Source organism: Phoenix dactylifera, unplaced genomic scaffold (assembly GCF_009389715.1).
Source record: "Phoenix dactylifera cultivar Barhee BC4 unplaced genomic scaffold, palm_55x_up_171113_PBpolish2nd_filt_p 000267F, whole genome shotgun sequence".
NCBI lineage: Eukaryota > Viridiplantae > Streptophyta > Magnoliopsida > Arecales > Arecaceae > Phoenix > Phoenix dactylifera.
The window spans coordinates 9872-81960 of NW_024067755.1; the positions used below are offsets into that span (position 1 = coordinate 9872).

General features: G+C 40.2%; 1 protein-coding gene, 2 long non-coding RNA genes and 1 pseudogene across 3 annotated transcripts in view; 2 read left to right on the plus strand and 2 right to left on the minus strand.

Moving 5' to 3' along the window:
- Positions 1-2822, minus strand: part of LOC120105361 — a 4026-nt gene extending 1204 nt beyond the window's left edge. Inside the window, exon 1 of the long non-coding RNA XR_005507732.1 lies at positions 1-2822. This exon is cut by the window's left edge and continues 365 nt beyond it. This is a non-coding gene — a long non-coding RNA (uncharacterized LOC120105361).
- A 19137-nt stretch (positions 2823-21959) lies between these two features.
- On the plus strand, positions 21960-22057 carry LOC120105368 (annotated as a pseudogene).
- An 8843-nt stretch (positions 22058-30900) lies between these two features.
- On the minus strand, positions 30901-36761 carry LOC113462034. The gene is made up of 2 exons (XR_005507733.1): positions 32275-36761; positions 30901-31739 (listed from the first exon to the last, which is right to left on the minus strand). It is a non-coding gene; the product is annotated as an uncharacterized LOC113462034 (long non-coding RNA).
- A 4860-nt stretch (positions 36762-41621) lies between these two features.
- On the plus strand, positions 41622-42341 carry LOC120105358 (E3 ubiquitin-protein ligase SIRP1-like). Its single transcript, XM_039117725.1, has one exon. The coding sequence runs from the start codon at positions 41622-41624 to the stop codon at positions 42339-42341; it is 720 nt and encodes a 239-aa protein (XP_038973653.1).
- The last annotated feature ends 29748 nt before the right edge of the window (positions 42342-72089 follow it).

The following is a 72089-nucleotide window of genomic DNA, read 5'->3' on the forward strand; positions in this document are numbered from 1 at the left end:
TCAGTATGGTCGGTATGGTACGATACGCAACTTATATTAAAATTGCCCTCTATTTATTTTTCTGAATTTTTATTTTGCTACACCTTGATACGGTTTGGTACGTCTCGATACAGATCAATACAAACCTTGATACAAAGTCGTACACCTCAGTAAGGATTGAAACGGCACGGTATGGGGTGGTATAGGGCTTGTCCTAATCCGAAGTTGAGTTTTGTACTTGTTTTCTCCTGGTCCACACCTCGATACCGTTTGGTACGTCTCGATACAGATCAATACAAACCTTGATACAAAGTCGTACACCTCAGTACGGATTGAAACGGCACGGTATGGGGTGGTATAAGGCTTGTCCTAATCCGAACTTGAGTTTTGTACTTGTTTTCTCCTGGTCCATATAGTACACTTCGTACCGGGCGATATGGTAAACTCTATATCGGCCGATACAAGGCGGTATAGCAAACCACGGTAATAAGCTTCTGTATAAGAGAAAAGAGGATGCACAAATAAGCAGAATTAAAGTTTTAACTAAAATTTCTAAGAACGTCACACTAATGTGATGATACATAATTCGAGGGAAAATATCATAAGAAACAGACCACAACCGTGCAACTAGTTTGTCTATTCTGTTGATGTGGTTGGATGAGTTGGATTATTAAATAATATTATTTTGATGGTCAACTTTATGGCTTTTGAACCTACTTCAGCTTTCTCATTAGCATCAATAATTTGTAATTCTTAGTCAATGGAAGTTTTCTCCTTGCTCTCAATATAATAAGTACTTAATCAGAAGAAACAGAAGCCTTTTCATGCAATGAGCAAAGGGTTTGAAACAATCAAGTAGCTAAGAATGATGTCCCACAGCTTGTAGTCTTTCACTATGAATGGGCAGCATAGAATATTCTATTCAACTTCAATTTACATAACATTACTTAAACATAAGGAAACAAGGATGAGCTGTCCCTCAAAGCGACATAAGTCATCTAAGAATGATCTCACCTAGTGGCATAAGTCCAAGCAAAGATTGATTTGTGTCTTGAGTCACATACATAGATGCGTTTGCAATTAACTATACTCATGTTTTGGTAATTTTTCATCTTACTTTTAGAAACAAGTTAGAAGTTGAGAGTAGGAAGGCCATAATCAGATCATATTAGATGGTCAGATCTATGAATGAGCTGCCCAAGCTCAAATTTTCCAAGCTATGAAGCAATGTGTTGTCAGCAAAACCTTGGTGTTACCTTTCAATGTTTGGTGTTTGATGTTATAACCAGCTGGACGGACATTCTCTTTGCAATCGTAAGGTATTCATATCTAGAGTGATAGCTAGGTTTGCAACATTGATGAAATTATTAGTTCATATAGCATTACTAAATATAGGTTCGGGTTGTATCTTTTACGCAAAATGAACGGTTGATGTTGCGAAAGAAGGTGAATCATTCTTTCACCTAAAATATACAACCCAAACCCACCAAACATAGGCTGGATTGATATGGTGATGACCATGGTACACCATACCGGCCCGAACCGGGCAGTACGAGGCATACCGTACCAAACCAGTTCTGTACCAGTATCTGGTATGGGTGGCGTACCGACACTCGATATGCCAAAAAAATTTCGTATCATACCGTAGCAACACTGTGCTAGTGTGGCACCGGTACGGGGTCTGGCACCGAGACGGCGAACCTTGCTAATGACATTGTTTCATTTTCTTAAGTTCAAATTTGACTTTTTAAGAATCTACATATTTATTTTAGTTTTAATCAGATTAGTAGGCATTCTATTTGCAAGGTATTGCTATAAAAATGAGAACGAAGAGAGCGAAAGTGGCCACTGAGTTCATGGCATTTTCCATCCAATGAAATATCAACCTAAGTGTCTTATTGGTCCCTTTTCCAGTCATACAATTTCGCAAAGATGACAACTTTCAAGATGAATTTTGCACCCTGATATAATATGAAAACAGTTGGTAAAACTTACAAGTACCGTTTCAATAGAGAAAAAGGTGTTCCATACTTCATCAAGTATATCGTAGAAATTACAGCACCCTACCATATAAATTTAAAAAATCCAAACAAGAATAGAATTGGAAAAAAGTAAGCACCCAAATCATGAAAATATATGCTATGAAAGAGGGAGAAGTACAATAGATTTATTCAATCCATAAAAGATTTCTTACCCTGAAGAGAACCTGGCAGCTGGCAAAAGAAAACATGAAACCTCTTATCAATGAATAGGTTCTATTTATAAGATGGCACATCACTTTTGTTATCATCTAGTTCTGAATAGAGAGCATCAAAATTACTAGTCTAGCAATTGCCTTCTAAGATGGTGTTCTTATGGACCAGCTACATAACTCTTCCCTCGGTCTGCAGTGTTCTCTCTCACAGCAGAGCATTGTCATTCTTTTGAGATCTTCATAACTCTTCCTTGCTGTAAATCACTTGTAAGGGTAGTAGGACACTTCGTTTCTTTCTCACCATTTTACCCAATGTGTAACAACCCCATCCAAACATAACTTTGGTCCAAGTTTGACCACTGGAACAAGATTTATTGTTCTTGAAAAAAATAATTTACAGCTGAGCATCTGTCATTCTGGGCTATTGCAGTGAATGGAGACGTGATGACTTTGGTAGATAATAGTTTAATGGGTGACCTCACAAGCAGGAGGGCAGAAAACGCATCCATGAAACTTGATACTATCTGAATTCATACCTTTTCAGCTGTTACTCTGTCCAAAGGGATTGGTTGCCGGACTCACCTACTGTGAGGACCCATGCGGGCGTGTGTTTAGTCCCACATCGGTTATTCGCTGGGTAGATCTTGGGTACTTATACAGGATCAAGGAACCCAAATAATACCTTCCGGCTAGCCATTTTGGGTGAGGTCCTGGGTTGTTACAAATGGTATCAGAGCGGACCCGGCCCATAACCTATGTGGACTAGGGGACACTGCAGCACGGATCTATTGGAGCTGACCACGGGCTGATCGTGGTGTTTGTGATTATATTCGAATGGATTTGAACCCTTAGCATGACGAGAACGTCAGGGCTTGAACGGGGGGAGTATATGAGGACCCATGCGGGCGTGTGTTTAGTCCCACATCGGTTATTCATTGGGTAGATCTTGGGTACTTATACAGGATCAAGAAACCCAAATAATACCTTCCGGCTAGCCATTTTGGGTGAGGTCTTGGGTTGTTACATTTTGTGTTTAATTTCTTTATCTTTCTAGCTAGTTGTACATATGAACATTAGTATACAACATTTACCAAAACAACAATATGTATAGAAGTACAGTGATTTGATCTTGAATTAATCAATGAAAAGGTCAGATTTCTTTCTATCTGTCTAATCCTATGATGTCTTTAATGTTCAAATTGAGCACCATCTGATGATCAAAGAAGATGGGGAACTTTGCAAAATTGTGTGGTTGACAATATTTTAATGGGTTACAATGCAAGCAGGAGGGCAGAAAACACATCCATGAAACTTGATACTAGCTGAATTCATGTCTTTTCATTGTTGCTATGTACGAAAAACACCCCTGATATGCCATGTTTTGAACCAGTTCCAACTGCTCACCCAAGTTCCAACCAACCTTTTGGAAGGGGCAGAGCAGGGGATCGCAAACGCGATCCCCCTCCGCCTTCTCCGGGCGCGACGGGAGCGGAGGCGCCGCGGACAATCCGCGGCAACCCCGCGGCCATTTTGTGGCCGCTCCGCGTCCGCACGAGTGGCCGCTGATCATGGCCGCCGCGAGAATCATGGCGGTCCACCATTCGAATTGGAGGCCTATTAAAAACCCCCCATTCTTCTTCCTTTGTGATTGCTCCACCACCGACCCTCTCCTCCCTCTTCTCCCTTCTTCTCCGATGACCGCATGCGCCACTCTAATCAAGTTCAGCCACCCCGGGAGCCTAGCTCCTTTGATTCTCTTAGTCCCCTGTTTTTCGATCTAGTTTGGCCGTTGGAAACCCCACCGCCGTCACCGCGGCTAGCTTCCGGTCGAGCCACCTGCGGTCGAGATCCGCCGCCTCCGTCGACCGCCGGTAAGCCCTCTTCCCTTTTTGCTCTTCGATCTAGCCGGAACATGCTTGATTTCCTTTCCTTTGCTTTGGCCCCAAACCGAGATCACTTGGTTTTCCCTCGACGTCTGTCGCCGCAGAAGCCGCCGGCCGCCACTGCAGTCGGCTGGCCGTCGGCCGGGCAACAGCCCCCGGCCGCCTTGGCTGACCCCCCCCCAGCCGGCCCCTTCTTCTTCCTCTTCCGTTCTCCCGTCTCCCCTGTTCATGGGGAGCTCGATGAAGAAGAAGGCCACTGTGGGCCGTGAGCAGAATGATGGGCCGATGGGCCTGTTCCATTGCAGGCCCAACTTGGGCCCAGTCCAGTCCGGTTGGGCCCAGTTGGGTAGTACCTGACGCGCTCGCAAAATTGCTTTCGCGAAACTAATCTCCCAAGTATAGGAGAATCGTACAAGTAGTAAAATCTCGGGAGTCCGAGGTCGAATCCTCAGGGAACGTAATATATTGAAGATTATTTAATATAATTTTAGATTAATTAATTCAATAAATTTGTGGATTAAGATGATGTTTTGATTTTCAGAAATTAAAAATAAAGAATGATATGCAACTAAACAAAGTTCAATGAAATAGATAAATGGTAAGGATCTGGAATCCCCCTTGATAATATTGCATCCAAGAAATAAACTCTAAGGTTCTTGATTAAAGATTAATGGTAGGATAGATCTAATCATGGTATATGTTTCATGAACATATGAACTCAATTTCTAAGCATTCATCGTGCTTTCTACGTCTACGACAAATCAAATACTAAAGCAATCCATATATCAATAATCATAATCCATTAAAGAGCTATCTACGAAATAACTACGCATGGATCAAGAACATATCAGTAAATATAAGTCATTCAAAGCAAAAGTTTAGAGTTTACTTCAAAGAGCAATGCATCAAAGGTTCCTCCATCTCCCTCCCTAAGAAATCAGCCACTCATTTCATACATTAATCCCCCTTTCATTTTCCCCTTTTCCTTTCTTTCTTTTTTCTTTACGGAAACAGGGCCTCCCCTGTTTCCCTTTTTTTTCTTTTTTTTTTCAATGACAGAGGCCTGATGCCCTGTTTCTTCCGAATGAGGGATGATACCCAAACCCCTCCCAGCCAAGAGGTATAGCAGCTAGCCTTCTCCCCCCCTTCTCGCACGCGGTGGTGACGAGCTGAGAACGCGGAGCGGACGCAGAAGGAGCGGACGTTGATCGATGGTGCTTGGACGCGCATGGACGGCTACGGATGCTCTCGAACGGCTGGATGAATGCGTGGATCCGGAAGATGCACTGGTGGGGAGAAAGATCCGGGAGCGCGTGAGAGCTGAAGATGAAGCTTGGACTGCTGGCGCTTGGGATTCGGATGACTGGATCGAAGGATGGGGCGCAGACGAGTGCTGGATCACACGCGGACGGGATCTGAGGAGGCTGGAACGTGGAAGCTTGGGATATTTGATCGCAGAAGGCTGAGATCTAGATGAGATACGGATCCGGAAGCAGTGGATGCGGGAGAATCGCGGGAGAAAAGGATCTTTACTGAGATGGAGATGCTGGGAAGCGCGGGTGGATCATGATCATGGAGCTGGGATCTCGGGAGAGCTGGGCAGAAGAAAAGAATCTAGGCTCGGGGCTGAGACGCGCTGAGACATGGTGGATGGCTCGCGGAAGAAGCTCCATGGATGATGAACAGCTGGGCTTGATCGTTGGAGCTGGGTGAACACGTGGATGAAGCGGTGGGTGCAGATAAATTGTGAACTCCAAAAGCCTTTGAAATGGGGAAAGAGGAGGATGCTCGTTTCTTCCACGCGGGCGGACACGTGGAATAGATGCCGGCTTGCAGATGCTTAGGCTTGCAGAAAAATGAAGCTGCGACGAAGTGGTTCTGATCACCTGCACCCCACAAAAATATAATATTAATACAGCACTTCTATAATTATTTGTTAGCAATAATACTAATTTAAGTGATGTGTAGATCACTCTTTTGTGCTCTCATCACACCCCCCAATTAGCTTATTGCTAGTCTCTAGCAATTAACGAGTAGATAATAAAATGAGAGTGCAAAAGGTGTTGGTTGATCCTTTGATGTTTTATTAGAACTAATTGCATAAAATTAAGATAAACACTCACTTTCGTAGGAATCACGATTGCACTTAGCACGTGCAACAAGCCGTTAAACCCCTAGGTTACCCTAGTGGACGAGTGTTGTCTCGTGAGGGTTTTCAGGGATGTTACCCACAAACATCATAAATTATATGACATGAGATTCTAATAAAAATATGAAATAAATCTTAAGCTAATACACATGTAATTAATTGATATATATTTTCAAGCATGGCAACTGTCAAAGCAAGGAAATATAAAAGTGTAGTGTGCATCAAATCGTATGACTTTCTCAGAGTACTAATACCTCTACCACAATAGGGCACCGCCTGAGTTTTAGGTGCACTACTCAAGTTCACAAGTATTTTCTACAATTTGTTAGAACCTGATCCATCAAATTTTCAGAATATCACATGTTGTCTAAATTTGTCAAGAATGGTTCGCATGTAAAAAAAGAGTTATCAATCCCAACTAAACAACCCAGGTACACGGAGGTCCAATACAATGGAGTCAAACCGGCCATTACCACATGTCACTAGGTTCAGCCTAACCAACTCATTCATGCTTATTTTTATTTCATATATTTTTTTTTCAATACACATGACAACTACAGCTATCCAACCCCATTAGGCTCTAGTAAGGTCCATGTAGCGAGCTTTCAGTCAATGACCCCATATCCAGTTGGCTCAAGACATTAGGTAAAACACCCCTCGGACTTAATTACTCGAACCAGACTACGCCACGAGACCAGACTTGTCATCATAAGTATTTTTTTTATTTTTTTTTTTGAATAATAATTATGCAAGAAAAGAGATGGTAGACTGAACCATATAAATATTTTTATTATATGTGTGACTGCATCGTGACTATAGGTCAACCAAGGTCGGATCATAAGGCACCTAAGTAATCTAGTCGGGATATTCAACCTCTATCTTTATGTGAAAACCAAATCCTGAGCCTTATGGTACGAACAAGGATACTCATACTTCTTTTATCGATAAGGCTAACAAAAATGCAGTTAACAAATATGAACTCCTGAGGCCTTCCTATTGTCATTAAGTACACGTGTGGGGATCTAATAATAGGTCTCTGATCAGTCATAGTATGCATGTGTTCCTTGCCTTAATAGTTGCACAAACTCAATATGAAAATACATGTGCATTTGCTCAGAAAAAAAGTAATAGAATAAATCAAATGCAAAAACAAGTTTTTTTTTTTTGCAAAATATTTCCCTCCCCCCAATTTAAACATTGCATTGTCCTCAATGTAAAAGATGCAAGAAAACTATATATGAGAGAAAATAGAGAAAATAATATTGGAGAGAAGAAGAATACCTTGAGCTGTTGATTTTTAGAAAAGAAGACCTACAAAATAAGAAGAAAACTAGAAATAAAAGAAAAAAAATAATTCTAACTAATATACACATACCTTGGCCGTCATGCTCAGTCATAAGAAGGCTCCTCCAAGAGAAAGGAGTCCTCTTCATCTGCAAAATTCTCAAGAAAAGGTTTTAATCTTTGTCCATTTACCTTAAAAATTGTGCCATCCTGTGGATTTTCAATTTCAACTGCCCCGTATGGAAAAACAGTTTTTACAATGAAAGGACCTGTCCATCTTGATCGTAACTTTCTAGGAAACAGATGTAAGCGAGAGTCATAACAAAAAACTTTTTGTGCAGGTTCAAAAGATTTTCTTAGAATTGATTTATCATGCCTAATTTTCATTCGTTCTTTACAAAGTCTAGCATTGTCATACGCATCCCGTCGAATTTCATTCAACTCACTTAATTGTAATTTTCTAGCTAAACCAGCATCTGATAATTCAAAGTTTAATTTTCTAATGGCCCAATACGATTTATGCTCTATTTCAATAGGTAGATGACATGCTTTTCCATAGACTAGCCGATACGGGGACATACCAAGAATAGTTTTATAAGCAGTACGGTAAGCCCACAATGTGTCAGAAAGTTTTAAAGACCAGTCTTTGCGTGATGGATTTACCGTTTTCTCTAAAATTCGTTTAATCTTCCGATTGGCTAACTCTACTTGGCCACTAGTCTGCGGGTGATAAGGGGTTGCAATTCTATGGGTGATACCGTACTTTCGTAACAGGATCTCAAAAGGCTTATTACAAAAATATTTTTCCCCATCACTAATTATAACCTTGGGCATCCCAAACCTAGAAAATATGTTTTCTTTAAGAAATTTTAAAACTGGTTTGTGGTCATTTATTCGACAAGGCACAGCTTCTACCCATTTGGACACATACTCAACACCAACTAAAATGTACTCATATCCAAAAGACGGTGGGAATGGGCCCATGAAATCGATGCCCCACATGTCAAAAATTTCAATAGCAGTAATGGGCTGAAGAGGCATCATTTGCCTACGAGTTAGACTTCCAACACGTTGACATGGGTCATATGTCCTACAGAACTCGTGGGCATCTTTAAATAGTGTAGGCCAATAAAAACCACATTGCAACACCTTAGCTGCCGTTTTCTTAGATGCAAAGTATCCTCCACAAGCACTGGCATGACAAAAAGAGAGTACACTTTGTATCTCATGCTCCGGAATGCATCTTCTAAAGATTTGATCATTCCAATACTTGAACAAATAAGGAGCATCATAATAATAATTTCTTACTTCACGCAAGAAATTATTCTTATCATTCGATCTCCAATGCTCCGGCATCCGGTTCGTGATAAGAAAGTTTACAATATCAGCATACCATGGCATAGTAGAAAGTGCAAACAGCTGCTCTTCGGGGAATGAGTCCTTGATGGGAAACTGTGGCACCAAATCATTAAAAACTAGCCGTGATAAATGGTCAGCAACCACATTCTCTACTCCTTTTTTATCTTTGATAGTGATGTCAAATTCTTGGAGTAGAAGTATCCATCGTATTAAGCGTGGTTTAGCTTCTTTCTTATCCATTTGAGCATCGTTCAAGGTTTTGCTTGCATAGTAAATGACATATGGCTTATTATCCTTGCGTTGTCCTAGGACAACTCCTATCGCATAGTCGCTAGCATCGCACATGATCTCAAAAGGTAATGACCAATCAGGTGGTCGCATGATGGGTGCAGTGCTAAGCATAGACTTCAACTTTTCAAATGTCTCTTGACAGGTTTCAGTCCAATTGAATGGTGTATCAAGGGCTAGGAGGTTACATAATGGTCGAGCTATGACACTAAAGTCCTTGATGAACCTCCTATAAAATCTGGCATGACCCAAAAATGATCTAACATCTCTAACCGTCTTGGGTGCAGGTAGCTTGGCGATTAGGTCAATCTTAGCTCTATCAACTTCCATGCCCTTCGATGAAACAATATGTCCTAGGACAATTCCCTTTGGCACCATGAAGTGGCATTTCTTCCAATTCAGTATCAGATTCTTTTTCATGCATCGAGCTAAGACTGCTTGTAAATGTGACAGGCAATCATCAAAAGAGTCGCCAAAAACAGAGAAATCATCCATAAACACTTCTAAAAATTTCTCGTTCATATCTTCAAAAATGCTGAGCATGCATCTTTGGAATGTCGCAGGTGCATTACACAACCCGAATGGCATCCGACGGAAAGCAAATGTGCCAAACGGACAAGTGAAGGTAGTTTTCTCTTGATCTTCTGGTGAAATCTCGATTTGGTAGTACCCGGAATAGCCATCGAGAAAACAATAGAATTTGTGTCCTGCAACTCTTTCCAAAACTTGGTCTAGGAAGGGTAGGGAAAAGTGATCCTTCCTAGTGACCAAATTCAATTTTCGGTAGTCAACACACATGCGCCAACTCGTCGGAACACAAGTTGGAACTAGTTCACCCTGCTCATTTTCGACTACCGTCAGACCCGACTTCTTAGGAACGACTTGAGTAGGACTTACCCATTTACTGTCGGAAATTGGGTAAATAATACCCACGTCAAGCAACTTGAGGACTTCTTGTTGACCCCCTAATGGATTTTGATGAATACAAAACACTAGAGTATAATTTCATTTATCTTAACAATTTAATTGAGGAATTCATGTGCTTTATTAAGAATATTGTTAAGAAATGTCTAGGCAAGTTCCCATAATTTTTATGAATTTATTAAAGAAGTTTTGAGATGAAGAAAACAGATCAGGAAAAGCCGAGACGTCTCCTGATAGTCTCAGAGACGTCTCTGGCACAAACAGGAAGAACTGGCACGTTGGGAGACGTCCCCGGCACCTGCCGAGTCGTCCCCCCGATAGCGGAGTCGACTCTCTCAGTAGCGGAGTCGACTCTCTTAGTAGCGGCAGAAAGATAGTTTTTCAAGAGATATGCGCGAGACGTCCCCACCGTACGCGGAGTCGTCCCCGCAAGTAAAAAGCAGACTTCCCGAGTCGTCCCCAAGATAGTGGAGACGGCTCTCTCAGGGTTTTCCAGAGAATGATTTTTTCGGTGATAAGGCAGCGGAGACGTCCCCTGAAAGAGCGGAGTCGACTCTTTCAGGGAATTCCAGAAGACATGTTTTTCTGAGATAAAGAAGCGGAGTCGTCCCCGAGGGAGAGGAGTCGTCCCCATGCAGAAAGTGCAAACAAGCCGAGACGTCCCCGTAAAGCGCCGAGTCAACCCCAAACAACGTAAAAAGTAAAATCTTGTAGCCGAGACGTCTCTCGTTGAAGCGGAGACGTCTCCGGAGCGCCTGGGACGCGACTGACAACTTTTTGCAGGTTGTTTTGAATTTCAAATCTCTCTAACTTTATCTCTAACGGCTATATTTGCTTTTTGGTCTATAAAAGGGACCACGTAAGTGCTTCTCAACAACTCTTCACAAACCCAAAAGCTAGATCATTTAAGAGAGAAGCAAGAGAGAGAAGTTCAAGGAAGTGAGTGCATTCAAGTGAAGAAGTCAAGTGCTTTCAAGCTTCCCAAGCGATTTCAAGCTCAACCACTCTCGCGCGCTCGGGATTCAAAGCTCACACTCAAACCTACGCGATCCACATCGGAAGAATCACCATTTCCTACGCTTCCAACGGCAAAAGGATTCTTCCGGGTTCTATTGTTCATCATTGTCTTATTTGCTTATTTAGAGCTTTTTTAATCCTTTGTAAAATCTTCTATTGTGGTGCTTGTTCCAGTCAAGGGACTTGGAACAAGGGAAAGGCGTCCCAAGCCTAAGTGTAATTGGGGGTTTTAGGGTTTGTTGTTAGCCCGGTGTAAAACAACGAGTTGGGTAGTGAACTCGCAAAAACTACCGTACTGTAATCGTGGATTATAGTGGAAATTCCCAACGGTGCTTTGGGGAGTGGATGTAGGAGCGGTGGAGGCTCCGAACCACTATAAAAGCTTGTGTTTGCGATTGCTTGTCTTCATAGCTTTATTTTTGTTTAGCTCATACATTTGTGAGTTCTATTTTTAAACAGTCAAAAGTTTTTAAAACACCCAATTCACCCCCCTCTTGGGTGACCATCTCTGGGCAACGAGTGGTATCAGAGCGGGTGCTCTGTATATTTCTTAAAAGACCTAACCGTCTTAGCCAAAGATCTAGATGGCAACACCCTTTAACAATGTTCCTGCCGAGGGGCAAGCAACCAATAGACCTCCACTCTTCAATGGGACAAATTATACCTATTAGAAGACTAGAATGAGAATCTTCATTCAAGCACAAGACTATGCCTTGTGGAGGGTTATAGTCAAGGGACCACAAGAACCATCACACGTAGTTAATGGCATTCGAGTTCCCAAACCTGAGGAGGATTGGGATGAGAATGATGATAGGATGGCTCAACTCAATTCTAGAGCCATGAACTCATTATTTTGTTCTTTAGATGTAAATGAGTTCAATAGAGTCTCTACATGTAGTTCCGCTAAGGAAATATGGGATAGGCTTGAAGTTACCCACGAGGGTACAAATCAAGTCAAAGAGTCCAAAGTGAACATTCTAGTTCACAAATATGAGTTGTTTAAGATGGAACCCAATGAAACCATCACATGCATGTTTACACGCTTTACCGATATAATTAATGGTCTAAAGAGTTTGGGTAAATCTTATACTAACCCGGAGCTTGTGAGTAAAATTCTCAGGTCTTTGCCAAAAGCATGGGAAGCAAAGGTCACGGCGATCGTAGAAGCCAAAGACCTCAACACCTTGGGGCTAGAACAACTTTTGGGCTCATTAATGACGCATGAGCTCACGATGAAGCAACATGAAGATGATTTGCCAAAGAAGAAGACAATTGCACTCAAGGCTGCTTCGAGTGCGTGTGAAGAAGAAAGTAGTGAGAGTGAGGAAGAAAGTGAGGACGAGGACTTGGGTTTGATAGTTAGAAAGTTTAAAAAATTCATGAGGAAAAAGAAACCCTTCCCTAAGAAAAAGTTTGGAGGGAGAAATGATTGGAAAAAAGAAAAAGAAAAAGAAAGAGACCCAATCATATGCTATGACTGCAAGAGACCGGGACACATTCGTTCCGAATGCCCTCAACAAAAGAAGTATTTTGGAAAGAAGAAGAAGAAGGCATTGAAGGCAACATGGGATGATAGTGACACATCATCCTCCGAGGAAGAGAAGGAAGAGACCGCCAATTTATGCTTCATGGCATTCGAAGACGACGAGGTATGTCAAAACCCAACTATAAATTTTACTTTAGAAGAATTATATGAAGCTTTTCAAGAACTTATGGGTGATTGTAGTATGTTAGGAGCAAAAAATAAACAATTAAAAGCCTCCAATCAAAAACTGAAGGAAAATATTGAAAATCTATTAATTGAAAAGGAGAGCGTTAAAAATATTAACACTACTAACCTAGAAATCAAAAATTCAAAACTTAGCATTGAAAATGAAAAGGCAAAAACACTAATTAAGGAATTAAATCTAAAAATAAAATCCCTACTCGATAATAATACCTCACTTGCACAAAATGTTGAATCTCTTAAAAAAGATAAGGAAGAACTAGTTAAAGAAAATTTGAATCTTAAGAATGAGGTACATAAGTACAAACCAATTGTTGAAAGATTCACACAAAGCTCTGAAAAATTAAATCTTATTCTTTCAAATCAAAGAGCTGTTTTCAATAAAGCCGGATTAGGATATAAAACTAACAAACAACAAAAATATCTAAAGAATTTCTTTGTAAAAGCAAAAAATGTAAAAACTGAAAAATCTACATGCTTTCATTGTGGAAAGAATGGACATAAAGCCTACTCTTGTATTCAAAGAAAGATCCAAACTAACAAGAGTACATTTGTGAAAGCTAAAAACATAACTAAAGTATGGGTGCCTAAGGGAACCAACCACACTAACCAAGAAGGACCCAAGAAAACTTGGGTACCTAAGAGCTTCACATGATCATTTTGCAGGTATGCCTTGCAGTCGGAAATAAAAAGAGAATGTGGTATCTTGATAGTGGTTGCTCAAGGCATATGACCGGTGACAAGAGTCTCTTCGTCACCTTGGAATCAAAAGAAGGAGGAGTAGTCACATTTGGAGATAATGCTAAAGGCCGAATCATTGGTGTTGGTAAAATCTCCATATCACCCTCCTCATTTATTGATAATGTATTGTTAGTTAACGGGCTAAAACATAACTTATTAAGTATAAGTCAATTTTGTGACAAGGGCTTTAAAGTGTCATTTGAATCATCACTATGCATAATTAGTAGTCCAATTGACAATAAGATCATACTCACAGGACATAGGCATGGAAATGTTTACATGGTAGATCTTGATGATCTCACCATGAAGGATGGCCAATGTCTTGTAGCCATGAATCCCAAAGTCAATGAAATTAGTTGGTTATGGCATCGTAGGTTAGGGCATGCTAGCATGGATCTAATCTCTAAATTAATTACAAAGGATCTAGTTAAAGGACTACCAAAAATAAACTTTGAAAAGAATAAAATTTGTGCTGCATGTCAATTAGGGAAACAAACAAGAAACTCTTTCAAGTCTAAGAACATAGTCTCAACAACAAAACCCTTGGAACTAATTCACATGGACTTGTTTGGACCCACTAGAACTGCTAGTCTAGGGGGTAAGAAATTTGGTCTTGTAATTGTTGATGATTTTTCACGTTTTACATGGGTTTCATTTCTTGCACATAAAGATAAGTCCTTTCCCGCTTTTATCAAGTTTCATAATAGAGTTTCGAATGAACTCAATCTTAAACTAAAAGCAATTAGGAGTGATCATGGTACCGAGTTTGAAAATCAGCACTTTGAAAAGTTTTGTGACGAAAATGGTATCAATCATAATTTCTCGGCACCTAGGACACCCCAACAAAATGGGGTGGTAGAGAGGAAGAATCGCACACTAGCAGATATGGCTCGTACCATGTTGTGCGAATCGGATCTACCAAAATATTTCTGGGCTGAAGCAATAAATACTGCATGTCACATTTTGAACCGTGCATTAGTTAGGTCCATCTTGAAGAAAACACCTTATGAGTTAATAAAAGGTAAGAAACCAAATATAAGCTATTTTCATATTTTCGGTTGTCGATGCTTTATTTTAAATAATGGAAAGGACAATCTAAGCAAATTTAGTGCTAAATCAGATGAGGAGATCTTCTTAGGTTATTCCTCATCTAGTAGAGCATACAGGGTCTTCAACAAGAAAACTCTCGTTGTTGAAGAATCCATTCATGTTGTTTTTGATGAAGCTAATGGAGATTCTTCTAGAAAAGAAGAAGATGGTGATGCAGGTATACTTGAAGACTGAATGAAGGAATTCTCCATACAAGACAAACAACATGAGGATGAGATCAAAGAAGATACAAATCAACAAGATGAAGAAGATCAACCTCCATCAAGAAATCAAGATCTTCCTAAGAAATGGAGGTATGCACATGGTCATCCAAAGGATCTAATCCTTGGTGATCCTTCACAAGGTATAAGAACTAGATCCTCTCTAAGAAATACTAGTAATTATCTTGCTTTCGTTTCACAAATAGAGCCTAAATCACTAGAAGAAGCTGAAAAAGATGATAATTGGATGAATGCTATGCAAGAGGAATTAAACCAATTTGAAAGAAATGAAGTTTGGACTTTAATGAAAAGACCCCCTAATGTTTCAATTATAGGCACCAAGTGGGTGTATAGAAATAAACTAGATGAAGATGGAATAGTAATAAGAAACAAAGCTAGGCTAGTGGCCAAAGGATATAATCAGGAGGAAGGAATAGATTTTGATGAAACTTTTGCTCCTGTTGCTAGGTTAGAGGCTATTAGACTACTTTTGGCATATGCATGCTTCATGGATTTTAAACTCTATCAAATGGATGTAAAAAGTACTTTTTTAAATGGCTATATAATGGAGGAAGTTTATGTAGGACAACCTCCAGATTTTGAAAATCACTTACATCCAGATTATGTGTATAAATTGCATAAAGCATTGTATGGACTTAAGCAAGCCCCTAGGGCATGGTATGAAAGATTAAGTAATTTCCTAATTGAAAATAAATTTAAGAGAGGAAATGTAGACAAAACCCTCTTTATTAAAAGAAAAGAAAATGACTTATTGCTTGTACAAATTTATGTGGATGATATAATTTTTGGTGCTACTAATGATAGTCTTTGTCAAGAGTTTGCCAAGCTTATGCAGGGAGAATTTGAAATGAGCATGATGGGTGAGCTCAACTTCTTCCTTGGGCTACAAGTAAAACAATCAGAGGAAGGCATCTTCATCAGTCAGTCCAAATACATCAAGGAAATGTTGGAAAAATTCAAGATGAAGGATGCAAAGAAAATCAGCACACCCATGGGCTCAAGTTGCAAGCTTGACAAAGATGAAAAAGGTAAAAGTATAGACTGCAAATTGTACAGAGGTATGATAGGCTCTCTACTTTACCTTACTGCTAGTAGACCAGATATATTATTCAGTGTTTGTATGTGTGCTAGATACCAAGCATGTCCTAAGGAATCACACTTGCAAGCTGTTAAAAGAATTTTTAGATATCTAGTAGGGACATCTAATGTAGGCTTATGGTATTCTAAACAATCTGACATAAATTTAATTGCTTATTCCGATGCTGATTTTGCCGGGTGCAAACTCGACAGAAAAAGCACAAGTGGCACATGTCAATTTTTGGGTGCTAATTTAGTTTCTTGGTTTAGCAAGAAACAAAATTCAGTTGCCTTGTCCACAGCTGAGGCTGAGTACATAGCAGCTAGAAGCTGTTGTGCCCAAGTTCTTTGGATTAAGCAACAACTTGAAGACTTCGGTATCAAAATGGATAATATACCAATTAAGTGTGATAATACAAGTGCAATTAATTTAACAAAAAATCCTGTTCAACACTCTAAGTCAAAGCATATAGAGATTAGGCATCATTTTATTAGGGATCATGTGCTGAAAAATGATGTGATGATTGAATATATATGCACTGAAAATCAATTGGCCGATATCTTTATAAAGCCCCTTTGTAAAGATAGATTCAACTTCTTAAGGAATGCCTTGAGCTTGTATGATCCTAGCAAATGAATTGAACTTGTATTGCATTGCTTTGCTACTCAAACTAGTAATCCACCTCAAGGTGAACATAAGTGAAAAACATGAATTCACCTAAGCTAAATGACGAACTGTTTGACTTTCCGGAGGATGGTTACCCTCCCTTGGACTCTTCATGGAGATATTTTCAGAGCCTATTTCATAGGTATTCGAAATTTGGTCAAACATTCCTCATTTCAATATTAATAATTCAAAAATCATTATCAAATTATTATAGGATGTATTATTAAGGGGGAGGATCACAAACAAATTCACTCTGAGTTTGTCAAAGGAGATCATGTTGATTAGGATGATTAAACAAAATTGGGAAAAGATAGAATTCAGTCTGAAATTTTTCAGTGCCGGAGACGTCTCTGGCAAATCGCAGAGACGTCCCCCCAGGCGAGACGTCTCGCCTTAGTCGCGGAGACGTCTCGGGGACCGAACTAGGTCTTTTAAAATAAGTGAAACAGCTGAGCCGACCCGAGCTATCTTCTCTCATCCCCGACCAAAACCAAAAACCCTAGCCTCCGCTTGTTCTCCATCACAAACCCTAGCCTCCTTCTCCACATTTCCCTAGGATTTCCACTCAATGGCACCCAAAAGAGCTAGGAGGACCGGTGGAAGGCGACCTAGGGCAGCGGCCGACGGTGAGGAACGGAGGGAAGAACCTTCCGCGCCGTCTCCTCCGGTTGCTCCGCCAACCACGACCATCTCCTGTGCAAATCGCACAGTCACGACCGGTAGGTACATAGATTTTGCCTTTTTAGATAATGAGGGGTTCTCTATTGGAGAGAGACTCCGAGCCCAAGGGTGGGAGCACCTTTGCACCCTCAATACCTCGACCTACCCCGGCCTAGTTAGAGAACTTTTTAGCAATATGGCATTAGGGGACTTAGGGTACACTGCATATGTCCGGGGGACATTAGTAGAAATCAATGAGGATGTCCTATCCACTGTTTTACAAATCCCTAAGGACGGTGAGGCTCCAACCTCACATCCCCAAAGGGAAATAGCCCTAAATTTAATTTTAGGAAGAGAGGACTGCGGCCCTCTTGATGTTGTCAATTCCCAACACCTAAATGCAGAGATGAGATTACTTCTAAGTATTGTCAACAGGGTCTTGTTTCCTAAAACCGGCCGCTTCGATTTTGTTTCGGAGCGAGACCTAGTTGTTATGCATCATATCCTACTAGGGATTCCTCTAAACCTCCCTAGACTTATGTTAAACTATATTGCACTATGTCATAGGTATTCTAGGTTTAGTATACCCTATGGCATGATCTTTACCTTAGTATTCAAACACTTTAAGGTTCACATTCCCGAAAATGAACCTGCAAAGCCCTTGAGAAACACCGACTATTACAATGAGGGCACAATGAGAAGAATGGAGTTTCATAAGATAGATGGATCTTGGGTCAAAGTTCCAAAAAGAAAAGCACAAACCCTAGAGCCTGAGATCCCACATCACGAGTCTGACCACCACTCTCCTCCACCTAGCCACATGGATATCCCTGATATACCCTCCAGCTCAGCTGGACCTTCCACATCCATGCCACCACCTCCTCCAGTCAGTGAGCCTTCCTTCCTATCAGAGGATCAGATGCGCACCTTAGCATCTGTCATTTGTCAGCAGATGAGGGAGGAGATGAGATCCATGATCTCCACTGAGTTGGCCCCCATCAGAGCTTCACATGAAGGGCTTCTACAAGAGCTGAAGGAAGTTAGAGCTCAAATTGAAGCTACAACGCAAGAAATAATTGGTGTGGGTGCCACCCAAACCTGCAGGACAATTGAGCTCAAGGACAGCTTGAAGACCATTTCCAAGAGTCTCAAAGAGTTGACAAGCCCAGGAGGCAACGTGGGCACCTTGGTTGCCCAACTCAGAGGAAGAATTGAAATGGCAACCATAGAATTTGAAGCACTTGTGGCAGCCTTCCACAAGTCACAGAGAGATCAATTTAAGACCCTAATGGATTCCATCAATGCATTCATAGATGCAGCTTGTAGGGTTTACGAGCAACGTCGCCGATGAGGGACATCTTGTAGGATCTTCTTTTTGTAAACCCTAGGCTATTTTGAAACACTTCTTGTATTAAGAAATCAATACTTGTAATGATTTCTTCTCTTGACTATGTACTGACTTCAAAGGTTCACAATGATACATGAATACAATCTCTTTTGAAAACTTTGTGTACATTGCCAACTCTGTGTATATGTTTCTGTGATTGTGTATGTGATTTTGTGATGTGCCATAAAAATCTTATCACATACCTTGAGTGTTCAAATTTGATACAAAGAAACAATGCACATAAAACAGGGGGAGCACATCTTGTGATAACAACGTTAAACAAAAAGATGAGTCTAAAATGAATTCCAAAACTAAGGGGGAGTGATATGAATGACTGAATTCATTAATAGAAATGACTTGGACAGGGGGAGCACAACTTGAATATCCTTGAGTGGTTCATGGAAATATGCTGAATCTTACTAGGAAGTATGCTTTAAGCACCTACAGATAATTTGTCCCCTTCATTGTTGATGACAAAAAGGGGGAGTAGATATATAGATAAGGGGAGTAGAACCATAGAACCAATATGGATAAGGGGAGTAGAACCAATATGGATACATTGGAATGCAAAATACAAAATTCATGATTAAAAGTTGAATTAGAAGAGATAAAATTGAAGAATATTAGCTTTAAGATAATTGCCCTTCTGGAAAAGAAAGGGGGAGTCAAAAAGAACTTAGCTTTCAATTATCTTTAGCATCAATATTTCATTTCACATTGTATCTAGTTCTAATCAAAACATTATACCTGTACATCTGAGCAAATACTGTGTATATGTTTAAATTTCGAATTTTGCATATACTCAGTGTTTTGTCATCATCAAAAAGGGGGAGATTGTTGACCCCCTAATGGATTTTGATGAATACAAAACACTAGAGTATAATTTCATTTATCTTAACAATTTAATTGAGGAATTCATGTGCTTTATTAAGAATATTGTTAAGAAATGTCTAGGCAAGTTCCCATAATTTTTATGAATTTATTAAAGAAGTTTTGAGATGAAGAAAACAGATCAGGGAAAGCCGAGACGTCTCCTGATAGTCTCAGAGACGTCTCTGGCACAAACAGGAAGAACTGGCACGTTGGGAGACGTCTCCGGCACCTGCCGAGTCGTCCCCGCGATAGCGGAGTCGACTCTCTCAGTAGCGGAGTCGACTCTCTCAGTGGCGGCAGAAAGACAGTTTTTCAAGAGATATGCGCGAGACGTCCCCACCGTACGCGGAGTCGTCCCCGCAAGTGAAAAGCAGACTTCCCGAGTCGTCCCCAAGATAGCGGAGACGGCTCTCTCAGGGTTTTCCAGAGAATGATTTTTTTGGTGATAAGGCAGCGGAGACGTCCCCTGAAAGAGCGGAGTCGACTCTCTCAGGGAATTCCAGAAGACATGTTTTTCTGAGATAAAGAAGCGGAGTCGTCCCCGAGGGAGAGGAGTCGTCCCCATGCAGAAAGTGCAAACAAGCCGAGACGTCCCCGTAAAGCGCCGAGTCGACCCCAAACAACGTAAAAAGTAAAATCTTGTAGCCGAGACGTCTCTCGTTGAAGCGGAGACGTCTCCGGAGCGCCTGGGACGCGACTGACAACTTTTTGCAGGTTGTTTTGAATTTCAAATCTCTCTAACTTTATCTCTAACGGCTATATTTGCTTTTTGGTCTATAAAAGGGACCACGTAAGTGCTTCTCAACAACTCTTCACAAACCCAAAAGCTAGATCATTTAAGAGAGAAGCAAGAGAGAGAAGTTCAAGGAAGTGAGTGCATTCAAGTGAAGAAGTCAAGTGCTTTCAAGCTTCCCAAGCGATTTCAAGCTCAACCACTCTCGCGCGCTCGGGATTCAAAGCTCACACTCAAACCTACGCGATCCACATCGGAAGAATCACCATTTTCTACGCTTCCAACGGCAAAAGGATTCTTCCGGGTTCTATTGTTCATCATTGTCTTATTTGCTTATTTAGAGCTTTTTTAATCCTTTGTAAAATCTTCTATTGTGGTGCTTGTTCCAGTCAAGGGACTTGGAACAAGGGAAAGGCGTCCCAAGCCTAAGTGTAATTGGGGGTTTTAGGGTTTGTTGTTAGCCCGGTGTAAAACAACGAGTTGGGTAGTGAACTCGCAAAAACTACCGTACTGTAATCGTGGATTATAGTGGAAATTCCCAACGGTGCTTTGGGGAGTGGATGTAGGAGCGGTGGAGGCTCCGAACCACTATAAAAGCTTGTGTTTGCGATTGCTTGTCTTCATAGCTTTATTTTTGTTTAGCTCATACATTTGTGAGTTCTATTTTTAAACAGTCAAAAGTTTTTAAAACACCCAATTCACCCCCCTCTTGGGTGACCATCTCTGGGCAACACTTCTGCTTTAACCACATCTCTCATCATAGGATTCAACCTACGTTGCATTTGCCTTGTGGTTTTAGCATTGTCCTCCAAATATATCCGGTGCGTGCAAATTAAAGGGCTAATCCCCTTCAAGTCGGCAATAGACCATCCTAAAGCTCCCTTATGATTCTTTAGAACACCAAGTAATTTTCTTTCTTGGGCATGATCCAGATCAGATGAGATGATTATAGGAAATGTGTCCTCGGATCCAAGAAAGGCATACTTGAGTTCCTTCGGTAAAGGTTTCAACTCGAGCTTAGGTGTTTGTTCATGGGATGTTACTATCTTCGCTTTTCGAGGTGGCAACTGTTCAAATTCCTCTATTCGCGGTCTCCACCCATTGACCATCATGATATCCGAATTATCTAAAATAGGTGGGACCACATCATCAGCAGTACCTTCAGAACACCAATCTATCAAACCATTGTCGGCCGATTCAGTAAATGTTTTTTTTAACAGATATTCTTCCGCAATGGTTTCAACTCATTCAACTTCTTTACTTTCTTCATGATCACTGGGTTGTTTGCCTATACTAAAGACGTTCAGTTCCAAAGTCATATTGCCAAAAGAAAGCTTCATGACACCATTCCTACAATTGATCAATGCATTAGAAGTTGCAAGGAATGGGCGTCCTAAGATGACCGGAATCTGAGATGGTGAATTGGAAGCCGGATGTGTGTCCAGTACGATAAAGTCAACAGGAAAATAGAACTTGTCCACTTGGACCAACACATCTTCGATAATTCTTCTAGGAACCTTCACTGACCTGTCAGCTAATTGTAAGGTGACAATTGTTGGCTTCAACTCACCCAAACCGAGTTGCTCATATACCGTATATGGAGACAACCCTTCACATAGTCTCTATAAATTGTTTTAACGATGGAGACAACCCTTCATAAAAGAAACTAATGGTTCTCCATGTTTCAAACCCATGATGAGGACAAGAGAGAAGCAAATCTTTAAATCTCTCCCAGCATTCATAAAATGTTTCATGGTCTTTTTGTTGGAAATTATTAATGTGCCTTTTCAAAAAGTTAGTCCTTTGTGCGGGAAAGAATTTTTTCAAGAATTCTCTTTGCATATCATGCCATGTTCCTAGCGATCTAGGTCTCAAGGAGTTCAGCCATGTTTTGGCTTTATCCTTTAAGCAAAAAGGGAACAAGATCAATTTAAGGACATCTTCCGATACATTTGGCACTCTAAATATGATGCTAATTTCCTCAAAATCCTTAAGGTGAAGATAAGGGTTCTCGGATTCCATTCCATGATACTTTGGCAGCAATTGAATTACTCCTGGTTTGATTTCAAAGTGTCCTACATTTTCAGAAATAATCATGCATGAAGGTTGACTAGTCCTAGTGGGATATAAGTATTGTCGAAGTGTCATAATTGGGGGTCTACCTTCATCACCATGGTGACTTCCTACATCATCAGAAAAATTTGCCATCTCACAAGATGTGAGATACTGCGAAGGAATTTCAAGGATGTGTCCTAAGGGATGATCTAAAGTTGTACGACTTAATCGACCGGTGTCGTCCCTATTCCAACCTAGCATACAAAATTTAATTAAATAATTTTTTTTATGTTTTGTTTTTTTTTAAATAAATATAAATATAGGTACCAACTAAAGATACCCTAAAACTACACCCTAAAACAAAAATCTATTCACAATCAGACATGCAACTAAATATTACACCTCAATTTCTAATGTTTTTCTTAAATTTCTAGACAGCTCCTAACTGGTTTGAAGAGGGCACCTAAGCCTCCAATCCGGTCTAATGAACCGAGTTGACCAGGTAAGCTCCCAGGTAAGTGGAGGGGTCACGATGCGTTCGCAAAGGTCCCACTTAAAACCCACTTGCCTCGAACAGATGAACTGTCTCCCTTATAGGGACAAAGCTTGCCTAAACATCAACTAAGCCACAGAGCGAAATTGGTGCAACTTTCGGTGGTCTTCGTCCTATTGAGCTCGAATGTCCTTAGGGGCCAACGTCTAGTTGATTTTAGTTAAGCTTAGGATATTTATGCAATGGGGTGATTTTTTTGGGCTAAGGACGAGTGATGAAATCTCGACCTTATCTTTTTAAATGGGTTCAGCCCTTAAAATATTTTATGCTGATGCCTTATACTATATGCAACAATCAAGAAATTTTTTTTTTTAATATTTTATGACATGACATTAAATTTCATTGAATAGGTGATCAAGCAAATTATTTTTTTTTTTAAATTTTATGAGTTGAAGTTTGAAATTTGAATTCTGAAATTTGAAATTTGAAATTTTAGGTTTTTCCTCTTCTTTTTTTAATTTTTGAATAATCACCCTTGATCTTTTTTTAAAGTTTTTTTTTTCTTAAATTTTCAATTAGCAACAAGGGTTAATGAGATATGATAACAATAAAATTCTGATTCTAAAACAATTAAATGCAGAAAATTCAAAACAAAAAGCAGCAAGGTTTCGTATTAATCTAATAGTCTTAAAAGTTTCAGAATGTCAATCAGACCGTTCAGATGAAAGAAACACAGGTCCTGCACCTGACGACCAAATTTGAGTTCAATCAGACGGTTAATTACTTTGATATCAAAATTTGATGCAGACTGTGCAGGGAATAAAAAAACAGCAGTAAAGAATTTTTTTTTTTAAAAAAAAGACTAACTACTAAAGTACTAATTAAATCTAAAATTATACTAATAAATCAGCTGCTCCCCGGCAACGGCGCCAAAAACTTGACGCGCTCGCAAAATTGCTTTCGCGAAAATAATCTCCCAAGTATAGGAGAATCGTACAAGTAGTAAAATCTCGGAAGTCCGAGGTCGAATCCTCAGGGAACGTAATATATTGAAGATTATTTAATATAATTTTAGATTAATTAATTCAATAAATTTGTGGATTAAGATGATGTTTTGATTTTTAGAAATTAAAAACAAAGAATGATATGCAACTAAACAAAGTTCAATGAAATAGATAAATGGTAAGGATCTGGAATCCCCTTGATAATATTGCATCCAAGAAATAAACTCTAAGGTTCTTGATTAAAGATTAATGGTAGGATAGATCTAATCATGGTATATGTTTAATGAACATATGAACTCAATTTCTAAGCATTCATCGTGCTTTCTACGTCTACGACAAATACTAAAGCAATCCATATATCAATAATCATAATCCATTAAAGAGCTATCTACGAAATAACTACGCATGGATCAAGAACATATCAGTAAATATAAGTCATTCAAAGCAAAAGTTTAGAGTTTACTTCAAAGAGCAATACATCAAAGGTTCCTCCATCTCCCTCCCTAAGAAATCAGCCACTCATTTCACACATTAATCCCCCTTTCATTTTCCCCTTTTCCTTTCTTTCTTTTTTCTTTACGGAAACAGGGCCTCCCCTGTTTTCCTTTTTTTTCTTTTTTTTTCAATGACAGAGGCCTGATGCCCTGTTTCTTCCGAATGAGGGATGATACCCAAACCCCTCCCAGCCAAGAGGTATAGCAGCTAGCCTTCTCCCCCCCTTCTCGCACGCGGTGGTGACGAGCTGAGAACGCGGAGCGGACGCGGAAGGAGCGGACGTTGATCGATGGTGCTTGGATGCGCATGGACGGCTACGGATGCTCTCGAACGGCTGGATGAACGCGTGGATCCGGAAGATGCGCTGGTGGGGAGAAAGATCCGGGAGCGCGTGAGAGCTGAAGATGAAGCTTGGACTGCTGGCGCTTGGGATTCGGATGACTGGATCGAAGAATGGGGCGCAGACGAGTGCTGGATCACACGCGGACGGGATCTGAGGAGGCTGGAACGTGGAAGCTTGGGAGATTTGATCGCAGAAGGCTGAGATCTAGATGAGATACGGATCCGGAAGCAGTGGATGCGGGAGAATCGCGGGAGAAAAGGATCTTTACTGAGATGGAGATGCTGGGAAGCGCGGGTGGATCGTGATCATGGAGCTGGGATCTCGGGAGAGCTGGGCAGAAGAAAAGAATCTAGGCTCGGGGCTGAGACGCGCTGAGACATGGTGGATGGCTCGCGGAAGAAGCTCCATGGATGATGGACGGCTGGGCTTGATCGTTGGAGCTGGCAGACACGTGGAATAGATGCCGGCTTGCAGATGCTTAGGCTTGCAGAAAAATGAAGCTGCGACGAAGTGGTTCTGATCACCTGCACCCCACAAAAATATAATATTAATACAGTACTTCTATCATTATTTGTTATCAATAATACTAATTTAAGTGATGTGTAGATTACTCTTTTGTGCTCTCAGCAGTACCCTTGTGGGCCCAACTTGGGCCCAGTTCAGATCCGAACCCGGAACCTGAAATCGGGAACATGAAACCCAAAATCCGAACCCGAAACCCAATAGTATTATTTTTGATTTTTGCTTAGCTCTGAAATTAACAAAAAAATTAATTAAATTTAAATAGGTGAACCTGATCCGCCTATTTGAAGTAGGAGTTAAGCGAGAAGAGGTAAGTAACTTAATACTTCAAAGTGCATTTTTCTAAATTATTTAGTAAAATAATTATTAGTGGATTAAATTTTGAAATATGTTTTGTATTTGGTAAAATAGGTCTGGCATGTTAAATTTTATTTGAAAATTATGCTCTGAAATCCATAAATTATGATTGGTTAATTTATGAAATCTGTTTATATATATATGCATTCTCAGCATGGCTATGATCTGTTCTGTTCTGTTCTGGCCCCGCCAATGGGGATTATACGTTGGACCTGTCGACTTGTAATCTGTGAGAAACTGGTTTCGACACCATGCCATCGGTGATTAGAATAGTGGTTTCTGGACACTGGCTGCCATCGGTAGATAAATATAGTGGATTTGGCACTTTTGTGCAACACCGGCTGCCATCGGTGGATAAAAATAGTGGATTTGGCACTTTGTGCAACCCATGCCACTGGGGTACGTGGCTGTAGCCTATTATGTTGAGATTATGATATTAGAGTTTTATAAAAATGATAATAAGTTTTGAAAACAGCAAAACAATGATATTTACGATTTATTCTCAGTCATTATTTTGATCTGATATGCTTTGACCCCACTCTGGGGTATTTTGTTGCTTACTGGGCTAGTGTAGCTCATTATTCTATTTTCTCCACTTTTCAGATGGAGAGGCTTGATCTCACGGGATTGAGGAGTGCACTAGATTTTCCGACGATTTCTTCAGTTATTGATCCTTTAGTTAGATTGATTAGAGTATTTGACTTACGTCAGCATATGTTATTTGAAATTTTGTAAGACTACTTTTGAACAACTTAAATATTTATGTTAGTTTTAAACATCTGTGATTGCTTTGATATGATTTGCTGCCTTGCATGCCTGTGCGGCCCGCCGTGCGGGCGTGCGGCGTCTGCCACGCCTCAAGCTCGGAGCATGACAGATTGTGAGATACTGGGTTGAAGTCGGCAGCCCCAGCCGACTTCAGCCCAACGCCCCTTTTGGAAGGGGCAGAGCAGGGGATCGCATTTCCGCCTTCTCCGGGCGCGACAGGAGCGGAGGCGCCGTGGACAATCCGCGGCAACCCCACGGCCGTTTTGTGGCCGCTCCGCGTCCGCACGAGCGGCCGCTGATCACGGCCGCTGCGAGAATCATGGCGGTCCACCGTTCGAATTGGGGGCCTATTAAAAACCCCCCATTCTTCTTCCTCTGAGATTGCTCCACCACCGACCCTCTCCTCCCTCTTCTCCCTTCTTCTCCGATGACCGCATGCGCCACTCCAATCAAGTTCAGCCACCAGAGCCTGGCTCCTTTGATTCTCTTAGTCCCCTATTTTTCGATCTAGTTTGGCCGTTGGAAACCCCACCGTCGTCGCCGCGGCTAGCTGCCGGATCGAGCCACCTGCGGCCGAGATCCGCCACCTCCGTCGACCGCCGGTAAGCCCTCTTCCCTTTTTGCTCTTCGATCTAGCCGGAACATGCTTGATTTCCTTTCCTTTGCTTTGGCCCCAAACCGAGATCACTCGGTTTTCCCTCAACGCCCGTCGCCGCAGAAGCCGCCGGCCGCCACTGCAGTCGGCCGGTCGTCGGCCGGGCAACAGCCCCCGGCCGCCTTGGCTGACCCCCCCCCAGCCGGCCCCTTCTTCTTCCTCTTCCGTTCTCTCGTCTCCCCTGTTCATGGGGAGCTCGGTGAAGAAGAAGGCCACTGTGGGCCTGTGAGCAGAATGATGGGCCGATGGGCCCTGTTCCATTGCAGGCCCAACTTGGGCCCAGTCCAGTCCGGTTGGGCCCAGTTGGGTAGTACCCTTGTGGGCCCAACTTGGGCCCAGTTCAGATCCGAACCCGAAACCTAAAATCGGGAACATGAAACCCAAAACCTGAACCCGAAACTCAATAGTATTATTTTTGATTTTTGCTTAGCTCTGAAATTAACAAAGAAATTAATTAAATTTAAACAGGTGAACCTGATCCGCCTATTTGAAGTAGGAGTTAAGCGAGAAGAGGTAAGTAACTTAATGCTTCAAAGTGCATTTTTCTAAATTATTTGGTAAAATAATTATTAGTGGATTAAATTTTGAAATATATTTTGTATTTGGTAAAATGGGTCTGGCATGTTAAATTTTATTTGAAAATTATGCTCTGAAATCCATAAATTATGATTGGGCAATTTATGAAATCTGTTTATATATATATGCATTCTCAGCATGGCTATGATCTGTACTGTTCTGGCCCCGCCAATGGGGATTATACGTTGGACCTGTCGACTTGTAATCTGTGAGGAATTGGTTTCGACACCACGCCACCGGTGATTAGAATAGTGGTTTCTGGATACCGGCTGCCATCGGTGGGTAAATATAGTGGATTTGGCACTTTTGTGCGACACCGGCTGCCATCGGTGGATAAAAATAGTGGATTTGGCACTTTGTGCAACCCATGCCACTGGGGTACGTGGTCGTAGCCCATTATGTTGAAATTATGATATCAGAGTTTTCTAAAAATGATAATAAGTTTTGAAAACAGCAAAACAATGATATTTATGATTTATTCCCAGTCATTATTTTGTATTTTGATCTGATATGCTTTGACCCCACTCTGGGGTATTTTGTTGCTTACTGGGCTAGTGTAGCTCATTATTCTGTTTTCTCCACTTTTCAGATCAAGAGGCTTGATCTTACGGGATTGAGGAGTGCGCTAGATTTTCCGACGATTTCTTCAGTTATTGATCCTTTAGTTAGATTGATTAGAGTATTTGACTTACGTCAGCATATGTTATTTGAAATTTTGTAAGACTGCTTTTGAACAACTTAAATATTTATGTCAGTTTTAAACATCTGTGATTGCTTTAATATGATTTGCTGCCTTGCATGCCTGTGCGGCCCGCCGTGCGGGCGTGCGGCGTCTGCCGCGCCTTGGGCTCGGGGCGCGACAGATTTAAATGGTATCAAAGCAGACCCGGCCCATAATCTATGTGGACTAGGAAACACTCAGCATGGATCCATTGGGGCTAACCATGAGCCGATCGTGGTATTTGTGATTAGATTTGAATGGATTTGAACCCTCAGCTTGACGAGGACGTCTGGGCTTGATCGGGGAGAGTATGTGAGGACCCGTGCGGGCGTGTGTTTAGTCCCACATCGGTTATTCGCTGGGTAGATCTTGGGTACTTATATAGGATCAAGGAACTCAAATAGTAACTTCTGGCCAGCCATTTTGGGTGAGGTCCTGGGTTGTTACAGCAGCAGCAATGCCAACATGATTTTAGTTCAGCATCTCTCACAAACAGGGTCCCCTGTTCTGCCAGCTGAGAATGGCCTGAAACAACAACAGATAGTTGATAGTTGCTTAGAAGATGGCGGCGAACTTCCCCACCTATCCAAGAGGCTCATTAATTCAAACATTTTTACCAACTTCGCCAACCAGTTTGATAGCCCTCGGTACAATTTGTTAGGCCATCCCTTCTTCAATCAGCAACTGCTATTGAACTCTTAACTTGAAATTACTGTGTCCTCACAGATATCAGCTGAATAAGGGATTTTAGAGCATAGCATCGACGGAAAATGAAGAACACGATAGCCTTAAAGATTAGTGATTAGAGCATGTTCTGCCAAATAGCTTTGTAACCGTTTCTTTTCTTGTGTAATATAACATTGAAACATATAACATGATTACATTGAATTTTTTGAGTATTTATAATTCTAATACTAATTCTTTGGTCTTGGTATCGTTTGTGTTATTATTTAGTTGTGGATTAAGATAAGCTAGAGTGTACAAGGGATGAAGTTTATTTGCAGACCCTTCCAGTGCAATATGAAGAAGGAGATCCTAAAGTTGGGGCTTCCTGGTGACAGTTATAACTACCTCCTCCCCTGCACCATGATTTGGAGGACTGAGGCGGCTCCTCCTACCATAACAGCAAGGCCGTGCTTAATTAAATCCAGCAATTCAGTTTTACTTTTCAATAAGTTTTATAGGCCTATGATGCTTTGGCTCAAGTAATTCTTTAGAAAATGATGGTTCTTAAAATTGGTGTAAGAGTAATATACTATTTTTAGATTTGCTAGGTATGAGAATTTATATTTAAAAATTATGATGTCATACAGATATATGAAATTAACAGTCGGACTTAGCTCAACCAGATGAAAAAGACTATGAAGCAATAAAATTATACTTTGTTAACTAGTTATTATAAAACTAATCTTAAATTAAGATGTCATGAATATAATCATATTTATGCCCCTTGAAAGATTTCCGACTCCATCCCAGCTTCTAAAGTCAGTTATGAAGAAACTTTCCATAATATTGTCTGTTTAACAGAATTCATCTAACAATGCACTTCAAATCACCAACTTCTTATGATATAACTATAAAACCGAAAGTTTTCCAATAGCCATGCAGTCATCAATGGGACCCCTGTCAACTCTCCAAAAATCATCTTTCAGTATCTTCTCACATTTACCTCGAAATTGAAATTGTCTGCAGATCAAATGTGAGGAAAAATAAGACCATATATTTTCCTTAGATGACTGCCTGAGCTGAAGGCGCTGCTACATATTGCATCTACAAGATAGCAATCAAGATTGGCTTACAGCCAAGGCCGATGGTATACAGAAAGGCAAACCCATTTTTGTGTGCTCGAGAAGATGCTTGATCTGGGCCAATGGGAGCCTGCAAAGTGAGAATGGAGGGGCATTGCTGGAAAATAATTCTTGAAACCAAAATATGCCATACTATATCGAATCGAGCAGTTTAGAACATACCATACCAGTACATAATATAGAGAACATACCGATACTCGGTACATCGAATCAGCTCTTGTACTGGACGTTTAGATATAGTAACGAGAGGTGGCATCGGTACCGAGCCCAACGAGGCAGCATACTCTCATATGAAGACCTAAATTAGGATAAAAAAGAATCATGAACAGATACATTGTGCCAATATATGAACTTACTTGGAAACTTGACTTTCACAATGTTTCCAAAAATCTGGCCTGACAGCCATGAGACTGTCGACGCATTTCTTTATGGAAAAGAACTGTTCAACACAGAATGAAAGAAAAAGAAAAAATGGTTATGCCTCCATAAGAGCTCACTTTTCTTTTTTGATAAACACCCAAACTCCATACCATTACCCGTTGTTACAATAGATTTACCTCGCCTGCAATTAGATTTCCTAATGGAGATCGTCATACCTATAGTTTCAAGATCATCTTTTGATGTTTTCAGACTTTTACCTCCAAATTCAGATGCAAGCAAAATCAGATTGCAAATTTGTCTTTGATGACCAGCTGACTGATGGATATCCTCTTCGAATACTCATCAAGGTTGCCTTTGGGGACCACTATAGCAAAAATCTAGGCGATATAAAGAGGGCTGCATTGCTCCAAACAAAACCAAATAAAATTGCATCATACAAATTCTTGATCAGGGCAACAGACAATCTGCACGTTGAGGATATAATGGTACAATGCAACATGATCCACTTACATGATGCCATTACAAGATTTGAACCAAGTGAGAACCAAGAAAAAGCAAATCATATGAATTCCATAAGGCACATATTCTAATACCACCGAAACCCTAATGATGGGAACCAAATCTGTATCTGTTTTTCCCCATAAAGATACCATGTTTTAATGAACAGCTATTAGACTGTTGAGACCTTTCTTTATCCAAAAAGAAAGAAGTTTCAGACACAAAATATATAGAAAAGGGTTAAATTATTCTTCCATAACAGCACATCCTAATATGCGACCACTTCTTATTGGCATGGGTCTAGCATCCTTCCATTCTAGTGGCAATTTCCTCAGATCACAAAACCTATTCGAGTTCAGCTTCACAATGCCATATGAAAGGGTATCTAAGTTATACCTAAGAGTCATGCCCCCAATGACATATAATTACTGCTGGAATGCAACAAATCCAAAGGTAAAAGGCTTCAATGATCTCAAGTGTTTTGGAAGGACCACTGCAGGAAATTCACCCAATGTACACCAGACCTTTTGATCCATGTCCACTTTTTTGATGCTCCCTTCTTCCAGAATAGTGTAGATGTTGCCGTTTTGTATAGTTGTATAATTATGTGTCAACTTACAAAACAGCTGCAGATCTTCCATGATGCACCAATGTTGGTTCACTGGATTGAAGATAAGTATGTATCTTGTTGAATGTTATACTCTCTCTTGCCAAGAACATGAAATTGACCTCCATACGATATACTGAAGCATTCAATTAGCGCGAAAGGCATTGGTGGTAAATCTTCCCACCTGCAACAGTTGACAATTTATAGCAATGTGAAATTCTTGACTAACCATTACATATACATATACATTACATGTGTATGCATGTGTAAGTATGCATAGCATGCACATACATACATATTCATTTGTTAAGATGGAATGAAGGATTGGAGGATGTTTACCCTACATACATCTGCAGTCCATGGTAACTCTATTGAACTAAAACAAATATATTAAGAAACAAGATGAATAGACTGCATGATAAAAACCAAATAAAATGCCTATGTATTTTAATTGTAAATTGCTCCTCACTGATAACTTAGTAACTTAGGAAATCATGAAAACTAAGGTTTACCATATCGATCGATACCGGTGCATACCGACCACTCCGTACCATACCAGTATTACACCGATACACGATACAGCGGACGTACCGACACTTGGTACACTGAAATGGCCCCTATACCGGATGTATCGACACCATAATAGGATAGTACCGATATAGGGTCTAGTACCGAGACAACAAACATGGATGAAAAAAAAATCTTTATAACATGCTTACCTATCTGCACAAGGATCATAAACTTCAACAGAAGAAAGCCCTTCAGTACAACTTGAATTGCCTCCCCCAGCCACATAGACCTTGTTAGAAATAACTGCACATGCAAAATCAGTTCGTGCTGTTTGCATATTGGCAGCCCTTTTCCATTCCTTTTCCATTGCTTCTTGAAAGTTTAGTAATTGTTTAACCAATTTGAACACCTATATAAGGAATTTGCTACAAAGCCAATGCATTCTTCTTAAGCATACACCAACGATATGGACAAGAACATCTCTAGACAATATATCCACATCATGAAGATTTATGATCCCTGAAGGTTTGCATGCTCGTGGCCACATTCTACCTGACTTATATTAATCTTGCTTCAATCCAAGATAATTGTGTGCCAGGTTATCGTAATAAAACTGCCAAGTTAACATTCCTGTGCAGGCTCAATCTTGCAAGGAAGGCATATATTCATCTAGAACCATATCGTGTGCCAGGTTAACATTGCTATGCGCCAGGGTAACTGTGTACCAAGCTCAAATAATTGTGTGCCATGTTATCGTTTGTGTGTGCCAGGGTGACTTATATTCATCCTGCTACAATCCTAGATAACTATGTGCTATGTTATCATAATAAAATTGCCAGGTTAACATTCCTGTGCCGGCTTATTCCAGTAAGAAAGACATATATTCATCTAAACCCATATTGTGTGCCAGGTTAACACTGTTGTGTGCCAGGGTAACTCCGTAGCAAGCTCTAATAATTGTGTGCCAGGTTATGGTTCGTGTGTGCCAAGGTAATTTAATTATGTGCCAGGGTGACTTAACTATGTGCTGGGCTACATTAACTATACATCAAACCTTGTTTAACTGTGTACGAAGCTAAATTCGAACAAGAAAGATGAGAACGCATCACAATTGAGCCACAAAGTCCAACGAAACTGCTCGGTATTGGACCGTACCAAAAAATATTCGAGTGTGCCGGTGGAACAGTTAACTCCATATATCACTTCACTAACATCAATATACTTACAAAGTACATGGTAAACAGAAACTTAAAATTAGAACTTGTTAAGATGTTAGTGAATTAAGCAAACCATGATAATAAGCTTCTGTATAAGAGAAAAGAGGATGCACAAATAAGAAGAATTAAAGTTTTCACTAAAATTTCTAAGAACGTCACACTAATGTGATAATATGTAATTTTAGGAAAAATGTCATAAGAAAAAGACGGAATCGTGCAACTAGTTTGTCAATTCTATTGATGAGGTTAGATGAGTTGGATTATTAGATAATATTTTTTTGAAGTTAACTTTATGGCTTTTTGACCGAGTTCAGCTTCCTCATTAGCGTCAATAGTTTGTAATTCAATAAAAGTTTTCTCCTTGCCCTCAAAATAATAAGTACTTAATCAGAAGAAACAAAAGCCCTTTCATGCAATGAGCAAAGTGTTCGAAACGATCAAGAAGCTAAGAATGATGTCCCATAGCTTGTAGTCTTTGACTATTAAAGGGCAGCATAGAATATTCTAATCAAATTCAATTTACATAACAATGCTAAAACATAAGAAAACGAGGAGAATATTCTAATCAAATTCAATTTACATAACATTGCTTAAACGTAAGAAAATGAGGATAACTTGTCTCTCCAAGTAACTTATGTCATCCAAGAATGATGTCGCCAAGATGCATAAGTCCAACCAAAGATTGATTTGTGTCCTGAGTTGACACACATAGATGCATTTGCCGTTAACTATACTCATGTTTTGGTAATTTTGCATCCTACTTTTAAAAACGAGTTATTAGTTGAGAGTAGGAAGGCCATAATCGAATCACATTAGATGGTCAGATCTATGAATGAGCTTCCCAAGCTCAAATTTTCCAAGCTATGAAGCAGTGTGTTGTCAACATAACCTTAGTGTTACCTTTCAATGTTTGGTGCTAGATGTTATAACCAGCTGGATGGACATTCTTTTTGCAATAGTCAGGTATTCATATCTAGAGTGATAGCTAGGTTTCCAACATTGATGAAATTATAAGTTTATATAGCATTACTAAATACAACTTAGGAAGGCCATAATCAGATCATATTAGATGGTCAAATCTATGAATGAGCTTCCCAAGCTCAAAGTTTCCAAGCTATGAAGCAGTGTGTTATCGATATAACCTTGGTGTTACCTTTCAATGTTTGGTGCTAGATGTTATAACCAACTAGATGGACATTCTCTTTGCAATAGTCAGGTATTCATATCCAGAGGGAAAGCTAGGTTTGCAACATTGATGAAATTATTAGTTCATACATCATTGCTAAATACAGGTTCTTATTGTATGTTTTACGCAAAAGATTGGATGTTCTTCTTCCGCAACATCAACCATTGGATTGCACTTTGCACATATTTCAAAGCAGCCCAACCTCTTTCTTTCATCCACTAGCATAGATCTCAAAGCGGATGTTGTGCAATCCAACGGTTGATGTTGCGAAAGAAGGCGAATCATTCTTTCATGCGAAACATTACAACCCAAACCCACTAAACATAGGCTGGATTGAGATGCTGATGACTGTGGAATGTCGTACGGCCGGAACCAGGCAGCACGGAGCCTATCGTACCATATCGATCTGGTATTGGTACCCAGTATGGATGGCACATCAATACTCAGTATGTCAAAAAAAATCCGTATCATACTGTATCGACACCGTGCTAGTGTGGCACTGGTACCGGGTCTGGTTCCGAGACGGCAAACCTTGCTGATGACATTGTTCCGTTTTTTTAGATTCAAATATGACTTTTTAGGAATCGACATATATCTTTCAGTTTTAATCAGATTAGTAGGCCTTCTATTTGCAAGGTATTGCTATAAGAATGAGATTGAAGAGAGCACAAGTGGCAATTGAATTCATGGTGTTTTCTTTGCAATGAAATGCCAACCTAAGTGTCTTATTGGTCCCTTGTCTAGTCATACAATTTCTCAAGGATGACAACTTTCAGGATGAATTTTTCACCCTGATATAATATGAAAATGGTTGATAAAACTTACATGTACTGTTTCAATAAAGAAAATGGTATTACATTCTTCATCAAGTATATTGTAGAAATTAAAGGACCCGGCTATATAAGTTTAAAAAATCCAAACAAGAATAGAATGGGAATAAAGTAAGCACCTAAATCATGAAAATATATGCTATGAAAGAGGGACAAGTACGATAGATTTTTTCAATTCATAAAAGATTTCTTACCCTGAAGAGAATAGGGCTGCTGGCAAATGAAATCCTGAAACCTCTTATCAATAAGTAGGTTCTACTTATAAGATGGCACATCACTTTTGTTATCATCTAGTTCTGAATAGAGAGCATCAAAATTACTAGTCTAGAGATTGCCCTCTATGATGGTGTTCTTATGGACCAGCTAGGTCACTCTTCCCTTAGTCTGTATTGTTGTCTCTCACAGCAGAGCAATGCTGGCTCTTCTTATTCTTCCTTGGTATTATTGTTGTCCAGATTTTGGGGCGGTCGTCGTATGGTCAAGGAGAAGGTGTTCGGGAGGAGGAATGCGTGATGTGCCTGGAGGAGTTCGATGCCGGAGCGGAAGTGATCAGTATGGTGCCATGCTCCCACTTCTTTCATAGCCGGGGCATCACCTAGTGGCTGGATAAGAGCCATCTCTACCCCATCTGCAGATACCACATGCCCACGTCCAGCTCCTATCCACAGGGACAGCCTATGATGTAGTTTCTTTCTTTTGTGTTTAATTTCTTTATCTTTCTAGCTAGTTGTACATATGAACATTATGTATACAACATTTACCAAAACAACAATATGTATACAAGTACAGTGATTTGATCTTGAATTAATCAATGAAAATGTCATATTTTTTTCTATCTGTGTAATCCTATGATATCTTTAATGTTCAAATTGAGCACCATCTGCTGATAAAAGAAGATGGGGAAACTTTGGAAAATTTTTTGGTTGACAATATTTTAATAGGCGACAATGCAAGCAGGAGGGCAGAAAACACATCCATGAAACTTGATACTAGCTGAATTCATATCTTTTCAGTGTTACCATGTACGAAAAACACCCTGATATGCCAAGTTTTGAACAAGTTCAGACTGTTCACCCATGTTCAACCAACCTATCATCAACAGCAGCCGCAGCAGCAGCAATGCCAACATGATTTTAGTTCAGCATCTCTCACAAACAGAGTCGCCTGTTCTGTCAGCTGAGAATAGCCTGAAACGGCAGCAGATAGTCGATAGTTGCTTAGAAGATGGCGGCAAAGTTCCCAACCTAATGAAGAGGCTCATTAATTCAAACATTTTTACCAACTTTGCCAAATGGTTTAACAGCCCTCAGTACAACCGGTTTGCTGTGAACTCACAGATATCAGCTGAATGAAGGACTTCAAAGCATAGCATCGAAGGAAAATGAAGAACATGATAGCTTTGAAGATTAGTGGCATGGGCCTTTGTTTGGCATAGTTTTATAGGGTTTAAAGAAGACATGTTTGGAGATAGATAATTGTGGGTTGGGATGGTGTCCAAAGGAAGATGCCATTGAGTGTAAGTTAGAAAATTTACAAAACTATTTAAGACAATGGTTGAGTTAAAGTAGTGGGTTTTATCCACATTATATATGGTTTGGAATCGAAATTAAACTTGAGTTATCTTCTTCTTCAATAATGGTCAGAGGATACTATGGGAAATAAAATCTATTGATACTTCAAATTGTATGGGACATGCCTTTTTCCTATGTTGATGGGTCACTAACGCATTACACAACAAGTGTACCTGAAGAATTGTATGCCAATCCTTATCTTGAAGGGCACCATTACATGGGTCTTCCTTTGGAATCATTGGATTATATGGAAAGGATCGCATAACCTGGGAAAAGAAAAGAAAAGATTCTCTCAAGCTAGTAAGAGGATTCTATAGAAATTTGTAATATTCAATCAAATATCAATATGCAAATCAGTTAATTCATCCTCTATCTATCACACAATTAAAATAATTAAATGCTTCTTGGAGGAGAAATTTCTTTATGGAAAAATCTTTCATTTGTTTGAATGTTGGTTACAGTATCACTTTTAAACATAATATACTATAATAATTAAGGTCCTCAATCTCAATTTCAGATATCGCATTGATACCATACTATTTTAAATCAGTATGGTCGGTATGGTATGATACGCAACTTATATTAAAATTGCCCTCTATTTATTTTTCTGAATTTTTATTTTGCCACACCTCGATACGGTTTGGTACGTCTCGATACAGATCAATACAAACCTTGATACAAAGTCGTACACCTCAGTACGGATTGAAACGGCACGGTATGGGGTGGTATAGGGCTTGTCCTAATCCGAACTTGAGTTTTGTACTTGTTTTCTTCTGGTCCACACCTCGATACGGTTTGGTACGTCTCGATACAGATCAATACAAACCTTGATACAAAGTCGTACACCTTAGTACGGATTGAAACGGCACGGTATGGGGTGGTATAGGGCTTGTCCTAATCCGAACTTGAGTTTTGTACTTGTTTTCTCCTGGTCCATATAGTACACTCCGTACCGGACGATATGGTAAACTCCATATCGGCCGATACAAGGCGGTATAGCAAACCATAGTAATAAGCTTCTGTATAAGAGAAAAGAGGATGCACAAATAAGCAGAATTAAAGTTTTGACTAAAATTTCTAAGAACGTCACACTAATGTGATAATACATAATTCGTGGGAAAATATCATAAGAAACAGACAACAATCGTGCAACTAGTTTGTCTATTCTGTTGATGTGGTTGGATGAGTTGGATTATTAAATAATATTATTTTGATGGTCAACTTTATGGCTTTTTGACCTACTTCAGCTTTCTCATTAGCATCAATAATTTGTAATTCTTAGTCAATGGAAGTTTTCTCCTTGCTCTCAATATAATAAGTACTTAATCAGAAGAAACAGAAGCCTTTTCATGCAATGAGCAAAGGGTTCGAAACAATCAAGTAGCTAAGAATGATGTCCCACAGCTTGTAGTCTTTCACTATGAATGGGCAGCATAGAATATTCTATTCAACTTCAATTTACATAACATTACTTAAACGTAAGGAAACAAGGATGAGCTGTCCCTCCAAGCGACATAAGTCATCTAAGAATGATCTCACCTAGTGGCATAAGTCCAAGCAAAGACTGATTTGTGTCTTGAGTCACATACATAGATGCGTTTGCAATTAACTATACTCATGTTTTGGTAATTTTTCATCTTACTTTTAGAAACAAGTTAGTAGTTGAGAGGAGGAAGGCCATAATCAGGTCATATTAGATGGTCAGATCTATGAATGAGCTGCCCAAGCTCAAATTTTCCAAGCTATGAAGCAGTGTGTTGTCAGCAAAACTTTGGTGTTACCTTTCAATGTTTGGTGCTTGATGTTATAACCAGCTGGACGGACATTCTCTTGGCAATAGTAAGGTATTCATATCTAGAGTGATAGCTAGGTTTGCAACATTGATGAAATTATTAGTTCATATAGCATTACTAAATATAGGTTCGGGTTGTATCTTTTACGCAAAATGAACGGTTGATGTTGCGAAAGAAGGTGAATCATTCTTTCACCTAAAACATACAATCCAAACCCACCAAACATAGGCTGGATTGATATGGTGATGACCATGGTACACCGTACCGGCCCGAACCGGGTAGTACGAGGCATATCGTACCAAACCAGTTCTGTACCGGTATCTGGTATGGGTGGCGTACCGACACTCGATATGCTAAAAAAATTCCGTATCATACCGTAGCAACACTGTGCTAGTGTGGCACCGGTACAGGGTCTGATACCGAGATGGTGACATTGTTCCATTTTTCTAGGTTCAAATTTGATTTTTTAGGAATCTACATATATATTTTAGTTTTAATCAGATTAGTAGGCATTCTATTTGCAAGGTATTGCTATAAAAATGAGAACGAAGAGAGCAAAAGTGGCTACTGAGTTCATGGCATTTTCCATCCAATGAAATGTCAACCTAAGTGTCTTATTGGTCCCTTTTCCAGTCATACAATTTTGCAAAGATGACAACTTTCAGGATGAATTTTGCACCCTGATATAATATGAAAACAGTTGGTAAAACTTACAAGTACTGTTTCAATAGCGAAAAAGGTGTTGCATACTTCATCAAGTATATCGTAGAAATTACAGCACCCTGCCATATAAGTTTAAAAAATCCAAACAAGAATAGAATTGGAAAAAAGTAAGCACCCAAATCATGAAAATATATGCTGTGAAAGAGGGAGAAGTACAATAGATTTATTCAATCCATAAAAGATTTCTTACCCTGAAGAGAACCTGGCAGCTGGCAAAAGAAAATTTGAAACCTCTTATCAATGAATAGGTTCTATTTATAAGATGGCACATCACTTTTGTTATCATCTAGTTCTGAATAGAGAGCATCAAAATTACTAGTCTAGCGATTGCCTTCGAAGATGGTGTTCTTATGGACCAGCTACATAACTCTTCCCTTGGTCTGCAGTGTTCTCTCTCACAGCAGAGCATTGTCATTCTTTTGAGATCTTCATAACTCTTCCTTGCTGTAAATCACTTGTAAGGGTAGTAGGGCACTTCGTTTCTTTCTCACCATTTTACCCAATGTGTAACAACCCCATCCAAACATAACTTTGGTCCAAGTTTGACCACTGGAACAAGATTTATTGTTCTTGAAAAAAATAATTTACAGCTGAGCATCTGTCATTCTGGGCTATTGCAGTGAATGGAGACGTGATGACTTTGGTAGATAATAGTTTAATGGGTGACCTCACAAGCAGGAGGGCAGAAAACGCATCCATGAAACTTGATACTATCTGAATTCATACCTTTTCAGCTGTTACTCTGTCCAAAAGGATTGGTTGCCGGACTCACATATATAGATGTGTTTCCAATTAACTATACTCATGTTTCTCTTTTATTTGGAAATATTTCATCTTACTTTTAGCCGGAAGTTAGTAGCTGAGAGTAGGAAGGCCATAATCAAACCATATAATTAGATGGTCAGACCTATAAATGAGATTCCCAAACTCTAATTTTCCAAGCTCTGAAGTAGTATGTAGTCGCCATAAACCTGGTGTTACTTTCAAGTACCAGATATTATAACTAGCTGATTGGACTTTCTATTTGCAATAGTTAGGCATTCATATCTGGATGATAGCTAGGTTTGTGACACCGATGGAATTATTAGTCGGTAAAGCATTACTAAATACTGATTGCATTCACTTGCAGATAACATTGTTCCTTTTTCATAGGAATACGACACTTCTGAATTGGAGAGTAAGTATTTTGTTTCAGATTTAATCGGATGAGCAGCCCTCCTATTTGCAATGTATTTATACAAGGAATGAGATTGAACAGAACACGAGTGGTGGCTGAATATGTGGCTCATAAGGGTATGCCAAGTTAAAGCGTCTTATTGGTCCCCTGTCCAAAGTCATGCAATTTCTTGAAGCTGATAATGTTCAGGAGGAAATTTTCATATTGATACAATATGAAAACAGGGGACAGAACTTACATGTACTGAGTCAATAAAGAGAATAATGTTACATTATTCATCAAGTATATCTCAACAATTACAGGACCAAGCGATAGCAGTTTAAATATCCGAACAAGAATAGAATTGGAAAAACATAAGAACCCAGATCATGAAAATATATGCTAGGAAAGAGTGACAAGTACAAGAGATTTATTCTTTTTGTAAAACATATCTTACCCCCTAGAAAACAAGACAGCTAGCAAAAGAAAACCTGAAACCTCTTACCGATGTGTAAGTTCTACTTATAAGATGGCACATCACTTTTGTTACCAAAATTACTAGTCTAGCAATTGCCTTCTGAGATGGTTTTCTTATGGACCAGCTAGTTCACTCTTCCAATGCTGGCTCTTCTTACTCTTCCTTGCTGTAAACCACCTCTGTAAGCGTTGTAGAGCGCAATCTTTCTAACCATATTTGACCGTTGGTATTACTAGTTGTTCTTGAAAAAAGTTCTCGTCGAGCATCCGAGGGACAAGCAACCAGATCCAAATTTGACCGTTGGATTTCCCAAAACCTTATCCTATCCCGAATCGATTTACAGATCCGAAATCGAACCGTTGCAAGCGAACAACCCTTAGTTAGAAATCCAATCGGATTCACCAAACCCATAATTTGAACCGCTAATATTCGACCGTTGGCTCCCGATTCTCCTAAGACGTATAGGAAACACGAAAGATAGAAGACGGTCTCCGAGCAGTTCGGAAAGGAGAAAACACCAAAGAGATAGAGAGACAAGAAAGATAGAAGAGAGTCTCCGAGCAGTTCAGAGAGGAGAAAAGAAGAAAGAGAGACAGAGAGAGATGGCAAAGGTTGAGATTCACCATCTTGGTGACACGGTCATCCAGCTTCAAGCCCATGGAGTCGTGCATGCCCGACCCCAGGTGGTTGTCCATCTTCGTGTCACCGAGTTCGACGACCTGTCCGCCTCCCCGGCGGTGATGTCCCTTCGCTTCTATCTGGGCCAGCTCTCGCTGCTCAGAGCCGTGCCAGGGATCGTCTCGCTCGTGGCATCCAACCTGGATGCCAAGATTCGACAACTTTGCGAGCGTCGACTGCTCCTCTTGGCTTTCCAACCCGCGGTAGAGCTGGCGTCTGGATCATCTCTCGAGCTGGTCATCGACATCGGCACATTCTTGGCACCCGGCTGCTCCGCCCAAGACTCTGAACTCATCGACGAGTGGATGTTTTTTAGGCCTCTGCAGGAGGAGGAGCTGATCTTCGTGCAGGAATATTACTACGCAGAGGAAGAAAGTGGATTTGGTGGGGTGCCGGCGAGCAAATCTTTCATCCAGAGTTTGAGGCGGTCGCCGTATGGTCGAGGAGAAGGCGTTCAGGAGGAGGAATGCGTGATATGCCTGGAGGACTTCGATGCCGGAGCGGAAGTGAGTATGACGCCATGCTCCCACTCCTTTCATAGCCGGTGCATCACCCAGTGGCTGGAAAAGAGCCATCTCTGCCCCATCTGCAGATACCACATGCCCACGTCCAGCTCCTATCCACAGGGCCAGCCTATGATGTAGTTTCTTTCTTTTGTGTTTAATTTCTTTATCTTTCTAGCTAGTTGTACATATGAAACATTATGTATACAACATTTACCAAAACAACAATATGTATACAAGTACAGTGATTTGATCTTGAATTAATCAATGAAAAGGTCAGATTTCTTTCTATCTGTCTAATCCTATGATGTCTTTAATGTTCAAATTGAGCACCATCTGATGATCAAAGAAGATGGGGAACTTTGCAAAATTGTGTGGTTGACAATATTTAATGGGCGACAATGCAAGCAGGAGGGCAGAAAACACATCCATGAAACTTGATGCTAGCTGAATTCATGTCTTTTCATTGTTGCTATGTACGAAAAACACCCCTGATATGCCATGTTTTGAACCAGTTCCAAACTGCTCACCCAAGTTCCAACCAACCCATCATCAACAGCAGCAGCAGCAATGCCAACATGATTTTAGTTCAGCATCTCTCACAAACAGGATCCCCTGTTCTGCCAGCTGAGAATGGCCTGAAACGACAGCAGATAGTTGATAGTTGCTTAAGAGATGGCGGCGAACTTCCCCACCTATCGAAGAGGCTCATTAATTCAACACATTTTTACCAACTTCGCCAACCAGTTTGATAGCCCTCGGTACAATTTGTTAGGCCATCCCTTCTTCAATCAGCAACTGCTATTGAACTCTTAACTTGAAATTACTGTGACCTCACAGATATCAGCTGAATAACGGGATTTCAGAGCATAGCATCGACGGAAAATGAAGAACACGATAGCCTTAAAGATTAGTGATTAGAGCATGTTTTGTCAAATAGCTTTGTAACCGTTCTTTTCTTGTGTAATATAACATTGAAACATATAACATGATTACATTGAATTTTTTGAGTATTTATAATTCTAATACTAATTCTTTGGTCTTGGTATCGTTTGTGTTATTATTTAGTTGTGGATTAAGATAAGCTAGAGTGTACAAGGGATGAAGTTTATTTGCAGACCCTTCCAGTGCAATATGAAGAAGGAGATCCTAAAGTTGGGGCTTCCTGGTGACAGTTATAACTACCTCCTCCCCTGCACCATGATTTGGAGGACTGAGGCGGCTCCTCCTACCATAACAGCAAGGCCGTGCTCAATTAAATCCAGCAATTCAGTTTTATTTTTCAATAAGTTTTATAGGCCTATGATGCCTTGGATCAAGTTAATTCTTTAGAAAATGATGAGTACTTAAAACTGGTGTAAGAGTAATATACTATTTTTAGATTTGCTAGGTATGAGAATTTATATTTAAAAATTATGATGTCAGACAGATATATGAAATTAACAGTCGGACTTAGCTCAGCCAGATGAAAAAGACTATGAAGCAATAAAATTATACTTTGTTAACTAGTTATTATAAAACTAATCTTAAATAAAGATGTCCTGAATATAATCATATTTATGCCCCTTGAAAGATTTCCGACTCCATCCCAGCTTCTAAAGTCAGTTCTGAAGAAACTTTCCATAATATTGTCTGTTTAACAGAATTCATCTAACAATGCACTTCAAATCACCAACTTCCTATGATATAACCATAAAACCGAAAGTTTTCTAATAGCCATGCAGTCATCAATGGGACCCCCGTCAACTCTCCAAAAATCATCTTTCAGTATCTTCTCACATTTACCTCGAAATTGAACATTTCTGCAGATCAAATGTGAGGAAAAATAAGACCATATATTTTCCTTAGATGACTGCCTGAGCTGAAGGCGCTGCTACATATTGCATCTACAAGATAGTAATCAAGATTGGCTTACAGCCAAGGCCGATGGGTATACAGAAGGCAAACCCATTTTTTCTGTGCTCGAGAAGATGCTTGATCTCGGCCAATGGGAGCCTGCAAAAGTGAGAATGGAGGGGCATTGCTGGAAAATAATTCTTGAAACCAAAATATGCCATACCCATATCGAATCGAGCAGTACAGACATACCATACCAGTATATAATATAAAGAACGTACCGATACTCGGATACCACCGAATCAGCTCTTGTACTGGACGTATTTGATATAGTAACGAGAGATGGCATCGGTACCGAGCCCAGTACCGAGGCAGCATACTCTCATATGAAGACTAAATTAGGATAAAAAAGAATCATGAATAGATACATTGTGCCAATATATGAACTTACTTGGAAACTTGACTTTCACAATGTTTCCAAAAATCTGGCCTGACAGCCATGAGACTGTCGACGCATTTCTTTATGGAAAAGAACTGTTCAACACAGAATGAAAGAAAAAGAAAAAATGGTTATGCCTCCATAAGAGCTCACTTTTCTTTTTTGATAAACACCCAAACTCCATACCATTACCAGTTTGTTACAATAGATTTACCTCGCCTGCAATTAGATTTTCCTAATGGAGATCGTCATACCTATAGTTTCAAGATCAGCTTTGATGTTGTCAGACTTTTACCTCCAAATTCAGATGCAAGCAAAATCAGATTGCAAATTTGTCTTTGATGACCAGCTGACGGATGGATATCCTCTTCGAACACTCATCAAGGTTGCCTTTGGGGACCACTATAGCAAAAATCTAGGCGATATAAGAGACTGCATGTAACAACCCAGGACCTCACCAAATAGCTAGCCGGAAGTTATTATTTTGGGTTCCTTGATCCTGATAAATACCAAAGATCTACCCAGCGAATAACGATTCACGTCCGCACGGGCCTCCACATACTCCTCCCGTTCAAGCCCTGACGTCCTCGTCAGGCTAAGGGTTCAAATCTATCACAAACACCACGATTGGCCTGTGGTCAGCCCCAATAGATCCGTGTTGCAGGTCCCCTAGTCCACATAGGTTATGGGCCAGGTCCGCTCTGATACCATTTGTAACAACCCAGGACCTCGCCCAAAATAGCTAGCCGGAAGTTATTATTTGGGTTCCTTGATCCTGTATAAATACCCAAGATCTACCCAGCGAATAACCGATGCGGCGGAGACCGTTACCAAAGGGCCATAAAACCCTTTCTTTTCCTCCTCCCAGATCACCCGAGCCCCCTGCTCCCCGCGCGTCCTCCTCTTCCTCCTTCACCTCTTCCTCCTCTTCCTTGGTGATCGGCGGCCCTCGTCCCGAGTGCTATCCCAACCCTGTCGCGAGTCTCCCCTGTTTTGAAATCTTCTTCCTCTCCGGAAAAGCACCGCTGCTGCGCAGCCGTTTGACCACCGGATCGAGCAAGCCGCAGCCGAGACCTCCCTCCTGCCCGCCTCCGTCGAGCACCGGTAAGCCTCTTTTGGCCCTTTATTTCATGATATTTTTCTGTTTGGGCCCCAAACCGAGGTCATCCTCGTACCCTCGACCTTCACGCGCAAGCCGCCGCGGCACCTGTGTCGGCCACGACGCCCTACATACGACCAGTCGTGTCCTCGCAAGCTGCCGGCCAGCGCCCCGTCCGGCCACCCTGCCGCCCCCCTGGGTCCTATCTTCCTCTTCTTCTTCTTCCCCTGTCCATGGGGGCTTGGGAGAAGAAAGGGCCCTGTCACGGTCCTGTTCACGTGCGGGCCCAACTTGGGCCCGGTTCAAACCCGAAATCCGAAACAAAAAAAAAAGAAAACCCGAAACCCAGTTCAGATCCGAGCCTGGAATCCGAACCCGAACCCGAACCCAAAATCCAGAACCCAAAACCCGAACCCATTTGGCCAATAAATAGAATTTTCAGTTAAGCCCTTGGCAGTATATTATTTCACAAAAAGGGTCTTCTGTAATTTGTATTTGATCCCTATAGGAAAGATTTATTACATAAAGGTCCCCAACTATATTTGTTTGGTCCCTTTACTCAAGTTTTATTATAGAACAGTATCCTGTAATTAAGTATTAGTTCCTCCAATAAATTTTATTGCATAATGAACCAATTAGAAGCCAACCTTGGGGGCCCTATGGGCCGAGTCTATGCGGGCCCATTGGGCCGTGTCCGATATGCGCCCTATCGGGCCATGCCCATTATGGCCAACTCTGGCCCTGTTGGGCTATGTACATAGTATTATTTTTTAGTTCTGCTTAGCTCTGAAATTAACAAAGAATTAATTAAATTTAAACAGGTGAACCTGATCCGCCTATCTGAAGTAAGGGTTAAGCAAGAAGGGTAACTTAATGCTTCAATGTGCACTTTTCTAAATTATTTGGTAAAATAATTATTAGTGGTTTAAATTTTGAAATATATTTTGTATTTAGTAAAATGGGTCTGGCATGTTAAATTTTATTTGAAAATTATTGCTCTGAAATCCGTAAACTATGACTGGACAATTTATGAAATATATTTTTTATAATAACTGCATTCTCAGCATGGCATGATCTGTTCTGTTTGTCTGTTTGGCCCTGCAATGGGGATTATACGTTGGCCTTGTCGACTTTGTATCTGTGAGGAATCGTTTCGACACCGTAACACCGGTGATTAGAATAGTGGTATTTGGATACCGTACCACCGGTGATTAGAATAAGTGGTATTTGGACACCGTACCTATAATAACCCCAAAATATTTTTTTTTATATATAAAAAGGGATAGAATAGTCCTTTAAAATTGATATAAGGGGTAAAATTGGAAAGATATCAAAAGATAATGGCAATAGTTTTAGATGCGTTGAAGTGGTAAGGATAAAATTGGAAGGAATCAAAAGTTAATGGCATAACGGTAGATATGTTGAAGTGTTAGGGGCAAAATGGAAATTTAATAATATATAACAAAGGGTGAATAGTTTTTGATGTGACTTAATTCATGGGTTTGAGCTGGCTGAGGCGTTGGATTGAAACAGAGAGGGGGGAGTGTCAGACGGACAGAGAGAAGAAAAAGAAGAAGAAAAAGAAAGGAAGAAAAGAAGAGGAAGAAGAAGAAGAAAAAGAAAGGGAAGGGAATTTCGGTTGCGCTGCCAGCTGAGGGAAAGTGTAGATCTCCTTCCTCCTCTACGCAAGGACCTCGATTTCCAAAAAGAAAAAGGTAAATATCCGTCCCTAATCTAGTCTTTTGAATGACATTAGGGCTATACAAAGGGTGGATGTAGTCTAGAGGGGTCGGATAAGGGTTGTAGAGGTGGTTAAAAGAGGAAGAATCGGATTTCGACCAAATTTTTTCGGCACTACGGAAAAACTGTGTCGAAGTCCCAACTTCGGCGAATTATTTTGGGGGCAAACAGCCTCCGATAGTGATGCCGATGTTACCTGTTTTTGGAATTTCCTATGAGTGTAGAATGTTAGAAAAATTTCATCAAATTTGGAGTCTGGAAAATGGATCAAATCCGGGATGAAGTAACCGGCTGTCGGTTCGGTTAGTGTTCATCGCGGTGGGAAATAGGGATTTCATGCTATAATAGGGTATTAAGCCAGATTAAGCTAAGGGGACCGTTGTACTCATGCAAGGAAATCCCTAGTTACATAAATGATGAGTTAATTAATAGAAAAAAAAACGATTAAAAAAAGAAAAGATTTAGGAAACGGGGGAGTTTGATATCAATTAAAGTTTCCTATATTATAATTGGCACGTAGATTATGGCTCTTGATACAAACCTAAATGTATTGTAAATGCATGTATCAGTTGGGCAAGAAGCTAGGGAACAAGAGAAAGAAGTTTTCCACTGCCAGCTGTTAGATTTTTGGAGTCGTATCAGGGCTGTGCCAGAATTGACAGGTGAGTGGGAGTTTGTACTTTGCACCATAAGCACATTCCTTATTCATTTTTCATGAATGTTGCCAAGTGTGACTGATTCGCACGCGAGCGTATTGATTAATTATTGTAGTAGATTCCTCTATACATCTTGATTCTCCATGCTTTGATTATTTGTACATGCATTTGAGGGAACATTGAGAGGAATTACGAGGGGTAGATGAGTAATTAAATTGGTTCCAAATTGTGAAATGATTTCTTTTGTAAATTGATTTCATTTTCTTCTCTATTTCAAAAGACTTGTTGAGTGGTAGTCTTGATTATACTCCTTTATGAGTAGTTAAATTGGTTCAGAGTTGTAAAATGACTTCTTTTGTAAATTGATTTCATTTTCTCTATTTCAAAGACTTGTAGAGCTTTTTCTTTTGGTATATTGAGTTTGCATTGCACTCCCTTGACCCCTCTCTCTCAACCCTGATGTTAGTTTATGATGGGTCGTGGCCGAGTGAGTGGTAGTCTGATTATGCTCCTTTTTAGTATATTGGAAGGGTCATTATGGCATTTATGCATGGCTTTGGCAGTATCTACAGGACACCTATAGTCGATGGGGTTGAACATCGGCCTGTGTGCACATTAGTAAGCCTTCTGGGTGGGCGGAGCCTAGTCCCTCCTAGGGAGGGACACGGCCCTAGGCGTAGGATCGGCCGGTCTCTACGACTTATATTCTGCTTGCCGCCGGGCATAGTAAGACCCCGCGAGGTGCAGTATGGCTTTCCGCGGATGTAGAATTCCTGCGGGTGTCCGTTTAGTATATAGATGTGAGATGTTTCTATGGATTTCTGTTCTAGATACTGGCCAGCATTTACATGATCAGTGTGGTGTCTATCCTGCATATGCATGTAATAGTGGGAAGTTTTGCTGGTTCGGTCGCCTGGGGCGTAAAACCCACCTCCCGATAGCTGTCTAGCATTTACATTATCGATATGGTGTCCCTATCCTGCATATGCATGGTGACAGTAGGGAGTTGTTGCTGGTTCGCGTGGGCGTAAAACCCACCTCCCGATAGCTGTCTTGTTTATGATTCAGCCTATTGACACCTAATTTTATATGATTCAGTACTATGACCTGTGAGCATATTCATGTATCATACCATAATTATTTGATTATTCTATATATGCTCCAGATGGGTTGATTGGGGATTGTGATGATTTACTCCTTATTTCTTATGTTGAGTTAATGTGTATCCTGTTCTTGACGACTGCTCATATGCTCTTGAGATTTCACCTCGAGCCATGATTATATCTTGTCTCATGTGCATAGTACTCTCTACTCCACTCACTGAGTAATTTATATACTCACTCCCCAGTTTGGTGTTTTTTGATTGCAGGGCAGGTATTGTATAGAGAGGAGCAGGATTAGTAGTTGCCTGCTAGCTGTGCGCTCCATAGTATAGTATAATGTAGATAGAGGTTTATCCCTTTTTGGTGTATTAATAAACCTTCTGTTGTATATAGTGTAAAGTTACAGTCATAATCCTGTTGTGGATATGGGTTTGACCATGGATGGAATGGGAACCAGATTTTTATACAGTTGAGTTATATGCCTGTGATGATGTATTGATATATTGTCTAGGTTCGTTATGTGATAAGTTATGTGAATTGCTGCTCTGACAGGTAGCATTGTTGTATGTATTGAGATAATCCTGACAGGTCACCATAGGAAATGTGATCATTTTGTGCATGCATCATGCCAAAATTTTTAGAATTTATTGATGATTGATAGGTAGTAGGGTTCTACGTGATGGCTGGTGGCCTTATGCTAGCCCTACCCGCACCCTAGGACCGTCCGCGGCGGCCCGCCGGAACGGGGCGGGGGTCGTGACAGTACCATCGGTGCTTAATAATAGTGGTGTTTGGACACCGTACCATCGGTGCTTAATAATAGTTGGTGTTTGGCACCTTGTGCAACCCATGCCACTGGGTTATGTGGCCGTAGCCTATCATGTTGAGATTCTGGTATCAGATTTTTTGGAAAAATGATAATAAGTTTTGAAAACAGTAAACGATGTTATTTATGATTTATTCCAGACATTATCCTGTATTTTGATCTGATATGCGCTCTGACCCCACTTTGGGGTATTTTTGTTGCTTACTGGGCTAGTGTAGCTCATTATTTTATTTTCTCTATTTTTCAGATCCAGAGGCTTGATCGCACGGGATTGGGGAGTGCGTTAGATTTTCCGACGATTTCTTTCGATTATTGGCATTTTAGTAGATTAGTTTGGACATTTGACTTATGTCAGCATATGTTATTTTGGAATTTTGTAAGACTGCTTTTGAACAACTTAAATATTTTATGTCATCTTTAAACATATGTGATTGCTTTGATATGATCTGCTGCCAGTTGCACGCCTGTGCGGCCCGCGCGTACGGGCGTGCGCGTCTGCCGCGCCTCGGGCTCGGGGCATGACAGATTTGGTGGTATCAGAGCTTAGGTTTCAGATTCTTAGGGATTGTTTTTGAAATAGTCAGATGGAGCTTAAGTTTTAGGATCTTTAGAATTCGTCAGAAAGGTCGAGAGATGGGTAGGAACTAGATAAGAGGATAATGTTCATTTGTTTTGTTAACTATTATGTATTATTCTATTTAGATGATTTTATAACATTTACATTTTTACCGAATCAGAATGCCGCCTCGCCGTGTCCGTAGCTTGAAATCGGATGGTTAGGGGCTCTCGGGGAAGAGCCCCGACTAACCAAGCGGCGAGGCATCGCATAGCTCAGGGCCCCAGGGTCAATCAACTCCAGAAGCTGCCGCCGGAAATCAAACTCCGGGTGCTTCGACTGATGACGGAGGTCGTCGGGTTAGTACGCCAATAGAGAGCCAACAACCTCAGCAACCCATCCAGCAAATGTTGCTCCTCCTGAGCAAAGAAGGAGCATAGCAGAATTCAAAAGAATGGCTCCTTCGGCTTTTAAAGGCACCACTAGTCCTCAAGAGGCCGAAGCCTGGATAGATGAAATGGAGAAAGCCTTCAGAGCAATGGAGTGCACCGATGAAGAGAAGGTCAGATTTGCCACCTATATGCCTTCAGGACCGAGCTCATCATTGGTGGATGTCTGTGGAGCGCACATCGGCACCCGAGCAGGAGGCACTTACCTGCAGAGATTCCGCACATCATTCTACTCCAAGTATTTTCCTCCAGTCGCCTGAGGAGCTAGAGAGGGAAATTTTCCTCATCTGAATCAAGGAACTAGCGACTAATGTAGCTGTGATGAGTATGAGGGCAGAGAGTTTGATAGGCTATCTCGGTTTGCTCGACCCACCTCGTCATGGATGCCAAGTCCGGATGAGGAGATTTGAAAGGATTGAACCTCACTTAGACGTCGGGGTTTGGCCGCAGTGCATTCAACAAACTATGATGACCTGGTAGACAGGGCCAAGAATATGGAATTGTCTGGAAGGAAACACAAGATTCAAAAAAATAGAAATACAAAAGAAGAGGAGCAGAGATGATGATAACTCATAGTGGACAGAATTCTCAGCAGGACAGCAAATCCGTAGTAGGTCTGGACAATCAGAAAAGCAGGGATCTTATGGCGAGACTATTCAACAAAGAAGCCTAAATGTGAAGCATGTGGAGGCGCCCATAGACAGAACTCTGTAGACGGTTTGTTCCGACGCTTGTCTCAAATGTGGCCAACAGGGTCATAGGATTAAAGGAGTGCCTTTATAATCAACAAGTATCACAATCAGATCAGAGGCCCCCAAGCTACAGGGACCCACAAGTACAAGCTTATCCTGCTCCGGTTCAATCGGCTCAGCCTTCTTCTCCTGAGCAGCGGACAGGGGGAGACCGCGCACACAGGGTCGTATTTACACACTGACTCAGCAGGACGCTCAGGCATCCAATACTGTGGTGTCAGGTACACTATCGGTTGCTTATATTTATGCTTATATACTGTTTGATTCTATTGCCAACGCATTCCTTGTGTCATCGATATTTGTGCAAAAATATGACCTACCTTGTGTGCCGTTAGAGTATGATTTGCATGTTAACACCCCTACCGGAAGTGGGAGGATTGGTAATCAGGTCTGCAAGACTTGTCCAGTTTAGATAATAGGTAGAGACTTACCTGTTGATTTGATAGTTATAGATATGTATGACTTTGACATAATTCTCGGTATGGACTGGTTAGTGTCACACTTTGCTACCATTAACTGTCATGAAAAGCGGGTAAAATTTTAGATCCCTGAAGACACTAAATTTAGCTTCATAGGTAGTTGTACTTATACTTTCTCTTGAGTTCTCTGCTATGCAAATTAAGCAGCTTGTACGTATGGTTGATAGAAAGGGACAAATGTTGAGGAGGCACACAATTCTTTATGTTAAGATTCAGTGGAGCAATCACTCAAAACGTGAGGCTACGTGGGAACTGGAGAACGAGATGAAAAAAAAATATCCGGGGCCTTTTTGCAAACTAAGGTATGTTAAATTTCGAGGACGAAATTTTTCTAAGGAGGGGAAGAATGTGAGATACGGGCTGAAGTCGGCAGCCCCAGCCGACTTCAGTCCCGTTTTCCTTCTTTGGAAGGGCCGGAACAGAGGATCGCGAACGCGATCCTCTCCGGCTCCTTCGGGAGTGATCGAGGCGAGGGCGCTGCGGGCATCCGTGGCCCTCCCCTCCAGCTGATCCGCGGCTTATCCGGCCGCGGACTAGCGCTCGACCGCCGCGATTCACGCGGCGGAGAGCCGTTACCAAAGGGCCATAAAACCATTTCTTTTCCCCCTCCCGATCACCCGAGCCCTCCTCTCCTCCGTCTCCTCCTCTCTTCCCTCCTTCCCTCTTCTTCCTCTCCTTGGTGATCGGCGTGCCCTCAGCCGGCCGAGTGCTGTCCGAAACCCTGTCGCGAGTCTCCCCTGTTTTGAAATCTTCTTCCTCTCCGGAAAAGCATCGTTGTCGCCGCCGTTTGACCACTGGAATCGAGCAGCCGCAGCCGAGACCTCCCTCTTGCCGCCTCCGTCGAGCACAGGTAAGCCTCTTTTGGCCCTTATTTCATGATATTTTTCTGTTTGGGCCCAAACCGAGGTCATCCTCGTACCTCCCTTCACGGCCGAGCCGCCGCGGCAACCCTGCTGCCGGCCATGACCGCCCTACCGACGGCCGCGTCCCTCGCAAGCTGCCGGCCAGGCCACCGTCCGGCCACCTGCCGCCCCCCCCGGGTCCTTTCTTCCTCTCTTCTTCTTCCCCTGTCCGTGGGGGCTTGGGAAGAAGAAGGCCCTGTCATGGTCTTGTTCACTGCGGCCCAACTTGGGCCCGGTTCAAACCCGAAACCCGAAACAAAAAAAAAAAACAAAAAAAAAAGAAAACCTGAAATCCAGTTCAGATCCGAGCCCCGGAATCCGAACCCGAATCGAACCCGGAACCCAAAACCCAGAACCCGAAACCCGAACCCATTTGGCCAATAAATAGAATTTTGCAGTTAAGCCCTTGGCAGTATATTATTTCACAAAAAGGGTCTTCTGTAATTTGTATTTGATCCCTATAGGAAATTTATTACATAAAGGTCCCCAACTATATTTGTTTGGTCCCTTTATATACTTAAGTTTTATTATGGAACAGTATCCTGTAATTAAGTATTTAGTCCCCAATAAATTTTATTGCATAAATGAACCAATTAGAAGCCAACCTTGGGGGCCCTATTGGGCCGAATCTATGCGGGCCTATTGGGCCGTGTCCGATATGGGCCCTATCGGGCCATGCCCATTATGGGCCAACTCTGGGCCCTGTTGGGCCATGTACAATAGTATTATTTTTTAGTTCTGCTTAGCTCTGAATTAACAAAGAATTAATTAAATTTAAACAGGTGAACCTGATCCGCATATCTGAAGTAAGGGTTAAGCGAGAAGAGGTAAGTAACTTAATGCTTCAATGTGCATTTTTCTAAATTATTTGGTAAAATAATTATTAGTGGTTTAATTTTGAAATATGTTTTGTATTTAGTAAAATGGGTCTGGCATGTTAAATTTCATTTGAAAATTATGCTCTGAAATCCGTAAACTATGACTGGGCAATTTATGAAATATTTTTTTATTTTTTATGAAATAACCAAGAAAAGGCAAATCATATGAATTCCATAAGGCACATATTCTAATACCACCGAAACCCTAATGATGGGAACCAAATCTGTATCTGTTTTCCCCATAAAGATACCATGTTTTAATGAACAGCTATTAGACTGTTGAGACCTTTCTTTATACAAAAAGAAAGAAGTTTCAGACACAAAATATATAGAAAGGGTTAAATTATTCTTCCATAACAGCACATCCTAATATGCGACCACTTCTTATTGGCATGGGTCTAGAATCCTTCCATTCTAGTGGCAATTTCCTCAGATCACAAAACCTATTCGAGTTCAGCTTCACAATGCCATATGAAAGGTTATCTAAGTTATACTTAAGAGTCATGCCCTCAATGACATATAATTACTGCTGGAATGCAACAAATCCAAAGGTAAAAGGCTTCAATGATCTCAAGTGTTTTGGAAGGACCACTGCAGGAAATTCACCCAATGTACACCAGACCTTTTGATCCATGTCCACTTTTTTGATGCTCCCTTCTTCCAGAATAGTGTAGATGTTGCCGTTTTGTATAGTTGTATAATTATGTGTCAACTTACAAAACAGCTGTAGATCTTCCATGATGCACCAATGTTGGTTCACTGGATTGAAGATAAGGTATGTATCTTGTTGAATGTTATACTCTCTCTTGCCAAGAAGATGAAATTGACCTCCATACGATATACTGAAGCATTCAATTAGTGCGAAAGGCATGGGTGGTAAATCTTCCCACCTGCAACAGTTGACAATTTATAGCAATGTGAAATTCTTGACTAACCATTACATATACATATACATTACATGTGTATGCATGTGTAAGTATGCATAGCATGCACATACATACATATTCATTTGTTAAGAGGGAATGAAGGATTGGAGGATGTTTACCCTACATACATCTGCAGTCCATGGTAACTCTATTGAACTAAAACAATATATTAAGAACAAGATGAATAGACTGCATGATAAAAACCAAATAAAATGCCTATGTATTTTAATTGTAAATTGCTCCTCACTGATAACTTAGTAACTTAGGAAATCATGAAAACTAAGGTTTACCGTATCGGTCAATACCGGTGCATACCGACCAGTTCGTACCATACCAGTATTACACCGATACACGATACAGCGGACGTACCGACACTTGGTACACTGAAATGGCCCTATACGGATGTATCAACACATAATAGGATAGTACCGATATAGGGTCTAGTACCGAACAACAAACATGGATGAAAAAAATCTTTATAACATGCTTACCTATCTGCATAAGGATCATAAACTTAAATAGAAGAAAGCCTTCAGTACAACTTGAATTGCCTCCCCCAGCCACATAGACCTTGTTAGAGATAACTGCACATGCAAAATCAGTTCGTGCTGTTTGCATATTGGCAGCCCTTTCCATTCCTTTTCCATTGCTTCTTGAAAGTTTAGTAATTGTTTAACCAATTGAACACCTATATAAGGAACTTGCTACAAAGCCAATGCATTCTTCTTAAGCATACACCAACGATATGGACAAGAACATCTATAGAAAATATATCCACATCATGAAGATTTATGATCCCTGAAGGTTGCATGCTCATGGCCGCATTCTACCTGACTTATATTAATCTTGCTTCAATCCAAGATAATTGTGTGCCAGGTTATCGTAATAAAACTGCCAAGTTAACATTCCTGTGCAGGCTCAATCCTGCAAGGAAGGCATATATTCATCTAGAACATATTGTGTGCCAGGTTAACATTGCTATGCGCCAGGGTAATGTGTACCAAGCTCAAATAATTGTGTGCCATGTTATCGTCTGTGTGTGCCTGGGCGACTTATATTCATCCTGCTGCAATCCTAGATAACTATGTGCTAGTTATCGTAATAAAATTGCCAGGTTAACATTCCTGTGCCGGCTTATTTCAGTAAGAAAGACATATATTCATCTAAACCCATATTGTGTGCCAGGTTAACACTGTTGTGTGCCAGGGTAACTCCGTAGCAAGCTCTAATAATTGTGTGTCAGGTTATGGTTCGTGTGTGCCAAGGTAATTTAATTATGTGCCAGGGTGACTTAACTATGTGCTGGGCTACATTAACTATACATCAAACCTTGTTTAACTGTGTACCAAGCTAAATTCGAACAAAAAGATGAGAACGCATCACAATTAAGCCACAAAGTCCACCGAAACTGCTCGGTATTGGACCGTACCAAAAAATATTCGAGTGTGCCGGTGGAACAGTTAACTCCATATATCACTTCACTAACATCAATATACTTACAAAGTACAAAAATTTCTAGGAACGTCACACTAATGTTATAATATGTAATTTTAGGAAAAATTTCTTAAGAAAAAGATGGAATCGTGCAACTAGTTTGTCAATTCTATTGATGAGGTTAGATGAGTTGGATTATTAGATAATATTTTTTTGAAGTTAACTTTATGCTTTTTGACCGAGTTCAACTTCCTCATTAGCGTCAATAATTTGTAATTCAATAGAAGTTTTCTCCTTGCCCTCAAAATAATAAATACTTAATCAGAAGAAACAAAAGCCCTTTCATGCAATGAGCAAAGTGTTCGAAACGATCAAGAAGCTAAGAATGATGTCCCATAGCTTGTAGTCTTTGACTATTAAAGGGCGGCATAGAATATTCTAATCAAATTCAATTTACATAACAATGCTAAAATGTAAGAAAACGAGGAGAATATTCTAATCAAATTCAATTTACATAACATTGCTTAAACGTAAGAAAATGAGGATAAGTTGTCTCTCCAAGTAACTTATGTCATCCAAGAATGATGTCGCCAAGAGGCATAAGTCCAACCAAAGACTGATTTGTGTCCTGAGTTGACCACAGAAGATGCATTTGCAGTTAACTATACTCATATTTTGGTAATTTTTCATCCTAATTTTAAAAACGAGTTATTAGTTGAGAGTAGGAAGGCCATAATCAAATCACATTAGATGGTCAGATCTATGAATGAGCTTCCCAAGCTCAAATTTTCCCAGCTATGAAGCAGTGTGTTGTCAACATAACCTTAATGTTACCTTTCAATGTTTGGTGCTAGATGTTATAACCAGCTGGATGGACATTCTTTTTGCAATAGTCAGGTATTCATATCTAGAGTGATAGCTAAATACAACTTAGGAAGGCCATAATCAGATCATATTAGATGGTCAAATCTATGAATGAGCTTCCCAAGCTCAAAGTTTCCAAGCTATGAAGCAGTGTGTTATCAATATAACCTTGGTGTTACGTTTCAATGTTTGGTGCTAGATGTTATAACCAACTAGATGGACATTCTCTTTGCAATAGTCAGGTATTCATATCCAGAGGGAAAGCTAGGTTTGCAACATTGATGAAATTATTAGTTCATACATCATTGCTAAATACAGGTTCTTATTGTATGTTTTACGCAAAAGATTGGATGTTCTTCTTCCGCAACATCAACCATTGGATTGCACTTTGCACATGATTCAAAGCAGCCCAACCTCTTTCTTTCATCCACTAGCATAGATCTCAAAGTGGATGTTGTGCAATCTAATGGTTGATGTTGCGAAAGAAGGCGAATCATTCTTTCATGCGAAACATTACAACCCAAACCCACTAAACATAGGCTGGATTGAGATGCTGATGACTGTGGTATGTCGTACGGCCGGAACCAGGCAGCACGGAGCCTATCGTACCATATCGATCCGGTACTGGTACCCAGTATGGATGGCGCACCAATACTCAGTATGTCAAAAAAATTCCGTATCGTACTGTATCGACACCGTGCTAGTGTGGCACTGGTACCGGTCTGGTTCCGAGACGGCAAACCTTGCTGATGACATTGTTCCCTTTTTTTAGGTTCAAATCTGGCTTTTTAGGAATCGACATATATCTTTCAGTTTTAATCAGATTAGTAGGCCTTCTATTTGCAAGGTATTGCTATAAGAATGAGATTGAAGAGAGCACAAGTGGCAATTGAATTCATGGTGTTTTCTTTGCAATGAAATGCCAACCTAAGTGTCTTATTGGTCCCTTGTCTAGTCATACAATTTCTCAAGGATGACAACTTTTAGGATGAATTTTTCACCCTGATATAATATGAAAATGGTTGATAAAACTTACATGTACTGTTTCAATAAAAAAAAAGGTATTACATTCTTCATCAAGTATATTGTAGAAATTAAAGGACCCGGCTATATAAGTTTAAAAAATCCAAACAAGAATAGAATGGGAATAAAGTAAGCACCTAAATCATGAAAATATATGCTATGAAAGAGGGACAAGTACGATAGATTTATTCAATTCATAAAAGATTTCTTACCCTGAAGAGAAGGGCTGCTGGCAAATGAAATCCTGAAACCTCTTATCAATAAGTAGGTTCTACTTATAAGATGGCACATCACTTTTGTTATCATCTAGTTCTGAATAGAGAGTGAGGATGATAGTGTTATTTTGATGATTAACAAGCAATTATCTAGAGTATGTTATAAGTTAAATCGATACTTCATTTATAAGTTATTACTCTCAGTATATTTGTATAAATTGATATAGATACATTTCATTGTTTATTTGAATGAATCTAACCTTGAGATGCAGCAAAGTGTGGATTGAGTCGACCCAAAGGATGATTGGGTCGACCCCGGCACATCAAGAAACATTTGGCACACTTCTGCAAAAATGGCACAGATGAACAGTGAGTTGGGTCGACCCAAGGAAAGCATGAGTCGACCCAATCAAGATCCTCAAAACAAACAGAAAATGGTTCTCTGGATTTACTGAGAGGGTCGACCCAAGAAGTAGTTGAGTCGACCCAAGCTTGAGTCGACCCAAACCCTGAGAGGGTCGACCCAAAGGCAAGACAGAAAGAAGACAGAAAAGGTTCTCTGGAAACCCTGTTAGGGTCGACCCAAGAAGAAGTTGAGTCGACCCAAGTGAACCTTGAGTCGACCCAAAGAAAGGTTGGGTCGACCCAAGTGAAGGAAGGCTGAATTTAAGTTTCTGTGTTTCTGAGAGGGTCGACCCAAGGAATGTTTGAGTCGACCCAAGTGAAAGTTGGGTCGACCCAAGGACAGGTTGAGCCGACCCAAACACGGGCTGAAGCATAACGGCTAGTTCTGCAGATGTACTTTTTGTCCTTCCAAAGTGAGTAACGGCTAGTTTTTGAATTCTAACCATTGGGGCTTGTCCAATGGATGTAGGAAACTATTTAAAGTGGCACTATTCATCAGATAGAACAACTTTCCAAAGAATATCAAAGAGTACACAAGAAAGAGAAAGTGCCCTAATCTTCTTCATCCAAGTGCTTCATTCAAGAATCAAAGAAAGGGGTTGAGCAGATTCAAAGAGTCATCAAGAGCTCCATCCTCCCTTGAAGAGTGAAGCATCCTTGACAAAGAAGAGAGAAGTCACTACAAGCGATAAATACTTTCTAAACTCTTCTTTGTAGTTATATTGTTTCATTTGCTCATTAGGAGTTTAAATCTTCTTTCTTTGTTTTTAAACTACTTGTAAAGGTTGGTTGGTTAGCCCGCAAAACCAACGGAATAGGTTGATTGGTGAACCCGGAAAACCAATTGTAAAGGTTCGTTGGTGAGCCCGTAAAACCAACAAAGGTTCGTTGGTGAGCCCGTAAAACCAACATAGGTTTTTGGTGAACCCGGAAAACCAAAGTGTAAAGGTTTTTGGATTGTGAGCCCGGAAAACAATCCAACTGTAATCCGCGGATTATAGTGAATTCCCAAGGGGTCGCTTGGGGAGTGGACGTAGGTGCTAAGGAGAGCACCGAACCACTATACTTTGTGTTGTTTGTATTGTGATTTGTTTAGCTTACTAATCATCATTTAACTTAAGTAAGATAGTTAAAATTAAAAGAAACCAATTCACCCCCCCTCTTGGCTTGTCACCTTGGGCAACAAGTGGTATCAGAGCAAGGTGCTCTAATAGTACTCATTGATCTCACAATCAAGAGTTAAAGATCATGACAACCCAAGTGGGATGTTCTATGAGTGAGGGGCAATCCACAAATAGACCACCTCTATTTAATGGCACAAACTACACATATTGGAAAGCTAGGATGAGGATATTCATTCAAGCTTCAGACTATGAATATGGTACATCATCACTAGAGGACCTCACACACCCACACTTAATATAGAGGGCACTATCATACCCAAACCAGAAATGGATTGGAATGAAAGTGATAGAAGAATAGCACAGTTAAATGCAAAAGCTATAAATGTACTTTACTGCTCATTAGATGTAAGTGAATTTAATAGAATATCTACTTGCACTACTGCTAAAGAAATTTGGGACAAACTTGAGGTCACCATGAAGGGACCAATCAAGTTAAGGAGTCAAAGATAAACATATTAGTACACAAGTATGAATTGTTTAAAATGGAATCTACTGAGTCCATAACTGATATGTTTACTCGTTTTACTGACATTATAAATGGGCTTAAGAGTTTAGGAAAGTCTTACTAACTCTGATTGGTGCGAAAAATTCTCAGGTCTCTACCAAGAATTTGGGAGGCCAAGGTAACCGCAATTCAAGAAGCTAAGGACCTCAACACACTGCAATTAGAGGAGCTTCTAGGATCACTCATGACCCATGAGTTGACAATGAGGCAAAATTCAGAAGATGAGGTCAAGAGAAGAAAGCCCATTGCCCTAAAGACTACCACCCCTAAACAACAAACTGAATCGGAAGATTCAGATGATGATGAAGAATTGATGAAGAAGGGATGGCTATGCTTGGAGAAAATTCAGAAAATTTATGAGAGGTAAGAATAGATTCTATAAAAGAAACCCTTCCTCAAAGGTAACTCAAGCAAAGAAAAGGGTAAGGACAAAGAAAAGGAAAAAGAAACTCCCATTTGCTATGAGTGTAACAAACCCGGGCATTATAAGATAGAATGAAAAAGAAAAAGAACTTCATGGCTGAATGGAGTGAAAGTGAGGAATCAAGTTCGGAAGAGGAAGATCATCAAGAGACGGCCCAAATGTGTCATATGGCCAATGACGATGAGGTAGATTCTGAACTTGACTGTGATTTTACTGTTGATGAATTACATGATGCATTCTTAGAACTCATGGAAGAACATAAGAAACTAATTAATAAAAATAAAGTTCTAAAAGAAGAAAATCAATCTCTTATCAAAGATAAGTTAAAACTGTCTCATAACTGTGAAACATTAAGTAGGAAACTTACAAATGAAACCAAGAATCTAATTGCTGAAAATATCAAGCTAAAAGAAGATGCTGAAAAATATAAATCCTTGGTAGATAAATTTACACTTAGTTCTACCAAATTAAATATGATTCTTGATAGTCAAAAAGCTGTATATGATAAGGCTGGTTAGGATATAAACAAATAGGAAACAAAAATTCTTAAAGAACATTTTTGTAAAAGCTAAAAGTGAAAATATACTTGTTATTGCTGCAATAAGTTAGGACATAGAGCATATGAATGTAACTATAGAAAGTCCAGTCAAAACAAATTAAGTAATAATCAAAAGATTAAATTCAAGAAAGTTTGGGTTCCAAAAGGAACATGGAGTACTAACCCTAAAGGACCCAACTTAGTTTGGGTACCTAAAGTTTCTTCTTGATCTTGATTGCAGGGTGTCTTGCAGCTGATAAAGTGGAAAAACGATGGTATCTAGATAGCGGCTGTTCAAGACACATGACCGGTGACGTAGATCAATTTGTCACCTTGGAATCAAAGAAGGGTGGAGTAGTAACCTATGGAGACAATGGTAAAGGGCATATCATTGGAAAGGGTAAAATTTTCATTACTCCATCTATTTTTATAGAAAATGTCTTATTAGTTAAGGGTTTGAAACATAACCTTCTTAGCATAAGTCAATTTTGTGATAAAGGGTTTAAAGTCACATTTGAAGCATCTGTATGCATAATCACAAATCCTAAAGATAATAGCATTGTACTTGTAGGACAAAGGCAAAGAAATATTTACTTAGTAGATCTTCATGAGTTAGGCAAGAAAAATGGATTATGCTTAATTACTAATGAAGAAAAGAAAAATGAAACTAGTTGGCTTTGGCATCGAAGACTAGGACATGCTAGTATGGAATTAATATCAAAACTAGTCAAGAAGGAATTAATAAAAGATGTGCCAAAATTGATCTTTGAAAAGGACAAAATATGTGGACCATGTTCATTGGGAAAACAAACTAAATCATCTTTCAAATCAAAGAATATAGTATTAACAACTAGACCATTTGAACTCATACACATGGATTTATTTGGGACCTACTAGAACTACAAGTCTAGGAGGGAAAAGTATGGACTAGTTATTGTTGATGATTTTTCAAGATATACATGGGTTTCATTTTTGGCACATAAGAATGAAGCATTTTCAGAATTCTTGAAACTATATAATAATATCATAAATGAAAAGAAACTCACCTTAGTAGCAATTCGAAGTGATCATGGTACCGAATTTGAAAATCAACACTTTGAAGAATTTTGTACTAAAAATGGTATATCACATCAATTTTTCAGCACCTAGAACGCCTCAACAAAATGGGGTTGTTGAAAGGAAAAAATAGGACATTTGGCAGAAATGGCACGCCACAATGTTGTGTGAGTCAAATCTTCCAAAGTACTTTTTGGCTGAAGCTATAAACACTGCTTGCCATATTCCTAAATCGAGTTTTAATATGACCAATAACCAAGAAAACTCCTTATGAACTTTGGAAGAATAAGAAACCAACTGCTAAATATTTTAAAGTTTTTGGATGTAGATGTTTCATCTTAAACAATGGCAAGGAGGATCTAAGTAAATTTGATGCCAAGTCAGATGAAGGTATCTTCTTAGATACTCCACATCTAGCAGGGCATACAGAGTATTCAATAAAAGAACTTTAGTAGTGGGAAGAGTCAGTCAATATTATATTTGATGAGTCTGATAGTGAGTCTGCTAGGAAAGAAATATTGTTGATGATGATACAGGAATTATCGACTTGAAAAGTTGAATATTGATGACGTGCCAAATCAAGATAAGGAGATGATTGCGTGCCACCTCAATCCCAAAACTTGCCAAAGGAATGGAGGTATGCATATGGACAACCCTAAAGACTTAATCATTGGTGATCCATCTCAAGGGGTAAAAACTCGATCATCTCTTAGAAATTTAAATGATTATCTTGCTTTTGTTTCACAATTAGAACCTAAGACTTATGAAGAAGCTGAAAAAGATACTAATTGGATAAATGCCATGCAAGAAGAATTGAATCAATTTAAAAGAAGTAATGTATGGACATTAATTGAAAGACCAAAGCATAACTCAGTAATTGGAACAAAATGGATATTTAGAAATAAATTAGATGAAAAATGGATTAGTCATAAGAAATAAGGCTAGACTTGTAGCTAACGGATACAATCAAGAAGAAGGAATAGATTTTGATGAAACATTTGCTCCTGTAGCTAGATTAGAGGCTATTAGATTACTTCTAGCATTTGCATGTTTCATGGATTTTAAATTATATCAATGGATGTGAAGAGTGCTTTCTTAAATGGTTTTATTGAGGAGGAAGTATATGTAGAACAACCTCCTGGTTTTGAGAATCATGAATTGCCAAATCATGTGTTTAAACTACATAAGGCTTTGTATGGATTAAAGCAAGCACCTAGGGCTTGGTATGATCGATTGAGCAAATTTCTGCTTAATATGACTTTAGTAGAGGAAATGTAGATAAAACTCTATTTCTCAAAGAAAGGACAAAATCTATTAGTGGTACAAATATATATAGATGACATAATCTTTGGTGCCACAAATGATACTCTTTGCAAAGAATTTGCTGATTTAATGCATGGAGATTTTGAAATGAGTTTGATGGGAGAACTAAGCTTCTTCCTAGGATTACAAATCAAACAAACTAAAGAAGGCATTTTCATTCATCAACTAAGTATACAAGGAAATACTAAAGAAGTTTGGGAATGAAAATCATAAAGGAGTAGGCACTCCAATGAATCCTACTAGTAAGCTAGACAAAGATGAAAAAGAAAAGAGTATTGATATTAAGCTCTATAGAGGACTAATTGGATCCTTGCTCTACCTTACTGCTAGTAGACCCGACATCGTATTTAGTGTAGGAATATGTGCTAGATACCAAATCGGATCCTAAGGAGTCACATTTAAGTGCTGTTAAAAGAATCCTTAGATATTTAAGAGGAACTACCAATATAGGATTATGGTACCCAAGAGACTCCTGTCTAAATTTGCTTGCATATTCAGATGCGGATTTTGCCGGATGCAAATTAGATAGGAAGAGCACAAGTGGCACATGTCAATTCTTAGGAAATAACTTAGTATCATGGTTTAGCAAAAAGCAGAATTCAGTGGCACTGTCCACAGCTGAAGCTGAATATATAGCTGCTGGTAGTTGTTGTGCTCAAGTATTATGGCTTAAGCAACAACTAGAGGACTATGGAGTTAAGCTAGATAATATTCCTATTAAATGTGATAATACTAGTGCCATCAATCTTACTAAAATCCAGTTCAGCATTCTAAAGCCAAACACATAGAGATAGGTATCATTTTATTAGGGATCATGTGCAAAATGGAAACATATGTATTGAGCATATATGCACTGAAAAAACAATTAGCCGACATATTTACAAAACCATTGAGTGAAGATAGATTCTGCATGCTAAGGAGGGAATTAGGCATATGTGATCCTTTTTATTGAAGAAATATAAAGGAAGCTAGTAGTTCATGATACATTCCTCCAATTTCTAAAACCCATGAAACATGAGTCAAACTTGTTATCTATAGATTCCTTACTCATGTATCATTGTCCTCAGAAAGAATTTATAAGGATTGAAAGCAGAAAATTTTAGACGCAAAAGAAAGAGAAAGAAAAATTCTGCACTTGGATCGACCCAACCCAGAATAGGGTCGACCCAACGTTGAGTCGACCCAAGAAATTCTTGAGTCGACCCAACGTCGAGACCCCACTATTAAAAGGGGGACCCCGAGAGCAATGTTAGGGCACTGTTTGCCCTTGTCCTCTTCTGAATACTCTAATTCCCACCTCTCCAAACTCCTCCAAACTCCTCCAAACAGTAGATTACCTTAAGATCTTGGAGAAATGGGACCCCAAAAGAGCCGTAGCCAAGAAATCCGGAAGAGTCCACGGATCCAACGTGAGGAAAGGCAACCTACGGAGCCATCTACCGTGTCTCCACGACGTGAGGCACGTGCGGAGCCACCTCCTCCTCCTTCCCCCTCTGCTATACTTGCAAGATTTGCGGGGAGACCAGTTACAACGGGGAGAAGGATCCATTCCGAGTTCTTTGATCAAGAAGGGTTTCGGATGAGGGAATGGATCCAAAGGCAAGGTTGGGAGTACTTTGCTCCCTAGATGTGTTGATCTAACCCGGATTGGTTAAGAGTTCTATGCCTTCCTTAAAACTAGTATGGAGGGCTTGTTTCGGAAGTTCGAGGGGTTCGAGTTCGAGTTTCCGAGGTGAGCTTGAGTGGGCTACTTCATCTACCCTGCGTAGGAGCCACTCCGGAAAGGCCAGAAGATAAACTGAGAGCCCTACAGTTGATCATGGAAAATGAGAACTTCAACTTTTCCGAGAAGATAATAGCTAGTCTCTTTCTGCTGAAATGAGATTACTGCTCAGTATAATAAATAGAATTTTATTTCCAAAGACCGGGAGATTCGATCTCATCACAGAGCGAGATCTAGCAGTGATGGAGTGTATGATTCAGGGGATTCCCCTAAATCTTCCGGCCATGATACTGAGACAGATGAGGAAAGTGATCTGCAACTCTAGGGTATCACTACCTTATGGTTGATAAGTGCTAAATAATGCATAAATTAATATCTTATTTATAGCACTTATCATTATTTTAATTCACATATTTTGTAAATTTAACTAAAAATTGTATTACCTTCATGATTGCATTTCAATAAATTATCCAAGGTAATTCAAGTTTAATTTGATTATTTATTGATTAAGCTTAATGTATACAGGTCGAATCAAATTCATCTGGGATGATCCCTGAACCTAAATTGCATGCACCCCATGAATCGGATCTTCCCAACCAATTAGAGTCGACCCCAATTTTCATTTTTCCAACACATGGCCACCCCAAGTTCACGTATGTTCTCCCTGTTTCGTGTCCTAGCCATATCTAAGCTACTCTACCATAACTCCAACTGCAAGTCATCTCAGCCATTCATCACGTTTCACGAACTCATCTCCCCATCGTATCTCTATTCCGTTTGCATCCCATTCATAGTTCGGCATCCAAAGCTCCTTCCATGAAACAGAGCCGCATCTGGATGAACCAAATCCCAGTCATCCCGTTCCACGCGGATTCAGCTCTTCGTCCCAGCTCCAACCTCTCTCACATCTAGCTTCATCATCCCGAGCTCCATGGGTTCCACCAAACCAACCATCTCCCAGGAAACTTCCTTCGGATTCCTTCCACGTCCGTTCCAGCTCCTCTGTTCTCAACCGAGAACACCACCAGCATAATCCAGCTTCATCTCTTCCCAACGTCCAAGCTTATCTCTTCCCCTGTTTCGAGATCCCATCAGCCAAGATAAAGCCAAACTCCGAAATCTTCTCAAACGCCCACAGGATGACCTTCATCTCCAGCCATCTTCCGGATGAGAACCAGCACCTTCTGCCGGACTACTCCCAACGGCCAAGCGTTCCCGAGAATCCAGATCCCATCCGGATTTGCTCCCATCCTCATCACATATCAGCTCAAATCCTCCGCATCAGCCGAATCAAGCTATCCATCATCCACGTCCTTCCCAACTCTCCTGTATCCATCAACAAAAACCCATGCATCCGTTCCCTGTTATCAACCGATATCCAAACATTCCATCTTTGTTTCATGTGGATAAAAACCAGAAACATCTCCCGGATTTCTAGCCAACGGCAGCACAACCAATGATCCAACGTCATCCTCTCATCCGAACTTTACTTCCCCTGTTTCGGAACCAATCCAAATCTTATCCCGTTGTGATCCATCTTCATCCAACGTCCCAACTCCCTTCTTCGGAACAGAGGATCATCCTTATCCTCTTCCGAATCAGGCCGAACTTCATCCCAGCAGCATCATCACCAAGCTCCCAGCCATCCCAACTTCCGAGATCCTCTCACGTCCACATTTCAGCGTCCCAACCGCGTCCAGATATTCAGCCCGTGTCGCCTCTGCGTTGAAGCCACATCACCAACATTTCGGATCACATCCATCCTCACCGTGGGCACCGTTCCAGCATCCACATCATCCTCTGCATCCTTATCCTTGATTCGAAAGACGGGAGGAAGAGAAGTGGGCAGTCTATTTAAAGGAATCGGACGTGAAGACCAAGGCCATTCATCCTTCCCCACCGGGGGGGGGGGGGCATTCCTCCTCTTCCCACCAGGGGAGGGGACTGCTCCCATCCCTTCTTCCCCATCGGGGGCTGATCGATCAATTTCTCCTCAGAGGCAAATTCCCCACCGGGAGGGGTTCCACAAATCTCACCACAGTTCTTCTCAAGGTGACTTCCCACGGGAAGAAGAGGAAACAGGGGAGGGAGTGAGCCGAATCCCATGAGAGAATAAAAAAATGAGAGAAAGGAAAGAGAGAGAAGATTTCTTGGTTATTTTTGGGAATAACTTCCCCTAAGAGCTAAGAAGGAGCCGTTCTCAAGGGAATCGCAAGAGGGAGAGATGGGCCCCGCTGCTGTTGCTGCTGCTGCCGTCTCCAACTCCATGCAGGGCCTGATTTCCTCCAGGGCTGGATGTAGCCCCTAACAAAGGGCCAAGGGTTTTTATATTTTTAATTTCTATTCTTGGAGTTGTATAAACCTTATTCTGCTTTCTAATGAATATTTTATTTTCATCTCATATTTAATTTTGTGATTTTAAATAATGAAGTTTATACAACTGCTCTTCATGATCTTTGAAGTAAAAATAAGATAGTTCATGCTTAAGGAAGATGCGATGTGCTACCACCTTAGATTAGGGGTAGAACATTTCATGCTAAACTAAATATGGATTATGCCTAAATTACTTCTGTGAAATTTTATTCGAATGCTTATTAGGCTTGTAGCCAATTTGCATGTTAATCCCAAGAATTAAATTAAAATATAAATAACCCCTTGTTCCGATGTTAGTGGTGAATTCCTTGCCCTAGGTTCTCCCAAATTGATATCATTTTAATTGCATTTTTTTATTCAATTGCTTAGTTTAATAGTCTTCAACAAATTCATCATTTTAAATATTTTTATTTTTAAGAAAAACAACTATACCCCAATCCCTGTGGATCGATTACCCGTAATCACTATCCTACCAGATACGTGCTATTGCGTGGTCTTTAAAGTTGACTATCAATTTTGGCGCCGTTGCCGGGGATTGCTAGCATAGTTGTTTTCCCTTTTCATAAAAAAAAAAAACTTTCAAAAATATATATATATATATATTTAAAATAAAATAAAAATATTTTCTATTTTTTGTTACTTTCCTTATCTCCTTCTTCTCTCTTACTAATTTTTGATTTTGGTATTATTTAATCAGGAATCGAAGAAGACATCTGGGACGATCAAAAAGAAAATTGTTGGAAAAGGAATGCTGTAGAGTTTGCCTAAAAAAATTAAAAAAAATTGCTCGGAAAATTCCCTTTGGTAACCTCTAAACCTTTCTTATTTAAATTGATTCCCAATTTGCCTGAAATTTTGTGGTGATTGTTGATTTTAATTTCAGCGAAAGTGTGAATGCATGCTTGATACATACACACCAATTAATCCGCATATAGTAAGGGCAATCACCCCAACAAGATAAGAACTGGATTCATCACAGATTCTTGTCCAATTAGGTGAATCAATTCTCACATAGTTACCACTCTAATTAAAATCAATTAGACGTTGGCCTCTAGGGACATTCGAGCTCAAAGGACGAAGATCACCGAAGTTGCACCAATTTCGCTTGTGGCTTAGTTGATGTCTAGGCAAGCTTTGTCCCCTTAAGGGAGACAGTTCATCTGTTTGAGGCAAGTGGTTTTTAAGTGGACCTTTGCGAACGCATCGTACCCCCCCACTTACCTGGGAGCTTACCTGGTCAACTCAGTTCATTAGACCGGATTGGAGGGCTTAGGTGCCCTCTTCAAACCAGTTAGGAGCTGTCTAGTGATTTTAGGGTGAACATAAGGAATTGTGTTTTTCTTTTTAGTGCATGCTTGACTGTACTGATCAGAGGAGTCTTAGTATATGCTAGGGTGTCGTTCCAAATCTTCCGAATTAGTACCTTTTGACTCTGAAATAGAGCATTCTAATTAGGGCCCTTCGAGCTGAAATCCGCACCTATAGAACCATAGGATCTGCTCCACTTATAGAGATGGCTGAAGAACAACCCAAACTCCTAAAGGAGTACTTCACTCCTTCCATTTATACCTCTCCAATCTTGTATTCGACTACCTGATACCACCGCTGCTGCACATTTTGAAATTAAGTCTAGTGTCATACCAAATGCTCCCATCTTTTTATGGACTCAACAAATGAAGACCCATACAAACATTTAGATGAATTTCTTGAGATCTGCACTACTGTCAAAATTCAGAACTTCACTGATGATGCTCTGAAACTTAGGCTGTTTCCTTTTTCCCTTAAGGATAGAGCTAAGCAGTGGCTCCATTCATTAGAAGCCAATTCCATTCTTTCATGGGCTCAAATGCAACATGAATTTTTGAAAAAATATTTTCCATAGGAAGAACGAACCAATTTAGGCGTGCGATCACGAGCTTCTCCCAATCTGACGGAAAAGAATTTCATGAAACCTGGAAAAAATTTAGAGACTTACTCTGAAAATGCCCGCATCATCCAAATACCCAAATGGCAATTAGTGCAATACTTTTATGACGGGTTATCTGAACAAAACCGTCAGATTGTTGATGCTTCTTGTGGGGAACTTTCATGCTTAAGAGTGAGCATGAGGCATGGCAGATGTTTGAAAACCTTAATGAAAATTCTCTCCACCAATGCCTCCTCCGCTCGTCAAGCACCCCCGAGTTCTCAAAGAAAAGAGACCATATATGAAGTTAGCCAGTCCATAGTCTATCTGACAAAGTAGATGCACTGTCCCGCAAGTTGGACCAGCTAATGTCTAGAGAACAGCTTCCAAATTTTTCCCAAGCACAAGTCTGTGCTCTTTGTTCTAGCCCGTCTCACCCTTATACATGAATGCCCTTCGGCAGCTCATTCCCTGAATTTGTGCAAGAACAAGTCAACGCTGCTCAAACACAGCCTAGACGGGGTAATGATCCGTATTCTAGCACTTACAACCCGGGATGGGCACAACCATCCGAATTTCTCTGGAAGCAGCAGACTCCCAATACTTCCCAACCTTATGCCCAAAACTTTCAACCATTCCAGAATGTTAATCCCTACCGTCCTTCGACTCAATTTCAACACACTCCTTCTCCACCCCATAGAAACACAGCCTTGAGGAGAAAGTGTTGACTCCCTTCAAGGTTTGGAAACCATTACACAATTGGTGCACTCTCACACGCAATCTATCGCCAAGCTAGAATCCCAAATGGGGCAACTAGCTAATGCACTGAACAAGCGAGAGGAAGGAAAGCTTCCAAGCCAACCAGTGAGTAATCCTAGGGGACAATACATGGCTCAAAAAAATCAACCAAATACAATTCATCATGAACAAGCCAATGCTCTGACTACCCTAAGGAGCGGACGTGTAGTAGACAATAAGATTGGGGAGGGTAACAATAAGGAAGGTAAAGAAGAAGAGAGGAATGTATCACATGAAAATTCCAAAACCTTCTTCTTCTTCAGCTAGTCCACCATCTGCCACAACTCACATTCCAAAGGTCCCATTTTCTGATGCTCTCAATTCACCCTCTTCCTTTGGCAAAAAAGGAACTTCACTAGAGGAGATGATGGAGGTTTTCAAACAAGTCAAAATCAACCTCCCGCTTCTTGATGCTATTAGACAATTCCCTCCTATGCCAAATTTCTCAAAGACCTTTGTACTCAAAAGCGAAAATCTAGGACACATGTGCCTAAAAAGGTCTTCCTAACTGAGCAAGTGAGTTCTATTCTCCAACACAACACCCCTCCGAAATTTAAAGATCCTGGTGCTCCCACCATCTCCTGTGTCTTAGGAAATAATTTTATTGATCGAGCACTCTTAGATCTAGGGGCAAGTGTCAACCTTTTACCTTACTCAGTTTACGAGAAACTTGGGTTAGGTGAGTTAAAACCAACCTCGATATCCCTTCAATTGGCTGATCGATCTGTGAAAAACACCACGTGGGATAATTGAAGATGTTCTTGTCAAGATAGACAAATTCTATTTTTCAGTAGATTTTATCGTTCTTGATATGAACATGAGCCTAATCCTAAGAAACAAATCCCCGTGATCCTTGGCGTCCCTTTTTAGCTACAGCCAATGCAAGTATAAATTGTAGAACTGGGGTGATGAATATATTCTTTGGGAATATGAAGGGTCAAGTTAAATATATTTCGTGCCTCTGATCAACCTGCAAAAGGAAGTTGAGTGCTTCCTAATAGACAAAATGGATGATCTTGTAGAAAGAAGCCCTTCCCTATATTTTGGTAGATGAACCTCTGAAAACATACTTGGCCCATTTTGACTTTGATATAGACAAGGCCATAGAAGCAGTCAACTTCCTGCTTAACAATCAGTCTTCCACAAATTTTCTTCCTTGAAGAACCCCGCATGAACCCGGTATGATTTGATAAGGATGCACTGCGTCTGGCTGAAGACGTTAAACTTAGCGCTTGTTGGGAGGCAACCCAATTTTCATAGGTTATTTTTGCATATTTTCTTGTCACATTTTTTTTCAGATTGTCCTCATATTAACTGATGCAACTAAGGTACAATGCTTCTATCCTCCATATGCATCATACTTTCATCCAAAATAAAATAATATAATAATAATAAATAATAAAAAATATATATATTAAAGTAAAAAAAATATATAAACATTGAGGACAATGTCTGATCTAGGTTGGGGGGTATAGGA

Coding starts and splice junctions, on each gene's coding strand:
- LOC120105358 (XM_039117725.1), top strand. CDS start 41,622: ATGGCAAAGGTTGAGATTCACCATCTTGGTGACACGGTCATCCAGCTT.